Source organism: Haliotis asinina, chromosome 9, assembly GCF_037392515.1.
Source record: "Haliotis asinina isolate JCU_RB_2024 chromosome 9, JCU_Hal_asi_v2, whole genome shotgun sequence".
NCBI lineage: Eukaryota > Metazoa > Mollusca > Gastropoda > Lepetellida > Haliotidae > Haliotis > Haliotis asinina.
In genome coordinates this window covers 48,762,767-48,834,855 of record NC_090288.1, presented here as the reverse complement: position 1 = coordinate 48,834,855, position 72,089 = coordinate 48,762,767, and the positions used below count along the sequence as shown (strand labels likewise).

The 72,089-nt window shown below is 41.0% G+C and overlaps 1 protein-coding gene across 1 annotated transcript; it reads right to left on the bottom strand.

Moving 5' to 3' along the window:
• Window positions 1-16,931: 16,931 nt before the first annotated feature.
• LOC137296269 (uncharacterized) lies at window positions 16,932-67,468 on the bottom strand. Its single transcript, XM_067828021.1, has 53 exons — window positions 67,278-67,468; window positions 63,895-63,984; window positions 63,071-63,141; window positions 61,361-61,531; window positions 60,237-60,377; window positions 59,738-59,851; window positions 58,302-58,553; window positions 57,449-57,584; window positions 56,726-56,930; window positions 56,410-56,556; window positions 54,387-54,735; window positions 52,346-52,652; window positions 50,586-50,712; window positions 50,175-50,411; window positions 49,722-49,928; window positions 48,958-49,232; window positions 48,517-48,676; window positions 47,644-47,865; window positions 46,905-47,055; window positions 46,276-46,559; window positions 45,349-45,546; window positions 44,590-44,725; window positions 42,325-42,359; window positions 40,853-40,982; window positions 40,507-40,739; window positions 39,981-40,151; window positions 39,612-39,783; window positions 38,243-38,497; window positions 37,811-38,010; window positions 37,232-37,337; window positions 36,560-36,676; window positions 33,956-34,088; window positions 33,481-33,655; window positions 32,709-32,985; window positions 32,244-32,433; window positions 30,763-30,977; window positions 29,543-29,775; window positions 28,693-28,846; window positions 28,315-28,493; window positions 27,464-27,604; window positions 26,969-27,134; window positions 26,205-26,340; window positions 25,710-25,831; window positions 24,605-24,744; window positions 24,365-24,512; window positions 22,998-23,192; window positions 22,377-22,580; window positions 21,281-22,039; window positions 20,583-20,795; window positions 20,043-20,138; window positions 19,251-19,579; window positions 18,612-18,813; window positions 16,932-17,634 (listed from the first exon to the last, which is right to left on the bottom strand). The coding sequence occupies exons 1-53, from the start codon at window positions 67,358-67,360 to the stop codon at window positions 17,357-17,359; spliced, it is 10,167 nt and encodes a 3,388-aa protein (XP_067684122.1). The 5' UTR covers window positions 67,361-67,468; the 3' UTR covers window positions 16,932-17,356.
• Between the last annotated feature and the right edge of the window lie 4,621 nt (window positions 67,469-72,089).

Below are 72,089 nucleotides of genomic sequence, written 5' to 3'. Positions count from 1 at the left end.
ACTATAGGTATATAACAAGAGGGTCTACATGACTTCAACAGTAAAGTCTATGATTGAGGGTTCTGGAGGTACAATGGAGATACGAATTCAAAGTCTGAAAAGCATAGGAACACAAGGTCAAGGAGCATGAACACGACAGCATCAACAAACTCATGCCAACTCAACAAAAATAAAAACTTTACACACATTTAGGTAAAATGGGTTTGAAATAACGATTGTATTCAATTCTCTTGTCATTAAAGATGCTATAGCATACAGATCATGTTTGTCATGGAATCAGTTGCACCGGAAATCCGATTACAATGTCCATGAGCAAAAACTGTGAGTCACAACTTCACGAAAACATGTCAATATCGGGTGTGTCCTCCATGGGCGTTCACAACTGTGATACAACGTCTCCTCATGGATGGATGATGCGTCTGAACACAGCTTGGGCAATGCGTCGCCATATTTGTACCAACATGGCACCAAGCTCCTGCAAGTTCTGTGGAGGGTTCCTCACTCGACGGAGCCACCTGCCTAACACATCCCACACATGCTCTGTGGGGTGGTTGAGATCGGGAGATCTTGAGGGCCACTCCATGATATTGATGCCAGCGTTCCTGAGGAAATTCTTTCTTAAATTGGCCGTATAAGGTCTGGTGTTATCCTGTTGGAAAGTCAGACCTGGACCATGAACTGCCATGAATGGCAAAAGCTCTGGAACAAGCACCTGATCAATGTATGCTGCCGCATTAAGGTTTCCCTGGATGACAATGAGTCGGGATCGAGCATGACTGTTGATAGCACCCAAAACCATAACGCTACCGCCCGCAAATCGATCCACTTCCTGAACGCAACACTGGGCATTGAGTTCTCCTCCTCCCCTCCAAACTCTAACCCTTCAGTCAGCAAAGGTTATTGTGAACCTTGATTCATCACTAAACACAAACCTATTCCAATCTCGCTGGGTCCATCTCAGGTACCCAGAAAAGACGTTGGCGTCGATAGAAACGGGTTAGAATTGGTCCACGATGTGGTCGCCGTGCGTGAAGACGAGCAGAGCGCAGGCGATTTCGAGTGGTTTGGGCAGTCACTCGACCTCCAAACAATAAATTCCCAGTGAATGTGGCAGTGGCAAACAGATCACGCAAATTACGTAAGACAATCTTTTTGATCTTCTGCGTGTGATGTCACACGTGGTCGACCAGAACGGGGGCAGTCAGCTGTGGTGTCTGTTTGATGGACACGTGTCTGGAGATTATGGATGGTCTGTCGACTGCATCCCATAACCCTCAGTGACATCAGTGACGGACGTTCCCGTATTCAGCATGCCAATGGCACGTTCACGCTGAATGTTTGACAGTCGTGGCACTGAAAATTAACCATAAAACTGTGTTTTTCTGAGATGACACCCTACTCTATCTCGAAATTCACGTCAATCTAAGATACTAGCAGGGAAAGAGTAACTCAATGATGCTGTTTGTTTTTTCCTCTGAAATTCCCATCGTAATTTTACAAAAACCGTGAACACAGCTACGTGTTCAATAGTTCATTTTGGTATCTATGCATAGATTGCCAAAGTAGCGCGTGGCGCCTATATTTCTTTATACGATGTTCAAATTTGGTTAAATCCTAATGTGAAAGAAATACTTCCCGTCAACTACTTCGTGCACTTTATTTGTCTATATGTATTAATGTAGACAAATCAATCACATCATTATGACCTATTTGATCTTATTTGGGGGATCTGGAAGAAGTGATTGGGCTATACAGTATGTGTCCATGGATGTATCTGGACATACCGAAAGCAAACATTTAGCACCTAATCTATGGTGATCTACCTTCTGTTGTTTGTGATGTATAGCCAAGACTGGACTTCATGAATTGCCAGCATTTATGTACAGGTATGTCACACCACCTTCCCACAAAGAAGACCTAAGATGCAGTGTGCACCTGTACACCGACCCATCTTCCAGAAATAGGAAACCTGTGATGCAATTCTTTTTTAGCAAAGGATCCACAGTTATTCAACCGATTAACTTGGTTTAAAACAGAAGTACGTCGTCAAAAATGCATTAAAGTTGTTTCAAAATGTGCTAAAAGTCATAACAAAAATTTAGGAAACACACATAAAAATATCCTAAAGCTTTCTCCTCCTGCAAACCAGTGTGCGATTTAATATGGAGGTCATTTTCCAATTAATAATCAACAAACCTTGAACAATTTGTCCAAAATCATCATCTTCATAAACACGTTTATGGCTCAGTCTTCATAAAGTGGTAACCTCCTCAGAAGCTGATGATTTTTAAGAAATATTACATCAAACCTGGGTTAAATATTTGTTTCAATATTCATTTCAGTTACATGAATAGTCAACTAAAAATTTTGTTATTCTGTTCCAAGACTAAATAATGTCTGACCAGGGTGTGACCAAAACGTACCATTTGTATTTTACAAATTCTTTGGATGTTGAAATTACTTTCTTAAGAGTTATGTTACTAGTAATGATCACTTTCAGAATAATTTTATTAGTAAATATATTATCTGAAAAGCAAAGATATCTTAAAACAGGAGCCAAGAAACTAAGTTCGTACCACTGATTCCACTGCCATGATATGTATATAGTGTTTGAATGCCTATTTCTGCTTTAATACCACATGACTGTAATGTCAGTCAAGTAAGTATAATTATTATAGTTGATTAGATTATCATTTACCTTATTACCATTCTACGTTTACTAAAGGACCCGAAATTCTTAATACATTTCCAGAAAATTAATTTCCAGAGAATTAATTACACTGACAGTTTTAATTACTCTATTACTCCTGAAGTACCTCCCATACATGTAAATAAAATATGTTGTAACAAAAATTCACAACAATTAATATTCTCTTAGTTAAGAAATACAATGTAATTTCATTCCATCTAGTATTCCAGAAACTCAGTATTCTTCTCGCTTAGTTTTCGTTATTCAGTTCAGGCTCCCATCTCTTTATAGAAATTCCAAAATATTTAAGGCATGGTTTTATATACACTCGTTTGAAATAACTTTGATATTTTCGATATTGCGTGATAGGCATCTGCTGACACCGTCCTTGAATATTTGGTACTATTACAGATACTGTAAAATACTACACAGAAGGTCTTCAGATTTTGCTTTTGAACCTTCAAAACATCCTAAAATGTGTGACAAATTTAAGAACATCTAAGAGCGAAGTCAACAATATCGACCACGTTCTTCTTAAAAGTAACAAGTTTTGCTATTTCGGCTGACCCTACCTATGGGTGACACATGTTTCCTGTGAATTGTTCAGCTGTTATGGGAGGATGAGGTGATCAGTTCTGTTGACATGTGTCTGAGTTGATCTTAACCTCCACCAGTGTAAACATAAGATATCAGTAAGACCTAAACATGTGTTTCCATGCTTCAGATTTGATACTTTGCTCTTCCACAAGGTTGTGTGGTTTTCGTCCTAGTGCATGTATAATTACAAATGTTGTCATTCTCAGTATAGACAATAAACCTTATTAAATGTAGGGCAGAAGATACATGAACCGGTACTCACACAAGATCCCATGTGTTGAAGATGTTTTTATAGTGTTTTGTTCTATAGAGAACGAATAAACTTTTTTTGTCATAATCGCTGCGTCACGGGCCAAAGTCAGTTTCAGAATGAATTAGAAATCTTATGGTTTATTTATATCAAGCCTGAAATCAAAGCTATGAGACTTTGATGAGTACCGTCTCCACAATTCATCACAATTCATTTTTGATTAATGTTAAATTAACATGGGATAAATATTGACGTGTTTACACACATTTTCAAAACAAATAAGGCACTTGTTAAAAATGATGTTGTCCCTGTAGCTTGCAATAAATAACACGCAAGCTAATCGATAATAATGATAAGATTTAATGCAGTCAATAGCTTGGCAAAGACTATGTGTTCTGTTTTATGCTAAGAGAAAGGCTATGTTGTTAAGGTTACTGTTCATTGTTACTCAGAACCATTGGCACATAAACATATTCGATTACTGAAATAGCATATCATATGCACTGCATTATGTGTAAGTTATATCGCATGTATGTGTTTTGAGTTTTCTTTGTGTTGTTCCTGTTTTTATTATTTAATTGGTTATAAGGGTACCTGGGGTAAAACTGGTCGGAAAGACGATGGCTATTAGTGAGACAATGCATTTCCTGCATGTGGTCATGGAGCCAGTAGTACGCGATCTTGAATTTTGCATCTGTGAAGATGTGGATCTTTCAGTTTGTATTGTGAAATATTTTGTGGACAAAAAGTGCAATCTAAGACGATTTGTGTCTGTGTGTTTTGCTGTACATTATTTATAAAGGTTCTTCGGAATGGAAGCGTATAGTGAGCTGCAGGTAACATGCCATGAGCCGAGATCCCTTAACGGCTTTCTGAATGTGAAAGTGAATTTTTAGGTGAATACAGAACTATATATCATATTAAGGACTAATGTACCCATGTTGTAAAACATCAATGGTGTACTAAAACTATTTGTTCATTACGGAATAGCATGACTTCAGGGTCCGGTATACCGACTGTGATGTAATGACATAACTTCAAGTGTCATATGCATGCAATGAACTTGCATATAATTTTTTAATGTCCTCTACTTTAGGTTAGATTAAGCATATCTTTTGTTTGATAATTAGAGTCAACAGAAAGCATGTGTAAAGCATGTATATATTTCATTTGGGGACAAATTTACCAAACATGTCAAATTTTCACATGCCACTTAAAATATGATTCAGTTTATGCTGAAGGGGTTTCAAATGTGACCCTTTTTACTGACTTAGTCAAGAGGCATGGTCATCTACAGGAGATTAATATCAGGCCTTTGTCTTAGGTTAATATATACACTACCGTCACCCCTATCGCTGACCACATCATCAGTCTCTGGTATCATGTCATGTTGAGCATCAATTGCCCACTTTTGCATGAGTTAGAGTTACTTGAGCTTGTTACTGCATTTTATGCTCGGGACGCTTTGAGGGGTGCTTTTGCCACCTCTTTCTATTTGACCGTAAATCCTTTTTAAACAGGTCGGAGTGCCCCCAATTTCGGATCTAAAAGTTGGCATTTACTTTTTAAAAGAAAGTACAATAGGAATTTCAATCAGAATTGTAGCCTTGTAGCCAGCATTAATTTGTTGTTGTTTCTAAAAAAATACGCGTTATATGCCTGTCTTTACCTTTTGAATCTATCCACACGAACATACATTCACAAATTCTAGTCTAACACACCTCAGTAAATGAGTTTCGTTCTTATCTGTTTTATAACCTGAGACAAACACTTTAAAGCATGGGAGTGGCTATGTTTGAGGCACGGGCCAAATGCTGTCCCCACCATCATTCAGTTGGGTCTGTTGCCATAGCTGTTAATGCTAAAAAAACTAGTTGCAAGAAATGCTTGCATATAATCAATGGAAAGGCTATATGGAAAGAACATTGTGTTTTGGGGCATAATATACATTAACAATAATTGCAGTGGCCTATGAGTATTTGAATCTTATTAACAACATGTTAGTTAAGCTGTTCATGTTCTTGAAAATATCTCCACTACATGACACTGCAAATAGTTGCTCGTGTGTTTTTATTCACGGTCTGTTTACAACAGATTGCAAAGGACCTTCGTTAAACATGTTCGTAAACAGAGCTAAGTGATAGTTGTTCAATACATCCCTGGTACTCTTGCCATCTAGCAAAGAAACAGCAAATTCCCATCCTTTCGCCTTTACACTTTTCTGTCTAATTACCAAAGATTCCAGTCCATAAAACGTTTCATATATTGACCAAAATAACTGCATGTGAGGTTACAAAACAATCGATTATCTGTGAGTCAGTTTGAGTGCAGACACAACAAAGAGCCAGTATATTTCTATTAAATCAAGTTCCATCACTCTGGTGTCATTTCCTTAGTCTTGCATGGGGGAAACGAGTAATAGATCATTATATTAGCAGTGTTAACTTCCTTTCTAAAATGCAGCGATTGTTGTGTGTATTCCTTTTTGTCCTGAAGGATACAGGAACATTCATGCCTCCTGTTTTTAGTAAGTATAACATTACATTATCATCTTTAAGCTATCACAAGTGATACATACAGGTATCTTCAAATTACGATTATTTTTAAAGAATGTAATAAGTTGTCTGGTTGCATTTCGGATCATTTGCTGATCGTTTCCTTTAAGCATAACAGGGTACAAATATTTTAAATCCAATAATTTAATGCCATACAAATTTCATTAGAATATAGGCTCATTGACTTTTATTTCAACACAGCCAAATAACTACCGTCAAAACCTGACAGACTTTGTTGTTGTAAGACAAACCGTACCTCCTAAACGAAGAGGTACCATTGCATGGCGGTGGTCTGTATATGATTGAGTCTGGACCAGAAAATCCAGTGATTGACATCATGAGCATTGATGTTTACAACTGGGATACTATGACATGCATAAATCAAGTCAGCATGCTTGACCATCCAATCCGTTTAGTCGCTTCTAAAGATACGACGAGCTTCTATGAAATGCGCACCAATTCAGCACAATGGATGTTTGTTAAAGAACGAAAAAAACTTTTGTTTTTTGTACTCTTTTAACGACTACAAATAAAAGACTTGTGGTTAGTCTTAAGGGTTGTATCCTCTTGTGCTAATCGTCCAAGTTGTTTAATTAAGGAGTAAGAGGATTAGGAGGCATGGCCGACTGGGTTTGTTTGTTTAATGCACGGCCCGATGGGGTAGAGGACACTTGGGGGTATTGACCAAGCCAAGAAAGGCACAAGTTGACTGTCATTTGTATTTTTTATGTTCCACGCATTTTCTATAAATCACAATCATACATAATACATAAAATAACTATACACAATGTTTATCATTGTGAGCAGGGAGATGTAGTGGGTTATAGCTCCACATAGTGGGTTATAACACCTTTAAGAACAAATAAACTCTTGTCTTCAATACTCTTTTAACCACTATCTATGAAAAACGTGTGGATAGTCATATGCAGAGCATCCAATTCAGTCTTTAATAAACGTGTAGTTAACTAATACCGAGCGATTAAAAGTTGCCTAGAAGCTGTCTGCTTCACTCTCGCCCACCAACGAAACCACAGACAGGGTACGTAGCGAACCACAATGACGTCATGTCAGGAAGGATTTTCAGTTAGTTGTATGGGAAATGTGGACATAGCTGGTCATTTTGCCGGTTTCTCGACGTCAACAAAAATACGCTGAAACGTTGCGGTCAACTGCTCCCAGGGGTCGAGTGATGGAGTCAACGAGTTCCTCCCGACCCCGAAATGTGAATGACATCTCTAGCGTCCTCATAGGCATTCCTCACATTCAGGAGGCGCCCTCTGGGTGGTTGAAATTTCGTACGCAGGAGTTATTATACATGTCGAAATGAGTAGTTTTAATGAAGGGGTTTCATTTATAACGACACCAATAACTGATTTATGTATTTGTACCCCCTAGGATATGTGGCAAAAAGGTGGAAAGTGAGTATATTATATTTTTTCTGCTAGTACTTAATTAAGTATGATCGAAAAAAGATCTCAGGTGCCCATTTCTTTTCAGAAACACTTCCAGAAGAACTTGGAACATATCCTCATAGAACATCTTTCTCTGTTTTCCATAGGGAAATCGGAATGTCACCTGTGACAGCTGTTATACAGGGAACAGAAGGTAGTATAGATAGTTTTACAGCATGTACACATGCAGTGAGTTCTTGAGTATCAATATCCTTTGGAACTTCAACTCTGATGAAAACTTGGCCACACCACAGAACATATAAAGAACAGAGGCATGTTTTTGTCAATACCATGTAAAAGGAGCGTGATTCTTTTTTTAAAAAAGGAAGAGTTTGTTTACAAAATATTTCGTTTTTAAAAATAATATTCACAATAATTTATTTCAGACATTAGGGTGAATAAAATCATCCGATGTACGTCAGATGAAGGACTGTCCATCATTTTGAACTCGGAAGATTTTCAAAAAAACTTTACACCAATGATGAACCCAGAGCAAGTTACGAGATTGCTGACCAGTCAGTTTGGATTCAACTTCCTCATATTTTCAGATGTTGATGGAATATATTCAATTTTGAACGAGGTAAAGGTGAAATCGACATATGGTCAAAGGTGTCGATTTGTTACTCTTTTTTTGTCTGGTATTACAAATATTCAATGACCAGGAAAACTGTGATTCCAGAGACTTTAGCAATGGTTACAATATGTTTTTCTCTGTTGTTGACTCCGCTTCCAGTAAGAAGAAAATCGTGAACCCGTTTTCAACTCCATTGATGAAAGTGTCAAAGAATTATCATCTAATTGTTTTACAATGAAACAGAACTGCGCCCGACTTCAGTGCCATAGTGAACAATAAGACATTGTGTTCGCTTGATAAATTGAGCCTTGAGCCACTCCCTGTGATCTCAGGTTTATGAGGTTTTCCATTGAAGATAACGAAGACTGTCTTAGAGCATCATTTAAATGGTTACTGACTGATGAACCCAGGATTACAATTACAGAGTCGAGTGTAAATCTACAAACAAATCAAATATGCTGCAGGTCCTTCAAAATAATTATGGACTTTTATACAACATTTGAGAAATCAGTTACACGCTGAAGGTGTTAGTAATGTACACTTTATTGTAACTGAGAGAAAGAACTTTTGATATGCTAATGTTTTATACACAGGCTCATCAGATTGACCGACAGTTTGGAGCAGGTTCTCTCCTCCGTCACTTCTCGAAATGGTTGATTGTGCTGACAAGTGGAGAGGTGGACTCACTGATACTTGACGATGTTCTTTTTGACAACGTGGCTGTGACGACTTTACATGCAGTGGAAATGCCAGTGGAAATGGTTTGTTGTTAAAAAAAGATTCTTCATAAAGTTTTAGAAACTTCAGTCTAACTGATACTGTAAGTTCTGTTACATCCAATGAATAAACGTTCTTATATTAACATAGTAAAGGACATACAGCGAGATCTAATTCCTTGTTTGGTAGGCGTTGCCCCATCTCTATACACTGATGTGGAAGAACAACTCTCGACAGCTCCAGAACGTTTCACTGTCACATGCTGAACCGATTCTAACTCGAGTCTTTCCAAACACAAAGCATGGATTAAACGGCAGACTCTTGAAAGCTGCAGTTCTTCAGGTGAGCGGAATGTAGAGCCTTTTGAGCCAAAGAAATTTACTCGAGGTCCTGTAAATGAAAACTTTGCCCACACGATGAACGCTTTCTATTTCTATTTTACAGTGGGAAACATGTGAGAAGAAAATCGTCAGTGGAACATTCACCTATACGGGTTTCTGTGACTACATCCTATCCCATCTCTCTAAATCTATGAATTTCAGGTAAATACTTAAAGTTGTGTGCAGATGAAATACTCATACCAGTCATTGCTGACTTCCAGTAATTGGTCACGAGTGTGTTTCTTATTTCAGTTACACATATATTGAACCTGTGGACAAATCCTGGGGCATGCAGGATGAGGATGGCTCGTGGGATGGAATAATAAGAATGCTGATCGATGGGGTAATGATACTTTTATCATGACTTTAATGCTAAATATACATTTCATCTTAATGCAACTGAGTGTTGTTTGTGTATTCAATAAAAGAAAGAATGCAGTGGCAGTAATGTTTCCAAGTGCTGAATGTGGAGATTAGGTAATGTTCTATTATTGTTGTTGCACCTCTCCAGAGATAGCATTACCTTAGTGTTTATTAACACTACTAAAGCAGCATTCACATGCACAAAATTTACCCATCTATGTAAATATGCACATGTGTACAAATATACATACGTGTGCAATAGTACATTTACTTTGCGTTCACATTGAATTTATGTACTGTGAGTAAACTTGAAAGTGTGAATTGTCTCTGAAATTCAACAGATAAAGATATTGTATTATCAGTGGCGCTTAAGAAGACTGACACAATATCAGATATGTACTGCTCCTGCAATGGGTCAGTCTGTTTGGTGGAACATCGTGTATAAATCTAATGATGACAAAGACAGATTGATACGATACTTCTTGAATGAACAAATGTGTTCTCGACTTTATCTTCACACAACTGCAGGGATACGTAAAATCTGTGTACTTAGCTGGTCGCCAGCCTTTGGATGTATGAATGAACGATGCAACTGCAATATACTAGATGACTTTATCTTACGAATATAGATAGAACTGTGCGGAATTTGTTAGGTGTTGGGAAGTCCACTGTTTATAAATACATTCATGAAGTTTATAAGACCATATATGATGTTTTGCTTCCGGAATATGTAACTCTTTTCCTGAAAGAAGATGACATGACACAGTACACTCTCAGTGCAAATTTGCACATGTGTAAATATTTAGTTTCACCTTGTCCTGACCACATGGAAATTTGCTCCCAGTGTATATTTACATACGTAAGTAAATGCTGCGTTCACGTGACACATTTACACACGAATGTAAAGTTTGCTTATGTGTGCATTTATACAAATGTGTGCAAAAGGTGCCTGTGAACGGGCTAAACTGTTATGTAATTAGAGTAATGGACCAGTGACATGTCCTATAGAAACGTATTGTAACTAAATCCAAATTATCCAGAAACAACCGTAGAGAGGAAGTTTTTCTAACCAGACTTCGTCTTGAGAATTGTTGTCTTGGTGCATATCTAAATATTATTAATAGAGATATTTCTGCAAATTGCTCAGCATGTAATCAGCTAGATAATGTGTCTCATGTAAATCAACGTAAGGCGATGGTGATATCTCTCACATCTCTCAATACTGATATCTCATTGACTGGACTGTTGAGTTCAAGGAACATCACTCGCAATCATGATCTATCTATCTATCTATCTATCTATCTATCTATCTATCTATCTATCTAACTATCTATCTATCTATCTATCTATCTACAGAAACTTAAAATTCACAAGGATACAATGCGATTGTGTAGCTATGTATTTGAATAGCTGGAAGGGGATCGCTGCATAAGTGCCACTGTTCTTTCGGCATTGGTCTATATCAAGCGGTATAGATGCATGTGCAAATACCATAATACCTTTTTGACATGTGTATATTGCTCTTTACCAATATAAATTTACAATATCTTGTCACGCATCTATCACGATCAAAATCATGAACGTGTAGGTTACATGTAGTTTAGCATATACTTTGTCTTTAATGCTAGTAATATTTCGATTGCGAAGCTACGTTAAATTCATTGAATGTTATTTACTTTCAGACAGCTGATTTATGCCCAGTTCCATATGAATTTAACTACCACTTGTCTCAGTACGTGAAATTTTTGCACGAATGTGGTATCACTTCCACCAATATCATCTACAAGAAACCAGAGTCACTGATGAACTGGACAGTTCTACTGGACTGCTTTCAGTGGTCGACCTATGTATGTGGATTCGTGGTATTTGTTGGGGTCAGTGTTCTGCTTGCCATCTTTAAGAAAGTTAGGGTATGGATGCCCATTGACAGCCACCGGAATACTTTCCTGGACACATTTGTGACAACCTTTGGTGTGCCTTTCAGACAAGGTTTGTCGAACCTGTTGGTCCAATAGCGTTTTCTAATATTGTCTTGAACAGATTGAAACTGCTGTTGATCTTTTTCATTAACATGTTATAACCCAATATGTGGAGACTTGTCATAATTTTGCTGACAAATTCGTTTAAACAACTTCGTTCGCCGAACTTTTAAATACTTCCACATGTACTCTTGGCATGTGCTTGCCTCAGGAAATGCAAATAGTTTGATTTTTAAAGCCATTTCATTTTGTCTATGCAGGGTCGCCAACATTACCAGCCACAGACTCACAGCGTACCTTACTCTGTTTCTGGTGGTTATTTTGCATCCTCATCACGTCTGTATACTGTGGGAACTTTGTTGCCTACCTATCTGTTGCCAAAGAGGTCATCCCCTTCAGAGGGCTGGACGACTTGCTGGAAAGTGGATATGACGTGGGTGTTAGCAGTGGTGTTTTAGCAGAAGCAACATTGAAGGTAACACAAAACAAAATTGCTTCAGGCCATCTAAGCCATTTCGATGTATGCTGTCATGGGCATTCTATGCATGTGCTTCAGAAGAAAAACTGTATACATGGAACAAACATTCAGATGACATTTCATACCATTTCAAAACTGTTTCAGGATTCCAATATATCCCTCTATCAACGAATATGGCAGAAAATTAGAGAACATCAACCTGAGAACATGTCTCCCACCGAAGATTTCAAATACCACTATGACAGGCTGATACAGGGTGACTATGCCCTCATGACAACCTCAGACCGCATCAGAAGATACACAGCTAACAGATGTGACATCACAGCAACAGATAATCCCTTTTTCCATAGATTCATATCCTTTTTGCTCCCAAAGTACTCACCTCTTGCTGGACTCTTAGATCATCGGTAAGTGTTATATTCCTTTTGCCTAGGTTATTCATGAACCATGGTCCCTATAATTGAAAAAGTTATTGAATAAAAATGTGTGTTCACCTTTTGTTGGTTCGTTCCATCCTACATGTGTGCAGTATTGAGGAGAAAGGGGGACAGATGGAAATGAAATCTCTTCCCTTTCATGTCTTTTTCAGGATAATGTTCCTTGTGGAACAGGGTCTACCTGACTACTGGAGGAATCTTGTTTTACCAGAAAAGAAGCAGTGTTCCTATTTAAAACAGATGATATTCAAAGTAGATAATTTGTTCTTGGTTCTAATCGTTTCCGGAATCGGAGTAACCACAGCAACAGTCGTTCTTTTGTTGGAAAAATGTGGAGTTTGCCGTTGTTATTGAGAATGTATAGGGCAATGTGTGAGTGATTTTGAAAATCCGAGGAAAGACCGGAGGGATGCACGTGTTTAGACGTTTATAGCTTTCATTTAAAACGGTTAAGCACGAGCAGATATGGTTCTGATACTAAAATATCTAACAATCCTCCTTTTAATGTTTTAAGTCCAAGTGGCCTAAATTTACAAATATTTTGTTCTAGGTTCATGATCATGAATAAAAATGGCTACATGAGTCTCTGAGATTTTATGTTTGAAAAGCACTGGATCAATAATGGCAACTAGATTTGTTTGAAGGATTCAGAAACAGCTTTCATTCAGCCATAATTTCAAGATATTTGTGTGAATTGTCCGGAGAGAACATATGTTCTCACCCTAGAGCCTGGTACATTCTCATGCTTGCACAGCATGTCTAGATCGCTAGTTCCTAAGATCCCTTATTATTTGACTCTTTCATATATTTAGTCAATAACAGGAGACAGAGCCACATGTCCCGGAACAAATAGGGTTGTTCAATTAAACAATGTCAATATATGACGACCATCCGAGTTGACAGAGGCGAGGATGTGGAGACGCATTAAAGAGGTCAGATGACTGGAACCAGGGTGGATGCTCCAAATGTCAACATCCAAGTGTGTACTTTATGTGCAGTTTTGTTCACAAAACAAACCGAATACACGTTTAAAAGCGATTGTTTCAACCTAATGATGTTGACAAGATCTCAAGATTTGAAAGCATGTTTGCTCCTGTTTTCGAATCATGATTAGTCAAATCATTTAGTAAGTCATGCTCAGGAAATGATCTTACCATTGCAACTGAAATCGGATCCTTTTGACCTTGTGAGCACAAAAACAGAACCTAATATTTACATCACATAACAGAGTGGTTCTTTTCAGGTGTATTTTGTTTCTGAAGTACAACAAATAAGATTTTCCAATTATGTCTCTCATGTCTATCACCCGTCGATCTATACCGTGAATAAAAAGTTTTATAGTCTTGTATAAGCACAATAGGAATAGTTATTTTGATTTAATATGCAGTGTCATCAAAGATTATGACATCCCTAAACCAGTTACCACATGAACCTTCCCTAAATATGAATTGATCTTCCCAATTAGTTCAAATTTCCAGAGCACCACATCTTAGTTTGGAAATAGGCTGGCGCTTAACGTCTTACTCTCGGTATACTGCTGACTCAGTTGATCTGACAGAACTAATGATAGTTTGAAAATGGGGGTTCTATGACTATTTGGACATTAGTTTAGTGATTAAGTGAATGATTTTAGTTTTACGCGGCTTTTTGGAATTTCGCAGCAATATCACCTTGGGGGACACGAAATTTCACGCATTGTGTCCATGTAGGGGAATAGAACCCGGGTTTGGGGCAAATGACAGTCAGGATAGATAATTAGTACAAAGAAAGAGCCATGGTCAAAAGTCAGTTATTAAAAGTTCATGACATGTTTCAGGTAAAATACACAGCATTGGATTTATCAACTGTGTCACTAAAGACAATTTGGAATGATAAACTATGTGAAAATATAGGTAGCTTTTGTTGTACAACAGTAGAACTGACTTTGTCAGATAGGGTTTCGGGTTCTTATGGTTAAAGCGTTTGCTGGTCTTAGTCTCGACTTTCCCACGTGGGTACAATGTGTGAAGCCTGTTCCTGCTGTCCACACTGTGACATTGCGGGAACATTGCTGAAAGCACACTTTGTCAGATATTACTCTGAGATACACTTTTCGTATTTACCCTCACTATCGACACCACTGATGTAAAGAGACTTTTCCACAACTAATTCTGTAACAATGACTCCAAACTGACGCTCTGTTAGGCAACGACCATTTTAAGGGATGAGTCATACATCTAAAAACTAAAAGAGTATTAAATCAAATAGAGTATTACTTATACTATCATTTGAAACTCATGTATTCATTTTTCATACTCGATTGATTTCTTGGTAGCCTAAAATACCTGTAGATACACCGCGATGCATCTCTCTATTGCCATATCCGTGTAACATACTTTATGCATGAACATCGATCTGAGCAAGTAGTATACGCAGACATGCATCAGCGATCCTGTTACTGACCTTCAATAACTAGCAGGGGTTTGCTGAAGACTGATTCTATCCAGGATCTTAAGGAATAATTCGATTTGAAGATCTCAAGTTTGTACGGCCAACGGTTGAAAGGATGGTGTAAATCCAACTAGGGTCCATGCAGGTAGCAAAAGAATTTGAAGTCCCACAGACCCTACTAGCATGGTGATCAACCTTCAGCTCTTGACCTATAACCTGTTTATATATCGTATTGTCTTCGTAAAGGAAATAGTTTTAGATTTACATGCCAGTTTTAAATATCATCTGTGATACAATGGTTATTTCTCAGTTCTCCGATTTAACAACAACTTGCTCTGTGTATGTAACAGTTCTCGGCACTATAGAGCTGAAATATTGCCGAGGTGACGTTAAACTGTAACTCACTTACAAAAGTTTTTCGTCTCCTTCTTGGTTACAACATTTCTAACTGTACTGTACATGTTAAAAATCGATACAAACGTTAAGCTTGTGCTGTTTTTTGAGTGAGTGAGTGAGTTTAGCTTTACGCCGCTTTTAGCATTATTCCAGCAATATCACGGCGGGGGACAACAGAAAATGGGCTTCACTGGTTTTTCAGATACTGGCCCGCTTGTTATAGATAATCAGTAAAGACGCAAACTTTCTCTCCAGAGTGACATGGTACTCTATATATAATCTCTACACTTGGTTGAATATCGTTCTGGAGTGAATATGCCTGCTACTTAAAAGTCACACGCACCCAAAAAAGCAATCATAATTAAACACAGTTACCACTTGTACTTGGGTTTATGTCCTTCGAAAGGAAGCAGCCGCGATACAGAACCCAGTCAGAGACGGTTTATGTGCACTCAAGTGGAACGAAGCCTTTTTCATTGGTCGCTGGTTCATTTGCCAATACGCTTAGCCGGCTCTTTCTTTATGGCTTATAGACCCGTGAAGGTCCGGGGTGGAATAGGCCTTCACCAGCACATGCTTGCCATAAAAGGCGACTATGCTTGTCGTAAGAGTTGACAAATCCGTGGGAGACATTCTGTGGGGATCAGGTGGTCGGGCTCGCTGACGTGGTTGATACATGTTATCGGTTCCCAATTGAACAGGTCGATGCTCATGTTGTTGATCACTGGATTGTCTTGTCCAGAGTCGGTTATTTACAGCTGGAATATTGCTGAGTGTGGTGTTCAACTAAACTCACTCACTCACTCTTTATGGCTTATAAGCCCCATAGGTGTTAATTTCAAATTGCACGTGGTTAATGATTGAAGTTGTGCACTGCATATTGTCATTAGCAGACAGGCAGGCAGACATATAGGTGTCATTAAACCAGACATTGAGTTTTCCCTGTTACAGTGTTTAATTATCACAATCAACATGTTTTCTATGAAGCACACAGATTATTTACATGTTTGTGTATACAACCAAGATTAGGCAACTGCTCACGACCTCATACTCCCGGCAGGCATGCTGTTTCAAGCTCCAAGAACTTATTCACTGCGCATGCGTTATGAGCGCAGCGCAGGATAGCATAACTGTTGAAACCACTTTTCCCCCAGCGCTGAGGAAAAATTAGTGAATCTTATGAACTCCGATTTCTCGGGCTTTTTCTCATCGCGGTTTGTTTTTCAAATTTTTTTCAACTTTATAGGTTGAATTGGCATTTTTGATGTTATGGTTTATTAAGTGCATACCAAAAGATATCAGAATCTGCAAAGTTGTGTTTTATGTTGCATGTGCATCTTCGAGAGACCACGACTCTTCTTTGAGTATTTGCAGTGGTGGTCACGAACTATATAGATTAATCATTGCCTTTATCTTCTCGTTGCCTTGTCCTACATATGGTGTGTCCATCGATCGTGTAGATCATGGCCTTGACTCTTAACGTAACTGTCCTATGTCGTAAATTCAGGGGACAGACGGGATGAAGTATACATTAGGTGTCCAAGTAACGTTTTGTTTGTTTTCATAAACGTTGGCAAATTCCAGCAACGATGGCAAATTTTTGACAACACAACTCAAAAACAAACGAAACGCGGGTTTAGAAAAAAGACATCTTTTACTCAATATATGATATGCAAAGGGAAAATAAATTCTATATCACAGTAAAGATGGCATGTTTGATTTTCAAACTAAGACACGGGGTTTCTTTACAAAAGTAAAAAATATGACAACACAACAGCAAGTTAATATTTCCAGCAATTCTACATTATGGATTTGTCATCATCTTCCGTCTTTCGAGATATCAAAATGCAATATAGAAATCTGATACAATTTTATAATTTACTATTTATTACACGAAAATAAAAAAGTTGGTGACTTTTACATAAACCATTATGTAGACACGTTTTGGTTGTGTTTACACTGAACCCGTTTAATAATATGACTTTGAAAGGATGAGTTTTATTGTAAAACGGCCGCTCGGAATGTGTAGCAAGTCAGGGAGCATAATATGTATGGGTGGTCTAGGCTATACTGAACTCTTGCGAGTGATAGGTTGCGAGGCCGCACGGATCAAAGGCAGCTACAGTTACAAATATGCTCTTGACGGCGCTGTGCTTTGCGGACAAGGTCATTCGAAGTTCGGTTTTCTTTGTGAGCAATCTCTCGACGATGTCGGCTCCGGCGTGAACAGTTCCCACCTGGACTTCGTACTGCAGGGCCTTCCACGGCGATGAGAACACAATTGGCCAGGACACTATCACGTCCGAGCCATTACGTGTCAGCGACATACTCTTAGAGTCTGAAAAAGAGGATGATAATAATGACGATAATAATGATGATAATGATGAGTGATTCAGTTGGGTTTTACGTTGCTTTTAGCAATATTCCATCAATATCACCATGGGGGACACTGCAGTGGGCTTCACACACTGAACCCATGTGGGGAATCGAACCCGGGGTTTCGATTGCGACGTGACGAGCGAACGCTTCAGCAACTAGGCTATCCGAACTCCCCTATGAATGATGATGGTAATATGTTGACTATGGGCCTAGTCATTTTACACTGTAATTGTGGTAGAATCACCTTGGTCATCTTTGTTGTACTTACATATTTTAAGCTGTGAAGAGTAACATAATATGTTTGTATTAAATTTTAGGGATTGACATGAATATAGAAATATGATATAGAAAAAACCCGCACAACTTGAAATACTTCATATCCCAGAAGCTATATGCATGTAAAGGAAATTTATACGTGTCCGAATTTCAAATTCATTATAATATCTCTTATTATATATAAATTCAATGTATATTATATAGTCTTTCCAAATAATTCGCAAATTGTCATCTCTGAGTATAATAAAGTCAACGTTGTGTCGAGCTTACAGATATCTCGAAGTAAAAGCTTGGTCTTCAGTCCACATTTAGTCATTTCGCGGTTTTATTGAACCTAGGATAACTCGAGTCCTCACAATGGTGATTCCCTTCAGTAGCCCGTTCGTATATTGTATGGGTTGTCTCGTGATATATTTTTAGGATAGTGTGCTACTATTAAATTAAGAGCTGTGATATTTTAGTAGTTATTATGCCCTTCGGTGACAGTGTTTTACGTTATACATATATGTTTTCAACATTGATATAAACTGCTCTCGTCACGATATTGCCGATATTTAACTCACTCGGATAGCTCGAAGTATTTACAGATGCCCCTTCAACATCGACACAACCGTGTTTAACTATATGTTCATACACAACCACACGAAGAGGGCGACTTACCGGATATGGTTGGGGGTGTGCTGTGGACTGTGAAATTCGACACTGTCCTTTCTCCCCTTGTCCCGAGTACATCCACGGGGAAGATAAGGGCCTCATAGGTCGAACCGTTCTGAAGTTTCAAACCTGCCAGCGTTGCGTAAGTGTATTCGAAATGGTTGGAAATGCCTGTCTGATATATCACCTTCTCTCCTTCGATTCCAACCTGGAAAATGGAAAAATATCTTGAAAGGTATGGAAAGATTGACCCTTGCAGCTGACGTTTCTTAATGCATAGGATCACTGAAATATCCACCATGGTACTAATACCGGCCAGGATCCGTATCAAACGTGGTCATCATTTCATTAATCCTGGTTTAGTTTCTTCTTTAATGCAGTATTCAACAATATTTCATTTCTGTGACTTTTTCCGTGCCGGTCGAACCGGGTCAGGTCGAATGATGTATATTATAGTATTTCAGTTTTGTAGATCGCTGCTCATGATGTCAGTCACAGGAATGGTTCTGAGTTTACAGCTGTCACACGCCTGTAATAGTGTCTTTAAGCCAAAAACATATCACAATACATATCTTCAACACTAGTGTTTGCACCAAGTTCCGTTGGCTATTCTACGATTTTCTAGAACCTCAAACCTAAACTTACCACAACAGATTTGAAATTGCTGCTTGTTTCTTCCCACTGGAGTCGGATTCTCTCCTGACTCTGGTGACACACCTCCCTCTCGCTGTATACAGACGGACTTTCTCTCAGGAGACCGAAGCCTTGAACCGAAGTCTGGTTCCTGGCCTGGATCACCTCAACTCCGTCTGAAGTCATTGCCGCCACCAGTCCTGCCTTATTGAAGCACCTGACTGTTGTGTAGACCATCAAAGACGATGTCTGGAGCTTGGAGCTGATGTCACATTGAGCTGAGGACTGACCTGGAGGCACCCTCTCAAACTGCTTGAGGTCACTAGATCCCCGTGTTCTCCCTATGACAACAGAACCCTCCAATGACAACGATATTCTCTTTTCAACCTTTGATTACAGTACACACATGTTGTTGTTTAACGCAACATTCAGCAAATTTCCAGCAATGTGATAGCTGGCTGTAAATAATCAAGTCTGAACCAGACAACCCAGTCATAACAGGGATAAGATGATAGGTATTAAACAAGTCAGGTAATCTGAAATCACAATCCCGATGATCGGCTCAAAGAAGGATTGGTGGCTGAAGATAAACTCTAAACTGGATCTTCACTCGTGTATAATACTCGACAAGGAAATGACAACCCAGTTGAGGAAGTAAAAATACTATGTATACAAAATTCACAGTTTTTGGAAGTGTTGTCACGACAAATGCTATTTAATTTTTAAATGTATTGAATTATTACAAATAACTCTCATGATACTATGAGCACATCCCTACAATCCCACAGCTTAGTGATGACGTACCGATTGCCCAGTCGCAGTGCTCCACACCAGACTCCGCATCTTTCACTTGCCAGTTCACACTCAGCACACCTGATGACTGGTAGTCCTCGTCTAGTGCTGGAAAATACAGATAGAAAGAAATACTTAATCCATCATATCATTCTATGTTGAATATAAGTATGGGCAGAAGACGGCACGTATTACTTGGGGTGAGTCACGGTGTCACACCTTCTACTTGGGTCTTCATGGTAGATTATTTAGCAAGTAATCACTGTTTATCTAAAGATCAATATAAACTTTGAATCATGACGTCAAGGCATGACCCTGTGCCTGTGTCGTCATGCCTTGACGTCATGAATCACTGCTAATCATCATCAGCATATTCTACCAGTATGAACTGAATTTACTTTAAGTCGTGATATTGTACTTCATTATTGCTCAAGGAGAGACTGACAACATCGGACAGAACAACTAGCCCCATATGCTCCCTACGCCGATCATGTTCCTCTTTCTAACGTGTCACGTACACGGCAACAAAAGACAACTGACAGTGATACCTACCGGCACCGTCCATGACAAAGTCAAACTTGGGCGGAGTCATGTCCACCGTGATGGGTTCTGAAGACGTGACACGGGTCAGTCCAGCACCATTAGTTGCCATGACAGTGATGAACACACTGGCGTTGTGGGTTAGGCGGAGGTCGGAGACGGTAGCCTGTGTTTGTCGCCCAACGCTCTTGAAGCTCTGAAGCTGTGTTCCACCAGGGACTGTCCCTGGAAAATACGAATACCTTGTCTTTCCTAGCGCTAAACGGATGCATAAACAAAAGCGAACAAAACCAAACAGACATCTGCATAGATAAAAGTAAACAAGACCTAATAGACATCTGCATAAATAAAAGTAAACAAGACCTAATTGACATCTGCATAAATAAAAGCAAACAAAACCTAATGGACATCTGCCAACAGCTGTCAGTTGCACGATTTCGACTATGTGTATATGCCGTCCCGCATAAACACATGCACTGGCTAGTTAATTGTAGGCCGTGAAAACATGGTACATATGGTACAAGTCATATCAGGATTACATCGGACTTAATGAGTTTCACTGCTTTACTGAGTCCATAAATGTTGTAACCGAAAAAACTTCGAGAAACTTAAAATCGAATGAAGCATGTCATGTTCTTTGGCATCTTACTGAGACTTGGAACCTATAAAAAATATCAACTATTATTCATGATACTAATACAAATAATTACCAATGGCGAACTTGTATTGTGTAATCGGAGACTGTTGATCCTCGAAGTGCCAAGACGCATGTAGAGATGACCAGTGAGAAAGGAACACAGAGTGGACTACAAGATGCTGCTCTGTGTCCACACTGTCCGGACCAGCAACATAGTCCACAGTCTGGACACTTACATGATCCAGAACAAACTCCATCATCCTTGATGATGACGATATCTTCAGCATTACATTCGTATCTACGGCTGTAAACCTGTACGTGTGTTTGTTCCAGAGGACGACTGAGTAATCTCCCACACTGCAACTGCCTCTACAGAGGTTAGGATCAAGGGAAAAGCTGAAGACTTCACTTCCTATTGAAACTACTGCATCAATTGATCTGTGGTTGTTGGTAACAGTTTCAGGGTATCCTGCATGGAGACTCAACTTGTACTGCCTCCCAACCTCAAGACCTGTGATGGTTTGATGAATGGTACCACTGACTGACACGAACATGTTTCCATCTTTAGCTAGAGGTGATTCTGGAGCTTGAACCTTGATGCAGGACACCGTGTCAGTTTCCCATGCTGTAGGTATGACAATGTTGCAGCGTGTAGAACTGCTAGTGATACTATCAACCTCGAATGACGGGTTCTTTACCAGATTGTCTCCCAGATATGCCATATCCTTGGGTTCAGGTGGAGAAGTGTCTATGATAAGCCCATCCGATACAGATATTTCAGAGGTATGTCCAACAACATCTATAGCATACACTTTGCTCCATAATTTTGTACCTGAAAAATAGACGAGGCCCTTCATTTGATTCAATCGCATGTACAGAGGCTGAAATGACACAGCAGGGTCATAATGTTATGCGTATCACGATAAACAGGTCACGATTATATACTTATCACAATACGTATACTGACATCATATGGAAACTTCTGGGTAATTACAATTAACAATAAGGGATACAGAAGGGGAACACATAGGAGTACACGTGTTCTTGTATTCCTTTCCTGTTTTTCTTTTATAAACATTGTATAGTACCGTGGGTGAATACTGAGAATAAAGAATAACACTGACATGAACTGGTGTTCACTTATTTGATTCATTGAGTATATTTCTTACCACTAGATAGCGGACCTGTAAGCGATCTACTGAATGATGTGTGTAGACCTGTATCCACCCAGTCTACCACACTGCAGTCTGTTGTGTCGTTGACTGTTCCCACACACCAGAAATACTTGATGACTGTGGAGTCTGTGTCAGAGAACCCGTACCAGGACGCAGAGACCACAGATGAAGAACTCTGGTAGTCTTTATCGTAGATATCTGTACCAATGTTCAACATATGTCGATTACCATCCAAAAATCTTATACGTAATGTCCAATATAGTCAGCATGTCACCTATGCCGTTAGGAAATACATTTACCCATGAGGGCCCCGATGTAGAATAGGCCTTCAGCATGTTTGCCATAAAAGGTGACTGTGCTTGTCATAAGAGGTGACTAATGGGATCGGGTGGTTAGATTCACAGACTTGGTTGACACATGTCATCGTTTCCCAATTGCGCAGATCGATGCTCATCTTGTTGGTCACTGGATTGTTTGGTCCAGACTCGATTATTTACAGACCGCCCCCATATAGCTGGAATATTGCTGAGTGGGTTTAAAACTAAACTCACTCACTCATTAGAGTATACATTTCGTTTCGTCGTGAAGATGGTAATGCTTTGTTTTGGTACGAACCTAGTCCGTCGTGGACCCTTCCTGTTACAGGAGGCATGACGTCCACCTGTAGACCATCAGAGTGAGCCCAACTGACCAGACCAACCTTGTTGTAAGCCAGGACACTGGAGTAGTAGACGGTATTGGGACGTATGTTCAACCCTGTCGCTGTGTAGATGGTGGACGTCAGGTCTCCAGAATGGTGGATACTGTGACCTGAAAACGAACAGGGAACTCTTGGAGGAATAAAAAAATTGATGATACGCTTTTCTCATATGTTAGTGCGTTTGTGGAGCTTTCAAATGAAATGCATTACTTCACCTTACACCTACAACCGCACACGGTGCTTCAGACTCAGAGTGAAGCACCAAATGTCACTTGTCTAACGTCCGTTTATTTTCGGTGGCTGCGTGGGTTAGATCGTTTAATATGTGTGTCTGGGATATGGAGTATCCCCAAGTGGGCTCAAATCTCGGGTAGGACAAAAAGGTTCTAAAATGTCTTGTTTACTCAGTAAAGGATGTGTTTTCTATTCCTGATGCTATGACATAATGCATGTGTGTCCGTGGCGTCGGAACATTCTAAATATATACATTTAACAACATATGCCAAACTGAAGAAATCTAAAACCCAAAGTACTGTCGGATATTGACGCATTTACGTCTACCATTTTTGTAGTTAATAGGTGAAAGTGTAAAATATCTGTTAAACTAAGTTCGGCTTAACTACAGTCTCAGTGGTAGGGAGCTATTCAACTTAGAAAAGGGACTTTACTGAGGAGTGATGAAATGAGCAGAAATGCAAATGCGACGTTTTCCGAAGTCCAAAGCGGCTTATTTTGAACACACCATGGCCGTATGCAAATTGGTGTGCGATGATATTGTATTACAAGGGACACTTGTTAAATGCCCATTTTGAAATTAGCTTTATTATAATAGCTGCAGGATAAAATTATAACTTTCCTACTGAAACTGTTAAGCTATCATGGTGTCTCACTATCACTATAAAAGCAAACAGATAGGAGGGGTCGTCTAAAAACCAAAACCAGAGCAGGTATCGAAGACGGCGGTCGGGTTCAGACTCATTGTTTACGTAAACATGCATTTCTGGATATCCCATTATGCGTAACAGTGAAACTGGAAGGTTATGACAATTATTGTTAAGTTAGTGCAGATCTTACAACTGTCCTATTGTTATTGACCAAATATGGTTCTTCGACTCACACGACTTGTCCTCAAATGCTGAATTAGAACACTGATGCAGCAACCGTCACACCACGGACTATATAGGCATGTCACCTGTCTGTAAAATGTTCTTGGCTAATGATGAAGTGTGGTCTTATTCATCTAAATATGTGGTAAAGCACCAATGAAATGTCCTACTGTTACCCTTAGGAACGGTGCATATGTACTGTCTGTATTTGAGAATGCCGCTCTGGCCAGCGATGAACTTGTTGGTCCACGTGTAGGTAACGGTGTCAGCTTTTATCTGGAAATCAATCTCTTTCGTTTTGCCGGGACCCTCGATTTCTTTCACCTGCAAACAAAGGCAGATTCGCATCAGCATCATGTAACACGCGATCACATCCACCTGGACATCTTCTAAATTCAAACGTAACAGTAACTTACAGCACGTCCGAGCTTGTCTGTCACCGCAGGTGGGGTGTTGTCGACTTGGACGCCGTCGGAGGTGAAGATGCTATAGGTGTTGGCATCATACCAAGCCCTCACGAAGAAGGAATACCTCCCCCCAGAAGTCAACACCCTGCCTGCAATGAGATGTTTAAGTGATAGAAATGGCCATGGTGTAGCCCAGTTTTTAAAGCGTTCGCTCGTCATGCGATAAGAGCCGGTTCAATGCCCATACGGATACAGTGTGTCTCTGTGTCTATTTCTTGTGGCATTATTAATAGTTTGACCACCGTGTTGTTGCTGAAATATTGCTGAAAGCCGTCTTAAACCAACCATACTCACTATGGTAGAGATGAATGAGTGGTTTATTTCAATGCTGATTTTCATAAAACGTGCACTGCAAAATCGGAATCATCGATTGAACGGTTTTCGAGTTATACTTTGGAAGCAAATGACAAACGTTTTGAGGTTGAAATCCGGTTTGTTCCCAAGGAAACACGACTAATGGTAACCAAAACAGCAACACGCAGAAGTATTGATAAATATGATATTAAGTTTCATAACGAAATATTGAAAATATTGAATACATTTGCCTCCGAAATGAATGTTACACGTAAACAGGTCAGTTATGAAACTTTACTGTATCTTTTCGTGTCTACATATTTTTGTGTAAATGAGTGAGCAAATTCTCTGAAAATAAATGTAAAATATCAGTTCCGTGACTAGATATCCAGTAAGGTATGTAAGTACCCTTGTTGTATTTGTTAGTTGTTTAATGTCGCACTCTAGCTATATAACAGCGATCTGCACAGGACCAAGTTTGGACCTGACATTCCAGTGACCAACATCATGAGCATCGATCAACGTATTTGGGAAACGATGGTTCGCACCAATCAAGTCATCGAGCACAAAGCCCCGTTCTCGTGAGTTGCTTCTTAGGATGAGCATGGGTTGCAGAACTATTGTAACTGGGATGTTCATTGTTCCTTTGTTATAATATTTCTTCAGTCCCAGTGAGTGCCGGTTTAGACAGCTTCCACTGTATGTTTATGGCTCAGAAAGTTGGAAACACTCACATTACTAACGCATATCCAAGTGTTACCTTTTGGCAGTGAAAGAATTGCAGATGTTTGCTGTCCTGCGTCATACCACACTCTCTCTGTAGCCACACTGAAAACACCTTGTGGTGAGGGCCGGCCGCTCTCTCCAATGCTGTACTCATACCTGATAGTCGAAAAATGCAAAATCGTTCTGTATCATCATCATATCATCATCATTATAAGTTATAATTTGGTTATAACCTTTAGAATATTTTCCCCATGATTCCTAGCATGGTGATCTACCTTCAGTTGCTAGCGATTTACAGCTCATTGTTACAGTGTGCTGTTGTTTATTATCTATTCTTTCAAATGCTGTCAACTGGTTGTAACTCTGAACTGTGATGATCTAGTTACTCTACTGTCCATCGATCCATTTATGCTTTTAGTTTTATCACTCACTCACTCACTCACTCACTCACTCTAGAATACAATATATCCATATCGTAATAGTGCCTACACTGTCTGCAGTGTGTAAATTTGTATGTAAAACAACCTACCGCGTAATGGGCAAACCCTGGGGTGTTGTCACAGACCACATGGCAGCCATAAGTGTGTTGATGGGAGAGAAGCCAACGGCAGGTCGAAATCTGAGGTCAACGACATCGACAACAGTAAGAACACTGTTCCTTCCACCTGTAAGGATACGAATATTTCAGTTTTTGTCAATTTAACTGAAATATTGATGGATTGATCTATTGATTTCTTATTCTTGATTGACTTGCTAACAACTATTAGAAGTTTAAAAGGGATATTCCCTCTACTAGTAATACGCTTAGTTCAGTAAATAAACGACAAGCTTAAACGTCAATATGTCTGGAGCACGTTCTCATTATGAAACCTATTGCCTAATGTTTCCTTTTTGAAAAAAAAACAAAGTATTTTTAGTCATTTACACATTGGCCGCAACATTCAGGCGACGCTGTCACATCTACATCAAAGTTATAAAATACAGAAAAATAACTTGAAACAATACGAGTTCCAAACAACGATTTACTTCTATCGAATAGGGCCTGAAGCGAACGTACACTGCTTAAAGAAGGATTATCTCCCATAAGTACAATAACCTAGGGTTGAATATCCTTTGAAAAACCCAGTACACAATCATTACCATAAATTTAAAACGTTAATATGGGAAGATAACTAGTAAAAAATTGAAAAGTACTAAAACAATTAATTAAATTAGAGACTTACAGCTGTGTTTCAACTACCTTCAACAAGATGTTCTGGGGTATGGAACCGTATATACAGAGCCTATACTTACCGTTACTCAGCTGTGTGCAGCCCTTGGCCTCCCCACACGTTCCACCTTGTACAGCGCAGACACAGTGTCCCTCGCAGTTGTAGGCCTGGCATCGCCTCACCAGCCACAGTATCCGGTCTCCTGACAGCTCCAGTTCAGCATGGTGGGCGTCACTCTGAAGTCCCACCTGGAAATACACAGGACGGTTTAACTGTATGTATCGACATGGATGTGTCGACACTCGACAGTTACAAGTATGCAAACTAGATAGCGACAAACACCCCTCACTTACCCTGTTCACATCTAGGTAGCGAGAAACACGCTCCGCCAACCTACCCCGTTCACGCCGATATTGCAACAAACACCCCCCAGCCCCGACCTTCCCCGTTCACGGCAAAGATGGGGGACAGACCCGCTCCCCAACCAACCCCGTTTACACCTACATAGCGTCAAACACGCTCCCCTAACCCACCCCGTTTACACCCAGATAGGCACAAACACGCTCCCCTAACCTACCCCGTTCACAGCCCAAATGGCGATAAACACGCTCCCCTCTGGCGGCAGAGTCTCTGTGGGTACTGTGAAAGTCTGGAGGACACCCTCGTCGCCCTTGTCAACTCCGGATTCATCGTGGGAAACTTCAGCGGCATCTCCGCCCTTAAAAATACACACCAAAATGTTGCATCATCACATGGTTTTACTGCAAAACTATAGATCCAGAAGTTACTAACTACAAGTATCCTTCCATAAAATGGTTGGGTCCTGGCAAGCAATGAAATCATGTAATGCTCTGTAGAGTTGATGTAATCATTACGCTTGTTACATCAACCTTACGTTTTTTATCGGCATGCATCTCTAGGGACGCAGTATGCACTTGTCTACATCCACTATATACATTTGAGTTCTAGAAGGTACATTTCTGAATGGCGTAAAACACTGCCTTAAGGCTATTCCGTCGTATTATATGTGCATAATAGGGTTGGAACTGCTAACCCATTTACTCATTACGGTGGGTATTGAGATGGACCCGGATCTCCGTCTCAGTGCCCGGACTCGTTGTGGTCATGTGACTAATAGATTAAACAATGTGATATGTTAATATTATTTCATATTTAACAGGTTGTATTAGATATTATTAGCAGTGACCTACTTTGAATATAATGTATGGTTAACAGATTGAAAAACTCAAAATTGTAGCATCCGAGCTTAAGTATATTGTCATTTCTTTCAAATATGATGATCGGGAATTAACATAACGGGCATCCGGGTAGGGTAGGTTAATAGGGATGGGGTATCCGGTAGAAAATTTTTAGCTTGTAGGTACACAATTATTATAGTTTTCTACCATATAGTCATTATTCAGATACCTTATTGTAATCCGTGCCGAACGGTTTGGATCCCACTGAAACGATGTAATGGTCTATTCCGGAATGTAAATCGGAGAAGCCAAGCCAGTTCAGACTAAGACTGGTCGTTGTCCACGTCATCCCGCCACGCTGATGCCGGGACAGCTTGGCCGCATGCTCAGTTTCTATAGCAAATGTACCTGGAATAAACGGCGAGATCAATCATTTTAGGAGTCCCAGTATTGCGTGAATAAAGGTAAATTGGGCCAGGGCAATTCATTTCTTCTGTTGCTTGTTGCTTCACAAGAACCACCACAAACACACCAACAAACGTACCATCTTACTCCGCTCTTTGATCAAAACCACAATTTTCACATGTATGGTTATGCGTCAGTATACCTGTTTGAGGCTTTGAGTTGTCAACTAGAATGTCTGGAGTTTCAGCCTTTGTGCACAGACCCGCCATATTGCAAGCAATGACCTTCACCTTGTATCTACTTCCGTCGTGAAGTTCAAGGCTGGTGTAGGTGTACTCAGTGAGAAAACTTGGGATCTGAAAAAGTACCATCTAACATAATTACCTGCAAAACGATACAACGGTTTTAATCTTTTGATCTAACTACGATGTGACTATTTTCGAGCAACCAAAATCAGAAACACTTTGCTTTTCGTGATTCAGGTGCATACAATTTTAAACATGTTGCAGATATCTGTAATAGCAAATTGTCATCTGAGTTTATGTCGTTATTGATAGTCTACTAATGGACCATTCACCATATGACCCAATCGGTGTTAACCAGATAGGCAATCTAAATACATACTTGGCCAGACGTCAACCCTTTGAACACACTACGAACTGTGTTCATAGTCGTTCACAGTCGTTCATAGTACATCATCTAAGCACAAGAAATAGGTCCACGGTTATGTTTGCTATTTCATGAATAGACGGTGAACAGTTTTTGGTTTGGTGTCTAGATAGAGCCAACTGCTTAATGTTGCAGAGGTCGGTCCTACGTTTTGATACTGATATAAAATGCATCCACTTCATCTGTCATCTGATAACAGCCATTTTGTTATCATGAGGCACGTTTCCGTCAGTATTTACCAGATATTCCCGGCTCCGGTTGTCAGATGGTTGAAAGAATGAAGACCCCAGTTCGAATCCCCACAAGTGTAGAATGTATGCATAGATAAAATGTGAAATCACTGATGTCATGTGGTATCAGGGTTTAAGATGCGCAGAATTTACCTCAATAGTGGAGCGTTTGAACTCCCCGAGTTGATGTGAAGACAGGGAAAGATACTGTCTTTCCACAGAAGACTGCGAGTCCTCGAACTTCCATATCGCGCTTAGAGTTGTTCGGCTGATAGACGATTGGGCGACAGCTGACGCCCGCGTCGGTGCCAACGTCGGTTCTATCACCACTGTCGGTGCGCTATCATCAACAACTAGACCATTGGACGTGGACTCCGTGTATAGACCTGAATGTATCATTGTGACGGAAATTACATCTTTCTTATATCACAGACAATATATACCGGAATATGACAAAATAGGCTAGTATACTATAGTACATTTTAAGTATCAATACACCGGATATCATAAGACCTGAAAGTTCCAATACTTAGGAGACTAGAAGATCTCAATGTACTAAAAGAAAGGATTTCACAAAACCTGAATTACTAAAACAAAGGGCATCGCAAGGCCTGAATGTACCGATACAAAGAATATACCAACACATGTATTTACTGAAACGAAAGACATCACAAGATCTGAGTGGTCTAACATAAAGGATATCACAAAACATAAATGTACCAAAGCAAAGGATATCACAAGATATGATAGTATCAATACATTCCACACAGATCTGGATCTGCCTTTGGGCAGTCGGAACATAAAGAATTCGGTTTCATTGGAAGTAGATAGGTTGTTCCAATGCAATTTATATATGATTAGCATCACCGTTGGCATGACTGCAGAGTACAGATATATGAAATGGTCTGACTCAGTGAGTGTTTTGAGTAGCCTTCCACATACATCACACATGACAGTTCAACGTGTAATGACACCTAGACACGAAACTGGCCTCAGACGTTCAACCACTTTGGTGTAACCCAGAAAGACGCATGCGGTAACGGCAAAACCAAAACCCTAATCAGGCAGAAGGGAGTCGAAACCACGAACATAGGCCTCAAAGTAGCCTCGATAAAAATGCTCTTATTGCTTGCGAAAAACCGACACGATATTTGAGACTGAATGAGCGAATACAGACTTTACAAATCACATCAACCATGGTTATAATTGTACATGAAAACGATCAACATTCAAAATATTATTTTCATGCTTAATCAATTATGATATTGCAGTGTTTGAATGTACAGATTCAGTCAAATGCACATCAGGATTTTTAAGTCGAGACTGTATATTCATATTTGTTTGTCCATACATTGTGTTCAAGTCGTGCTTACCTGCTTTATTGTAGGCCCTGACAGTCGTGTAGATCGTCTGCCCAACCGGAAGCTGCTGGTCACGTGACAGGGTGTGGAAGATGACTTCCTCGAGGGCTGCATTCCTGGCTGTCAGAATCTCGTCACCTGCTGATGTTGTTCCAACACGCCACTCATAATGGTCTAATCCAGATTCAGGGTCGTAGAACCCTCGCCACTTACACCCGACAAATGTCCTTTAAAAAATAAATCAGCATTAAGTTGTTTTTAATCAACCAAGATAATGCAAATATATAGGGGTAATGAAAGGAAGTAAGATTCTGTTAGTATTTGTTATCTAACTCATTGATTATTACAAGTCGGGTGGGACCCGCGAAGGAGCGGGGTAGAATAGGCCTTCAGCAACCCATGCTCTCTCTCTCTCTCTCTCTCTCTCTCTCTCTCTCTCTCTCCAATTTTGTGTCTATCTACCACGCCACATTGAATTAAGCGAGTGTGATGTTACTCAGCTCTAAGCAATATTCCATACACTGTATCCAGGCTATCTATTGACTCGGAGTCATACTATGAGGAGGAAACATTTTAGCTACAGCCCTACCCGTCATCCCTTCACACACCCTCTACAGATTCTCCAGTGAGCACAATATTTTGTGGCACATCGTTCATGACGTATGCGGGTATGTAATAATGCTGTGTAGGAATCGTCCGGATAATCACCGTCAGAGTAAACATCTAGTACACTAAATACATGTTTAAGGATGTTAGCAGTGGTTTTTTTTATATTGGGACCATTGGACTATGGTTTTGCTAAACTTGGTTCCTGCGGCCCATTTGGCATTTCTGTTTTGGGGCCTTTTGTCATGCGGCCTTTTTCACCTGTTCCATCTATGCAGACCGATTTCTCACTTATTACACGGTTATTATACAGCAGTCGTCTGGATGTCGTCAATCATCAGATTAAACATTTAGTACACTAAACTCATGTTTATTCAGACCTACTTCTCCCAGCATGTTCATCCTGTAACAAAACTTATCAGTTATCGGCTGCAGATCTCAGACGTTTACCACTTTTTAAACCCCGACGAGCATGGGCATGTGTATTCTAACAACTAGACTAGAAATGAACAAATTTTACAGGAAAATAAAATAAAATCTTGTGATAAAAAGCCCTGAGATTTTCTTTATTTCCCGAAGCTGTGGACATCTAGACTTGCTACATTTTCTTGACTTGTGTGGGCTTTCTCGGATATATTTGCTTCAGGGTCTATATGACAGACCAGGGTATGTGATGCTGACAGACCTACACAAATAATACAGGTACACAATGTATCTGTTACCATGACGTAGAACCGACACACAATGCATCTGTTACCATGACTTAGAACCATCACACAATGCATCTGTTACCATGACTTAGAACCATCACACAATGCATCTGTTACCATGATTTAGAACCATCACACAATGCAGATGTATTCGTGTTATAGAAGTCTCCGTCTCACCTGGCTGCTTGGAACTGTATGTCCACGTCGCCTGTGCCGTCCTGCACGGTACCCGTGACTGGCGGTGAGCTGTCCAGGATGACACCGTCGGAGGAAGAGGGGCTACTGCAGACACCTGCTGTGTTGCAGGCCGTCACGGTGGTGAAGTACTTCCTTCCAGGGGAGAGCAGGATGTGCTGAAGGCTTATGTCTGTATAACCAAGACACATCATTTGATTCATCTGACAAGTGAGGGTTATGTAAGTCACATTTAGCAATATTCACGCACCAGACATCAGAGACGAGCCTCACACATTGTGGTCATGTTGGGAATCGAACCCGGATTTTCGGAATGATGAGCGGACACTTTTTCCACTAGACTATCCCATCACATCTCTTCTGACAAAGAATCAGGTTCAGATGTCATTTTGAAAAAAATGTATTCTTGAGTGAAATATGTCAATTCGCTTAATTTAATACACTCACTGGGAGTCAGTCCATATTCGATTTCCCCCAGAGCATTGTCGCATCCAGCACAGGTTCCGACCTTCACCTTGAACACAGCAATCGGAGAGTGAGGGTCGTCAAAACCTTCCCAGTAGGCCTCCATCTCGGAGGCACTTGTAATATAATCCTTGTCTTTGTCGTTAGGCGTGGCAGTTGACTGTACGCCGTCATAGACGTGGCCAGCTGACGGAGGCATGGTGTCCGTAATCAGAGGCCGCGAAGAGGACATTGTGTGCAAGCCTGCACCGTTGTATCCCTGAGGAATAAAACATTTTTAGCACTATCAGATGACAACGTATAGCATAGTGAGTGAGTGAGTGAGTGAGTGAATTTAGTTTTACGTTGCACTCAGCAATATTCCAGCTATAAGGTGGCGGTCTGTAAATAATCGAGTCTGGACTAGACATTCCAGTGATCAACGGCATGAGTATCGGTCTGCATTACCGGGAACAAAAATCAGCGAGCATGACCACCCGATCCCGTTAGTCGCCTCTTACGACAATCAGAGTCGCCTATTATGGCAAGCATGGGTTGCTGAAGGCCTATTCTACCCCGGACCCTCACGGGTCACGTATAGCATAAGTGACATTTGAGAAAAATACTAAAATACTAGCAAAGGACTCTTCATCACAGTAATACCTCAATACATACTACACAGAACTAAAAAATAGTACAGTTGGTGTGATTATTATTATTATTAATGGCAATGAAGACAATCATTCTCAAGTTTCTCGTTTTCATTCACATGTACCTTCAAGGAGATATAGTATGAGTGTCCATCAACAACGCGTCCATTGGTGTCGATATCGAGACACTCCTCCTTCGTAAAGTGGTAATCTACCAAGTCATCGTAACCTGGTCTGGTGCCCATGGCAACCATGAAGGCTGACAGTCCACTCTCCGGATCAGAGAATACATTAGTCCAACTGTAAAAGTGTTTGAAACACCTTAAAAGCTCATAACAAAGGTTATCCAAATGAGATTAAAATCATTCTCAATTACACTCAATTACACTAAGATATTTTATTTAGATAATACTTTGCAGAGAAAATATATTATGATATCGGGTAATCATGTCAGAATACATTTGGGAAAAGCGGATATCTGTACAATGTCAAATAGCAGGACAGTGTAACAATCCATTATCCTAGCCGTTTAAGGTATTTATCGATATCGGTTCTATATTTTATTATTAATATCACTTTGTATGAAGAAGGGCCATGTACCACACATGAAGGAGACGAGAGGCGATGTATCTATGCTCCAGTTGTATGTGCCGGCCGGTTAGTGATGGAGCGGTGGAGTCTACAAGGAATCCGTCTGACCCCGCAATTGTTGTTTTGTTCACAAAATCTACGGCTGCAAAGCAAGATTGTATAAGTTTTGAGCACTATTGTCAAAAATGAATAGCACACCTTCGTGCATTAGTAATTCATCAGATACACCGAGCCATACTGTCCGTGGTGGCATCCTGACCAACCACTCATCTGTAAAAGACTTTAACATCAGTTAAAGATCAGGGTCAGAAATAGGGTAAATGCTAATTGTAACAGGCCGTTGACGGGATCATATATTCTTTATTCCTCCAGAGGAGAGTTACAAGGGAAGTAAGTTATAACAGCTTTACATTATATCGGCATCTGGAATTTTAGTAACTTGTAGATTTAAAAGCGGTGATTATAATACTCCTTTTCGAGGACAGTTATTTTTTTAAACTCGAGTAAGCCTTTCATTACTACTTCAGAGAATGTGTGTTCAATGTCCGGATTTGGCATAGGAGAATGGCAGGACAGTAAACAGCATACTAATTCTACATCAGGCTTCTGATGTAGAGCTGCACTGACCTCCACAGAACACCTGTCCACTATGTTGCACCAGAGGCTGTCTCTTTGTTTTTCTGTTTCATGACACATGCACACAATGTGTACCAGTAGGTCTGTGTGACTGTTCCTGCACAGTCTGCACACACCCTGGAGGTTTCCTGGCCTCCACATGGCGCACATCTGGATCACAAAGACTGCAGCTTCCTTCATACCTGGAACTCTCTTCGCCGTTACCCACGCTTTGTGGGGGGAGATAACTGGATGAATCTGTAGGAGGTGTCTCAGGTCTGGGTTGGTTTCTATTCGTTTTTTCCATGTGTCGAGCTCTCTCCCTTTAATAGCATCTTTTACAATCCTCTTCCAGGTAAGTCTATTAGGGAATGATCCATGGCTACTGAAGGCGTTAAGGAAACTTGTGAGGTTGTATTTCTCTGCAATCCGTTTGATGTCCGGGACAAAGCCAAGAGGATTTTTGAATACTTGTACTTAGACAGAACCAGTCTTGTTGACAAGATACGCCTGGGGAGGAAGTCTGTTTTGCCTTTACACAGGTTTCCAAGGAACAGCAGCTTTCGCTTGTCTATTTCAGACTCCAGTGATGTCCAACCGAGCAGTGCGTTTCAGATATCTGTTCTCGTAGAACGAGGTAGGCCTTGTGCTATCTTGAGGGCTGCTCTCTGGGAGCGTTCTAGCGCCAACACTTGTGCTTTGCTTAAGTTGTTCCACAGTTCACACCCAAAAAGGGATCTTGGGATACAGATAGATTTAATGATTTTAGAGCTGACTAAAGGATTTAATCCCTGTTTTTAACAGTGACATTGTTGTTGATCTCATCTTCGAGCAGGCATCGATGGTTCTATTCCAGGAGTTGTATTCTGCTGAAAGAGTTATTCCAACGTGTTTTATTTCTCTGGTAATTGGGATTTTTTTACCATATAACTTAATGTCCAGGTTAGAATGGCTGACTGGTCCAAACGTTAGAACTCTGCTTTTTGATGGAGAAAATGTAAATCGCCACTGTCTACTGTATGATTCGCACATAGATACCATGTCTTGTAGATGGGATTTGATAGGTGATATCAGGGTTATATCATCTGCCTGGGTTGGAGCTGTTACACTGATGTCCATTATGATTGATCCTTTTCCGCTCTTGTGGAGGTTTCTCAGAAGTTCATCTATATACAGTAGATACAATTTGGCAGATAAAACGCTTCCTTGGTGGACTCCTCTACGAAGCTGGAACCAGTCAGATTTCTCGTTGTTTGCTAGGACACAACTCTTCATGTTCTGGTAGATGTGATCTAGTACTGACCATAAGTGATGAGGTACGTTCATCCGATGGAGCTTCAGCAGGAGACCAGGCTGGTACACAGTGTCAAAAGCCTTAGAACTATCCAGAAAGGCTACATGTACGGAGTCCGAGCGCTCTGAATAGTGGTGTGCAGTTTCCTGTACTACAAACGATGTGTGAATAGATGACATGCCTTTCTGGAATCCAAACTGTTGGTTGGACGGAAAACTGTCTGATTCGGTTATTTGTTGAAGTCTTCTAGAGATGACGAGTTCAAAAAGCTTAAGTATCGCTGGTAGCAGAGTGATACCCCTATAAGAGTCTGGGTTCATTCTGGATTTATCTCCTCCTTTGTAAATTGGTACTATTACTCCATTCTTCCAAGCCGTCGGTATATAGCCCGTTTGCAAGATAAGGTTAAAAAGTACCGAGAGACATTGGATAAGTATTTACCGCCATACTTTAAGTGTTCATAAGTAACTCCATCTTCTCCAGCAGCCTTGTTGTTTTTAAGGGATCGGGATAGTTGAGTTATCTCCTCTTGAGTGGTGAGAACAATGTCTGACAGATTCTTTTCTGTCTCTATTTTATGACGTATAGCTTCGACTTCTTTTACAATGTTTAGCTTGAAGGTTTCACAGAAATGTGGTTATACACATTTGTACTATTACGACTCAAAATCCCGTCTAATATTCAACATTTAGAAATATAATTACCTTTGACAGATGCATAGTATGTTCGTCCAGCCTGAAGGTTTAGACTGTGTAGAGTTACATGCTCTACAGAACCGACATCGGTGAACGTAACTACATCTTCGCCACCGGGTATAGATCCTGCAATGGTCAAAGAGATCAAGGTTATTAAATCCCTACAAATTACCATCATCTAATCGAGGTCAAACAAGAATACCTTTCTCTTGGACCACCTAGCTTCAATCATTATGTGTAATCAAAACATGACAATAACTCCACCACGCTGTACATCAATCGTTTTATTTGTATCAATGCAATACCTTTCATGTATAAATTCTCCTTGTGCACAGTATTGTGCATCGTTTACGGTGTTAGCATCTACACCGAAACATCGCATCTACTGCAAGAAGGAAGTTGTATATCCATGATATGACCCTCCTTACCAGCTTCTAGATGCCACTTAAAGAAATTTACGTTCAAAATAGTTTACTACAAACCAGTCTACACAAGTCCTAATTCAACGAAATGAGCACACGAGGAGGTGACGAGATCCTAACAGTCAGGAATGCAACCCTCGAGGAAGTCATCTTCCACACCCTGTTTAAACACTCGTTCAATTGACCTAGTTGAAGGAAAGGGGCTGACCCGTATTAACAACTCCCGAATAGTTAAAGTTCTATTCTGGAATAACAATACCTAGAGCAACTTGATAAGATGCGATTCCACTCCAGTGTGAAGCTGACTTCTGCTCTTCCACATCCGTGAAGCCTGTCCACTTCACCTCAACTTCCGTGGTACTCACCTTTAAACATACCATACGTTATGAAGTCACCACAGATATACTCATATTACACAAACGTAATCTAGAGTCAGTTCACTTGTGACTGGACAGATTTTCAAGTACTGATCGACACTAACTGGCCAATTCTTGCAAGGCACTTAATTGGCTGTTGAGAGTTACGTCCAAATTTACACGCCAGACATTGAATTGTGGGATCGCATCATATTTCTGCGGGAATACGTTTCCACTTTCGTCAGTCACGTTCTGAATGTGTAAGATGGTACACAGTTCAAAGAACCGGCACATAATCAAAAAGGAGCGTGACCAATCTCCGTCTCTCACTTACTCGTGGATGTGGTTGCCACTTGGGTAACCAAGCAAGGCCATGTCCCAGCATAGAGAAATCACAGTATCCTGCCACCCGTACATGGAGTGTGTGTGTGCGTGTGGGCGTGCGTGCGAGCGCGTGTGTATCTTAATCACATCGTGCTTACCTGATACATTCCTGTAAGACCTCCGATGAGTACTTTCCCCGCTGTAGGTGGTGTGAGGTCGACTGTGATGCCGTCACTACAGGCGTTCACTTCAGCCAAATGGGACGTCAACTTCTCGTCAGCGTGGATGCACACATAAAACCTCTTCCCATGCTGAAGGTAACTTTCGGCGCTGAGATCCACGTTAACGAACTCATCGGCTGGAGAAATATAATTTCAAAATCTACGTAACAGTTAAATAAGGCAATACACTTTCAAAGCAAGGTAATATGTTTTCTTGTGGTCAAATAATGTCGCCGTTCAAGTTGGAAAAGGCATTATGGCCGTACTCGGCTAGAGTAAGCTGGAGTATGCTGGAAATTACTGGAATCAAAGCAGTGTCACAACATAATTCCAGGATCACCTCATTATGTATATAGTTTCCACACGCACCTGTCTGCCCACACTTGATGACATCAGGCATGCTGCAGGGGTCAGTTACGGTCATCAGACTGTCCCTCTTGTAATGAGACGACGGGTCAACCTGGTCACCTGACACCACTGCCCACGTGTAGTTCCTGTGACGTAGAGTGGGCCACACAGCTGACAGGATGTTCTTGTAGGGTGTGTAGTCGATGTCATCGTACTCCCAACGGTTGTTCTGAACTAAGCTGATGGTGTAACCTTCATCAGATGATTTGGCTTTGCCTACATAGAAGCGTACAGTTCTACAATGTACATTTAGTATCAACAGTCACAGTTGAAATGTTATGTTTGAATTCAGTATGAAAGACCACGGTTTTTTTAGTTACGCACACATATGTCGACAGCGTAAGGACAGCGTTTGTTTCATTGCTGTTTGACGCCGTAATCAGCAATATTCCAGCTATGTACCTGCGGTCTGTCTGGACCAGACAATCCAGTGATCAACATCCTGAGCATCGATTTATGCAATTGAATTACAATGCCTGTATATCAGCTGAGATTACGATAACCTGTGTGCAATTGAATACATGTTCATGTGGCTTGAGAATGATCGGTTCTTGTTTCATAATATAACAGCAATACTAAATATTACGTATCGGTGTATATTACACTTGAATATGCAGTAACGTGCGTGGTTTCTTGCTAAGAGAAACTCTTAATGTGAGGCTCATTACTCTGCATTTCTTTGTTGCAATACGTATGCACAGTGTATAAAACAGCGTCTGCCAGGCGGCCCGCTGCTTGCTAGTTACATGGCGGACTTACAACTTTATTTTATAGACGGCCCTGTGCGCCAATACATTTTCCAAGGGTATATATTTGACCATGTCATTGACTACGGGAAATATTTCAGAAATAATTTACAATTGTGGTAACTACATAATGTCTGTATAGTTCAGGATCAATTAAACTGTAACTTCCACAGATCAACCTACCCATTTATCCCACACTACATGTAACTGGTCTAGAGAATGCTTTTAGTCGATGAATAATGCCGTTCTTTTCTGATGGCAGTGACACTAAATGAATTAACAGTGACCACAATGTCATGGTTCTATTAAATGCTTTTTGCACACGTTTAAGTTTACCTCACTAAAGTAATCCATTAATTACTTTCTTTAAACACAATATCTCAATGTCCCATATTTTATAATTTTATACAAAGCTAGTTACATGTTAACAGGGCCGGCAACATGTTTTCGTTATCGACCCTGTGGGCTTCCTGTCTTTTTGCTTGAGTTTCATACACTGGTATGCACTAATGATGCTTTTTTTCATGTATAATACCACGTCATTGCAGGAATCTGCAGTTGAGCTGAACTTAACATTGACTTACCAATAGCATCTATAACAATTGCAGGTACAATATTCAGTGGGTCAAATGCTGCACAGTCCTTGACATCTGCTGATACTGTTGAATATAAACCAACTTGGTTGTAGCCCCTAACTGCCAGTCTTCTACACTTGATAAAGGTAAGATGATGGGGAAGAGTTACCCGGAAACGTATCTGCAACAAAACCAAAGCATTACTAGGGGTGGGCGATAACACCGGTTAACTTCATTTACTCTGCAGTCAAATGTAAACGGAAACATGTTTTGTAATGTACATGAAGGAAAAATATTGCCCAGGTTTAAACAAAAAGAGGTTGGATCATGGACATTACGGTCGTAAATGATGAGGTCGTTCGTGAAGAACACAGCTACCTTGTCGCCGTCGGTGCTAATACTATCGGCATCGACCCTCTGCCAGTTGTGGAACAACTTGCTGCTGTGACTGTCATCTGTGAGTCCCCACTCGTACTTGTCCATGACGTCAAGGGCTTCTGACTCCACTGGTATGTCAGGATCTCGGAACCGAGTCATCGTCACCTGGATCTACAAAGGCGGTCTGCCATAAGCACCATTTTCAATACGTATTTATCAACCAATGTAAGAGGCGAGTAACAGGTTAGGGTGCTGATGATTGATGCTCATGCCGTTGATCACTGGATGGTTTCATCCAGACTCAATTATATATATAGGCTGAATGAAACAATCCAATATCTGAGATATTGCTGAGTGCGGTGTTGCTCAACAAACACATCATTTGATAAAGACTTATTTTCATAATTTAGGTATGATTTAAAATGAAATGAACAAAGCAGACCCCAGAGTACGGTGTTCAACAACAAACAAAACAAATATTTCATTCTAAATTCAACAGAAGACAATATAAAAAACAGGAACTCACCTGTGCCTGTCCCCCAACAAATTCCTCATATGTTAGAGCCAAGCTTCCAGGTGCTGGAGGATGATGTATGACCGTCACACCATCACTGTGGATGGGATTCGAACAGACTTTACCAGCACAGAACTTGACAGCGGCCCTGTAGGTATGACCTGGCTCTAGCGCGATACCTCCCACTGCAATCCTCTCCGAGGTCCCAAGATGCTCATAATCTCTTACGTCGTGCCACAAACCATCTGTAACATCATCAAACACAATCCCCTTGCTAGATCTATATTAGTATATATTTCAAAACCAGTGACTTTGTTATACACCCAGTGTGTAGCGAGATACTGCGTGCAAGACTGACCTGATCGGGGAAACTTTTCCTGTAGACTCCAATATACATCCGGGTACCTCTCTTTACTGACAGCACTTCTCGCCCAGTGTGCAGAATATGTAGAAGGAGACACTTGGTATGTGATATCATTAGTGCACACCTGTACACAAACAGAATACCAATTACCAGGGATTTCCGAACCTGTGTTATAAATCTAGCATGGTCCGTTACTTGTTCCTGGTCTAGCAATTGTATCACCTGTCACCATTCACAATCCATACAAAAAGGCCCACGCAAAATCATAAAAACAGTAAGTGTCTTGATATACATTAAATTTGTTGTCGTGATTCCGATTTTTGAAAAGTAATTTGCATGCAGTGTTATGTTATACGGGATGTTGGGAACCATATATAAGTTTCATGCCACTTCTGGCAATGTTCCTACAATATCACTGCAGGGACGCTAGAACTAGATTTTGAATATTTCACATGTGCAGAGATCAGAACCCGTGTCTTCAGTATTAAGTGCGAACGCTTTAACCACCAGATTACCCAATCACAGCAATTTGTTTTACCCAAAATCTGCAATAAAAGAATATGCGCCACTATCACATTTCCTGAGGCTGTTAAATCAAATGTTTATTTTTTTCTGCATTAATATTGGGTTGCCCGATTGTGTTACGCGGTATTTCTGAACTATGCTTCTTTGGGAGAACTATCTTATTGAGTAAACAGTTTTTACAGAACTTGTAGAGGTTATAATATTGATATATTTTATTTTGTAAAGTATGTTCAATATATTCATGACCGATTCATGCTTGGTATGCTAATAAAAGTGGTGAGGTGAAATATCACATCACGTTCTAGATGAGTGCACAAATGTGGTAATGCGCATGCTCCTTGCTCGTATTGGTATTGTCTCCGTTTAATATTCCCCTAAGTAGGACACGGCACTTCAGGACACGCGAGACCTCAGTACTTCTAGGTACAAACGAATTAGCCAGCTACTACGACTACCAACAGGTGTGACAGACAAGCATGGTTTTACACTTAGTCCGGTCTAATAAAATCATATTTGACTGGTTCTTGAATATATACTTGCCACTGGAAATCTGGTACCGGAAGTAAGCTGGGCTCCGTCGCGCATATCGCAAGTAGGTGTGCACACGGGGAGCCAGGAATCAGCTTAGTACCGGAAGTAGCGAGACGTACGCACTGGTCCATTACACTAACAACGAATTTGGTTCAAGGATGTAACGAATTTGAATTCCGAAAAACTATTCTTAAAAAATCCCGCTTCCGATTGTTGACAAAAACAGACATTGTCTGACATTTTTCCAGAATTGTTCTTTTCAACAAAGAATTTAAGCCTATCGTCTTGATTTAATGTGAGCGTGTCTAGTTTTATAGCTAATACTACATGTTATACATAGTTGCATGCATCCTGTTTTACCCACAATACGTTTCACAAGATTCACTCATAACCACAATCAGCTTCCTTACCTGTTGGTTTCCTTGGCTCGCCAAGTGCTCAATACCTGCATAGAGAAGGTCTACAGTTTAAATACAAGCAGTGTGGTAACTTTAATACCGTAATAATATACATCCAAAGCTTTACAAAAAGGTTTTTGTATTGAGGAGGTACATACAGCTTCAACAACGTTGTAAAGATGAGATATATACACTCATCTTTATATTAAAAAAACCAATCTTATTATAATGATGTTTACAAAAAAATTTTTTCTTGGTATGCAATGTTGAAAGATGACTGCTATGTATTTTCATTCATATTGTAATTATTTAATTGATCTGTTTGCGCAAAACGAAGCGCCTTACGTTTACTTCTATGGTAGAGAGGAACATTTACGTTTGAATTTAGATTTGTGCTATCGGTGTTACTACTCTACTGGCAAAGACATGTAAGTGATTAAGGCAACTGGTGCTTTTCTTGGCTTATTGTGCTCTATGCGAGTAGACATGTCCTACAGAGCACTGCAGACAGCCGGGAAGGCTAAAATGTATTTTTCAGATTTCCCGGGAGAGCTAAATTACTGTCTATAACATCTCTTTCGATGGAAAACGACAATGCAGTGTAGAATTCAATGCAACGAATAATATAGAATAGACGTAAAAATGTGTATATAACTTTAGTTGTATTTTTTATATGTGACCAAATTAAAGAGTCTCGACGTTATTCGGTTTCCTTTATAATTTGTCAGAGCTTCCGAGTGGGGTATGTCGAGTTCATTCAGCCATGACATTGCATCGGAAGTACTGTGAAGGCTATGCTTACTGAACCGTGAAGAGTCTCGATTTTAGCCTTCCCGGCCATGAAACGAGTGACTGACAGACAGACAGTTTATTTACATCTTATCTAAAATGCATATATGCAAGTATAAGACTTGGGCATTGTAACCTGAGCCTACCAAGAAAAGAATCGCCACTGACTTTCTGAATGCAGCTTTTTGGAGTTACTGGTCTTAAAGGCTTGGCGTTAATGACCATGTCATGCCATTTTTAGGTGACAACAAGACTGTATGTTAGTATCTGAACTCCCCCCTACGAACGGGTTCAAACGTCAATTTGCTCAAAACGAAAATGTTTCAATCTATTCTAAATGAATAATGTCAAAATGAATATAGTTCATGAAAACGTTTGAATGATTAGTGTGATGTGATTCAAATGACTGTGATATAATGGAATAAAATGTCAATATAGGCCTTTTAGTATTTCGGTGATAGTAAATCAAATATGAAAATGTGTAAACCACAGGGTCAATATACATACATGCATTTATACATAAAGCATGGCAACGTGTACGAGCGAGAGAATCCGCGCATACACACAAACACACACGCACGTGCACGCACACACACAGACACAGCGGTCATAGTAAAAATAACATTAAAACATGATTGTCACATACACAAGAATGACAAGAATATGACACTAACCGCTTGCAGTATGATTCAAAATAAGTAAAAAGTCGAATGAAAAAGAAACTGAAAAAGGAGGTGGTAAAACATTTCTGTACATACAAACAATAAACAAATTATGTATGGGCGGTAGAAACAAAGCCAGTTGTTTTCTTGCACATACAAAATATATCTAACATTTAGGATATGCTGGGATTTTCTTTTGGCCAAGCAGCTGTGCTCACATACTGTGATGTATCGTGTGATGTATAAAACTTTATCCTCACGTTAAACACCATTTAAATTCTCTTTAAAAAGCAGGTAACGTCTTTTGCATTTACAACTGAAAACATTAGGAGATATTTCGGAGTCAATCAATGTTGATATGATATTAATGAATGTTTTTGCGAGTGCATCACCACGTGCACTTCCTTATGACCATAGCTGTTTGTACAATAATCGCTCTTGAAAGATGATTGGTGTATGACTTGAATTTACTTGTGTACGATTTTCATTTTCAAACAAAAAAGACCGGTTAGAACCAAAGACTAAGAACTGTGTGATGAAAAATGATGGTCAAAATTAATGGCCCACGTCGAGCTTCTGACCTGCATGAAAACTGCCACCCAAAGATGACACCTCATGCGTGTGTTGTGCACGCGCATCCCATGCTTTGTGTTCAGGGATGGTAATAAAGGTGGTAATGGTGGCGCGTTCATAAGATGTCTGTCTTTGGAATATTTGTTACCGTTTATAACTTCTATCCAAACTTCATGTTCCCCTACTTTCTAAGAGTATATATACAGAAATAAACGCAAAGCGATACTTCACGATAACGTTTCCTTTCACCTACCAGAGTCATTGCATCCTGGCCCATCTCTGATGGTGACGCCTGTGACGTCAGCGTTTGACCTGACGATTGTTACACCATCAGAAGATGCAGTTATCTCCCCTCCTTCAGCAGCAGCCACGACAGTAACAAAATACTTCTGGAAGGAGAAACCAATTGCAAAGCACTTTACTCCTTGGGACGATACACTTTGCCTAACTGACAAGTCTCTCCAAATACATTACACAACTGTCGTATATTGAAGGTACCACACCCATAATATATAGAGTTAACATGTCTCACTGACGGGTGCCATGGATACACCAGTGAAACACTAATCTATGTCCACCTCAGTTTGGATTTTCCTGCTGGACTTGTCAGGAAATCAAGTAGCCTTCATTGCACTAGTGGCACACGTATTTTTACTGGAATCAGTTTAAATCCCTTCTAAGTATTGAATACTATTTATGTATAGTAATATCCATAACACTTTGAGAAGATCGACTTTCAATTCAAGTTTGTTCTTAAGATATGAACATATAATGTATGTTGAATGATGAATTTGTTGCTGAAGATGAATAGCATATCTTCTGAGTATGTGAGTCCTACACTAATGTTCATTGTACAATTTCTTTTGCATAAATACCCAACAATTATCCTTATTTCTATTATCCAGAGTAAGACAATTGATATAATCAAAAGTATCGGCCTATTCCTTCATTATGTTTTGTGCAATATGCCAGTATAACTGAACAACAGGATTGTCTATCTTCACATTCTCACCTTATTTTCTTCCAGACTTAGGCCACTAAATTCATGTTGCAGTTTGTTCCCAACTGACACCAGTTCCTTGACGTCAGTCTGCGAAGGGCGAGACCCGATTCCAACCTTGTAGGTTACGGCGCTGACACCTGTGTCGAAACCGTACCACCTGGCTCTTAGGACGGAGGTAGACATTTGGTGGTCAGTGTCCTCAAACGCCTACAACACAAGAATTATATAATATCTACATCAGCGAAACCAAATGATCAAATCTCCAACTGTAGACTTGGAACATCCAACAGCAAGTAATCATCTACAACAAGTACTCGTCACTACAACTGCAAGTTGTCATCTACAAGTGATCATCCCTACAACAGAAAATTGTCTTCTACAACAAGTAATCGTCAATGCAACAGAAAGTTGTCATCTACAAGTATTCGTTCCTACAACATCATGTTGTCATCTACATGAAATCGTCAATACAACAGCAAGTCGTCATCTAAAACAAGTAATCGTCCCTACAACAACATGTTGTCATCTACATGAAATCGTCAATACAACAGCAAGTTGTCATCTAAAACAAGTAATCGTCCCTACAACAACATGTTGTCATCTACAAGAAATCGTCAATACAACAGCAAGTCGTCATCTAAAACAAGTAATCGTCCCTACAACATCATGTTGTTGTCTACAAGAAATCGTCAATACAACAGCAAGTTGGCATACAAACATCAACAATGGTATGTTATCGTACTTACAAAAGCAGATATCATACTGCCAGCACTGCAGTACACTCGTTACAAAAGCAAATTGTTGTCCATCCAAAACAAAACACCCTTCATGTGAACAAACGAAATCAAACATACAAAATCAGGGGTGTTGCATACACTGTGGTTGAATGGAGCATTGTGAGTGAAGTCCATGGTTGTTGTAAACTAATCTTCTTACCTTCATATCAAACAAAACTTCTTCTCCGGCTGGAATAACGTCTTCCACTACACCACGTGACGGCAGCGCGACGTCATGGACGTAGGGTTCAGACACTGCCACTGTAGACAGTCCTACAATATTGGTGACCCGGACGGACACAAAGTAGGTGTGGCTGTGATGGAGGTCCCAGTGGAGATCGGTGAGGGCGACAGCTGTACAGGTGGGTGGCGACGTCAGCGTACACCCACCTCCTGACCGCAGCGCCGTGAAGGGATATACTGTCGTTCGATTGTCTTCTGATCCTGCATGCAAACAACTTAACGGTACTTTTTGGCTGATCAGTGTTTGAATGTGTTGAATTTTGTTCAACTTTAATGGCGATATTACCTGTGAAGAAGTGATCTTCAGCAGCCCATGCTTGTCGTATGAGGCGAGTATAGAGATTGTTGAGAGGTTGGAAGGTCTCACTGACATTCTTGGCACATGTCATCGTATCAAAGTTTTTCTTAGATAGATGATAATGCTGGTGATCATTGGATTTGTTTGGTTCAGATTCGATTATGTACTATATAGCAGAATCAATGCTGAAATAGGCTGAAATATGCTGAAATCGGCGTTGAGCAACAAAGAATGAAAAATCTACTCACCAACTGCTACTTCATACTTGAGGTAAGATGTCTCTGGGTCGGAGAAAGAATTGTCGGACCACTGTGCCAGGAGATGACTACTGCCAACACTCACTCTCACATCGCCCGAAAACCCAGGGTACGTTGTATGAACAATTACAGGACCAATAACCTTTGAGTGGACAAAGGAACAAACAGATGGTATGATTCAAAACTCATTTCGTTGCCATGTTGACAGTTCACAAACTATACATATATATAAGTAATCTCATTACAAATGCCGTGGATATCTTTACCATTCTATCAAAGAGAGAATAAGGTAAGGAGCATTCCCACCGTGCGAGCACATTGTAGTTACAAACAGTAATCTGCAGCGTGCACTTGGTTGCAACATTGCAACATCCTAATTGTAACGATTTCAAATCGCATACAGCTGGTTGTAGTCAAGTTAAAAGGACTTGTTCCTACGACAAGATGCAGGCTCACAACCACTCAGATCGCTTAGATGGTGGTGACGTAGCTTTAGGGCTACTTGGACCAGAAGAAGGGTCTATTTACGTCCATTAGATCGCAAAAGCGACGTCGAAGTGCAGGAGCCGCCACTTTGTTTCTGTTGATATGATGTATGAACGGAAACACGACAGAAGAACACGATCTCCACAGATCTCCATCTTCTTGCGAACCCTCATCGACTTTTGTTGCATGAGTCCTTTTACAAATGCGCGTAAAGTTCAGCATGCAATGAAATGTATGGTCCTACCTTTATGGCTGTAAGCCCAGCTTTGTTGATGGCCTTGATGGCGATGTAGAACCGTTGCCCTTCACTGAGACGAGGGTGGAAGACCTGATACTGAGGGTGATGGTGGCTGGATGTGTAGGGGAGGATATCTGGAGCTGTTTCAGCGGAGGGATTTGACGTCAGTCCCAGCTCGTAGTCATAAATACCGCTGTCTGTGTCAATGCCAGTCCAGTTTACATATAACTGCAATGAGTGAGTGAGTGAGTGAGTGAGTGAGTGAGTTTAACGCCGCTTTCAGCAATGACCCTGTAATATCACGGAGGGCGACACCGGAATTGGGGTTCACACTTATGGGGGGATGGAACCCGGGTCTTCGGCGTAACGAGCGAACGCTTCAGCCAACAAGCAGCCATCAACAAGCCTTGGGCAAGCATTGGTTGCTGAAGACCTACTCTATTCCGGATCCTTCACGGGCAAATTGCGAGATTGAGTTCACTAGCAGTACCTTCTACAAACCGTTGAGCTGACGAACATTGTAGAGATCAACTGAAACACTGAGCTCCGTCCTACTGCATGTGGCAAGTGTCTGCATGTGTTAATGTTGTTTATCAGAACTCGAATATTCCAGAACTATATGAACGACAGTCTTTCAGGACAGTGATTGGTTGATGAAATGTGAGAGTAAGATGCAGTTATTGAAGTTTCATTGTTTCAAGCTTAATATGTGAGGAATTCCTATGACGTTTATCTCCTCGAAGAAGGAGGATGGATCTGACAAACCTTGAAAAGCAAGGATTTGAACCGATCGTCACAGGTTTCTATTTTGCCCAAGGGCCGCAACTCCGAGCATTGTGTTAGAAGCGTGGGTTACCCATGAACCCACCATGTACTCACATGGTGTTCCTTGTAGACGTAAACTGTGTTGGTGAAGGTGGCGGGCAATGCCATGAGAGATTCACACTCAGTACTGGAGAGTTGCATCCCAGTTCCGTTGAGATAACGATGCACTGGAAACAGGGAAAGCGTCCCGTCATCTACTGATGTGGCCATGGATCTGCAGAAGCCAACATTCATGAGACACAGATAATCACAGACATCACAACATCTCCTACCAATCAATGTAACTCAACACTTAGACTCTGAAAGTATATAAATTTTTGTCTGGAACAAATTACTGCACATGTATGTAAAGGAACCACGATTGAGAAAAGAGAACCAAAGATCCTGTACGTGAGGAAAGAGCCTAAAGACTATTGCATTGAAGACAAGCTGACGAGAAGGGAGCATAGTATGGTTCGGGGGCTATGAGAAAGAGTAAACAGTATTTATATATACCTGCAACTGCTGCTTGGAGTTACTACTTGGTTACGTCTTCTGTGGATGTCGATGAACCATACATCATTATCAGGTGTCTTGACCAATCCCTCCACCACCCTTGAGTCTCTCACTGCCACCTCACTGACACTGGGTGGTGTTGTATCTATTGTCACTCCATCAGAACACACTGGGTCAGATGCTTCCAATGCTCGATTGTAGGCCACCACAGTCACGTGATACTTGCCAACAGAGGGCGCTGTCCAGGAGGCGGATGTGGAATATGTTTCAGTAACCTGCATGAAAGATTATGTATGTATGGATTAAACTAAACTTCCCAAACTAAACTAAACTTCCCAAACTCTCCGGTTTCGGCTTATGGCCTCGTACCCAACCAAAACGTCGTGTGCATATGTACTCATATTGGAAGACTCACGTTACAAGAAACATTCTTCTTGACTAAAAAAGCACAGATGCTATATCTTATTGTGTTTCCACTAGGCATTTTAAGCAGGCCGTAGTGCCCTTCATCTTCATTTGGAACTTTGTCCTTTTAAAAAAACAGTAATACTGATATTAACAATTTTTACGTTCAATTTCATGCTATTTTTGGAATATTCAATAAAGGTGTCCCTTTTGAAATTCTTACTCCCTGTCCTTTCTGGATAATGGAAGAAACACTCAGTTGTTTACTTTTACTTTTGTTGTTGTTGTTGTTTTGTTTTTGTTTCATTATAAGTATAACATCTTGACTAAATGAAATGTAATTGGGTAGGTCTGTGTACCTGTGCATTTGATTCTAATGAAAAATCGTTTGCTTGGAAGCAGTTTGAGCCAAATCTATATTGGTAGAATTTGACCCCACTCTCTTTGTCAAAGAACCCTCCCCAGTGGGCGTGGAGCTGGCGACTGTTCTGGTAGTCCACTTCCGGGCGGCCAGACTGACCATCGTGGACAGCGCCAGGACTCGGGGGACTTGCATCTATTGTCACCTGGATCAGAACGTAAAGGAACTTTAGGAAATTTAAGCACTAAACTCTCTCATTGCCATTTAGAAATAATCTAGAAATTTATTAATGATATGATTTTAACATGAAGAGCACCATGTATCAGAGTATAGTACTTTTCCAGTTTGACCCCACTCTTTTTCTCTGTGGGTGCGGTCTTGTGCATAGAGCCCCAGTCATAAATCAGTTGAAGTCAAAGGTACAATGTTGCACAAAAGAAGTTCCACTCACTTTGAATCGCAGCTTTGTTGTAAGTTTTGCGTGGTTTGTGACAGTGACCTCTAAATGGTAGTCCGCGTCATGTGATCCCTTGCTTTTGTCACTGAATATTCCTCCATGTGAAAGACTGCTGTCTACTACGGTAGGTTTTACTTGAAAGTGACGATGATAGCAGCCTTTGGCCGGTGTGCAGTAGCAGTTAGCTCCCCTTGCGACACCAGCATAGGTGGTCTTGCAGTCAGCAATGCTCTGTTTTATAAAATATCTAATTACAGTATATACAATGAAAATCTGAATCACGTACCGATAATGTCAGTGTGGCTAACATGCACTGTTAGATACAGGTCAAAAGTACCGCAATTGGATAAATATCAAGTTCGATAACTCGGCGTATAATAGTTTTGGCTGGATAGATTTTCTTACGGTTGTCTCCCCTTGCGCCGCAATGTGCTGAGCTCCATGCACTATGTTTCGACCATGATATCTATCCACAATCTGCCATGACACCGTCTCCAAGCCGCTGTGCTCATCATACGCGATCCACTCCATCCTGTAAACACAGTCATTCTGTAATATTAACACATAAACTGACAGGCAAAAGAAACGTCCCCGATCATTGTTTTTATGAAAAAAATGAGAGATACACATGCCATTTAATGCTGAAATGTTTTATATAATTTTTGAAAATGTTATGTAGACTGTCATTATAGCAACAATTGAAAGAATCTGCTTTAAGTAGACTTTTTCTGACGTTTTTCACAGGAGGCTAAAATGTCCGGTTGTCGATCACAACAGCACATGCACATCAGTACCAACAGAGTGTCTCAGGGTGTCAAAATCCTTAGTAATGAGTGTGTCCACCTCTTGCGGAGATACATGCTGCCACACGACGTCGCTCAGAGTGCACAAGTCGTCTGATGACAACGGCTCGACTTCCTGGACGCAACCACGTGCTGCACATTCGTTCTGACGTCTGTATACACGAACACGACCATCAGCTTGGTTCATCTGGAAACGGCTCTCGTCACTAAACAGGACTCTGCGCCAGTTCCGCTGCTGCCACTGCCGAACTGCCCTTGCCCAAGTCAGTTGACGACGTCGATGTTGCAGCGTTAATGTTATGCCCCGGAATGGTCTGTAGGCCATGATGCTGAATTGGCGGAGTCATCTGGATACAGTCCTTCTACTGTTTGCATGGCCAAGGCTGGTTGCTGGCCGGTCTTCCCGAGGGGTGGTGACGGGTGGTCTTCCTGTCCTCGGCCTGTCTGCAGTCCGACCGGTTGTTCGGAAGCGTGTCATCAGTCTAGTGATCGTTTTCTTGCAGCATCCCATGGCTACATGACGGTGCGATGCACCCAGCTGCAGAATCCCAATAGCTTGTTCTCCCTGTTCTGCTGTAAGTCGAGGCGTGTTTTTCGTGTCCAACGTAGGGAAGTGATGAATTCGAACAGTCGAGCATCACTTTTATACTGTCATTTAATACGGGTATGTTCAGAAGCATGTAAAAAACATGAATAAAAGCGATTTTCACGCTTACAACGTGGTGTTTCCTTTCGGTGTAACGTGGGCATGCGTTCGGGGGATGTGGTCCTATTGATAAATAAGCAAAAATATATTAATTTTTACTTCGGGGACGTTCCTTTTGCCTGTCAGTTTATATACATATGAGTATAATATATAACATATTAATAAACAATAAGGCAGCCAGAGGTCTTAATGTAGCCGTGTTATCATAACGTTGCGTCACCGAGCCAGTGATGAATTCTGCTCTTGTGAATCTCACAAACTATTGTGCACAGAATGAAGAACTGGAACAGGGTCCTAAGACCAGCGGATATTTCCGCGTCTAAGTGAATCCAACAAACAGTTGTACACTTTAAGTATAACGGGACCGGAATTGGCACCCATGACAAACGGATTCCTGCATGACTAGAAGATGTCATTCCTACACAGCCAAATACGGAATGCGACACACAATGGTAGACAGAAAGTATTAAAACCGGAGCGGGGACCGAGGGCCGCAGAAATTGTTAAGCATTGTTAAGAGAAATAGGCATTGTTAAGAGAAATATTTCTTACGCATCAAAATGCCGAATCATTTCGACAAATGTGCCTTTAGATACATGTTTAGATACGTCCGTGGCAAGAATATTAAGCTGATATTACTTTTCACCATTACTTACGTCATTTCAGAGAATTCCTCCACATTGTGAACGCTGAGATTGAGTCTGTCTCCTCTGGTGAGCCACAAGTTCTCTATGACTGGTGGTGATGTGTCGATGTGAACTGTCACACTCTCTTCTTTCATGTCCGACTTGATGTCATAGGCTCGAACCCAGAAGCGCACAGTGTCACCATCAGCAAGGGAGGGTCTTATAGTCTGTGACTGGGTCAGACCTTGACTGGTGAACGCATTAGCAGCTGGGGGACTTGTGATGGACGTTCCTCCTTTGTGGTCCTTCTTGTACGCCGTTAGGAATCGAATTACGCCTGTTGAATAAATATCCCATTTTATGTATATCTGTAATGTCAGAGATGACACTGACCTAATCTAAACAGTTTAGTGAGTGAGTAAGTTTAACCCTTTTCGAACAGTTATAATATATTTAGGACAGCCTCATGAAGTCCTGCAGGTAGACCAGTGACATTGATTTTGAAAATCATTTTGCATCACACAGTCGCTAGTGTTTTTTTTTCAGAAAATCGTACACATGCAAATTTCACGTTACATACCAACTATCTTTCAAGATCGATTACTGCACAAACAACTATGATCATTAGGAAGTGCATGGGGTGATGCACGCTAGAAATATTTCTCATTATGATATCAACATTAATTGACTAAGATAGATCGTAATTTTAAGATATGTTAATGTGCATTTTAAAGAGGATTTAACCGATGTTAATACACATAGTGTGCCGTTGAGGGTAACGTTTGATACATTGCACGATACATCAGTAAACCACAGTATATGAGTGCAACTGCATGGACACAATACGATTCCAGGAAAATTCCAACAAATTAAGTATATTTTGTATATCTCCAACAGAAGCCGCGAGTTGTTTTTTATGAAGGCACCCCTGAAGATCAGGGCAAGAATTGATCTTCAGTAACTCATGCTTGTAAGATAGGCTGGTCTGGCTCGTTGACTTGGTTGGCACATGTCATTGCATCCCAGTTGTGTAGCTCGATGCTCAAACAATTGATAACTGGATGTCTGGGCCAGATTCCACAGTTTATAGGCCGCATACATACAGTTTGACTACTGCTAAGTGCGGCTTAAAACTAACCTCACTTAGTATTTTCATGAAGTGATGCGGGTCTCAGAGCTTTTCCACATTATGGCATTGTGCTTTAAACCTTAAAACATACAACGAACCGGTGATAGTGTCCTGTCTTGTTCAAGGTATTTTACTCTGCAGAGCGAATAGCGACGCTGTGGAAGATAGGAGTACGCGTAGCCGATCGTGTAGGGCCACTATGGTTAGACGATATGCTGTAGAACACAGGTCTGCATTAAACTACTTTAAACTACTGACAGACGTGTGAGAGTTGGACCTGGGTCGTTCATATTGGCAGAACAGTGTTAAGTCAACAGAGTACGCTGTTCCCATAGAACATCCCCCACGCTTAGGACGTGTACTATTGCCTCGACGGTTTCGTATTTTTACGTTTCCTTTTTACGACGCCGTTCTAAGAAACAATCATATCGTTAAGTGATCGTAACTCCTATACTTTAACACTCAGTAGCTCAGGGGTACGACGCAGGCTTGTATAAGTCACTAAGGTAATAATGAATAGTTTAAGAGAACATTGCTTAAAAAATATAAATATCAGAGGAAGGGATTCATATGCATCCAAGAGCTTAGCATTCTGTACAGACTTGGAGTAAGAATAGGTCAGACGTTGGAGTCAAAGTTGTGTGAAGGCGATTTCAGTGTTGTCACAACGCCCAGTGTACAGTACACAGCCCTGTACACTTAAAAGAACCCACGAATCCGTAGGTACATGACCAAACGGTTGCCAATGAATACATGCAAAAACTTTTTTTGCGGGTATAGCAACGTGCTGTAAAACTTGGACAAAGTACTGTGATCATGTTTTTCAGTGAAACCATCTGTGAATGGGTACCTCGTGAAAGCATAATACTAACGATATACACATATTAGACATCACCCATCAAGATGCTGAATATGAAATATGCAATAAGCTTCAGATCCTACCCTGAACATTACTAATGGCAGAGACTCTTCTGTCACCCTCGTTGTCATCATAGTCCGAGCTGAGACCAGAAACAGAAGCCACCCGCTGAAGCCACTTATTGTTGTGATGCACTGTGTTGATGAATCTGTTGGCCCAGTCCACGGTCACTGCTGATGACGTGGTTTGCCATTCTGACGTTGCTGATGATGCTGTCGTCACACGCAGTTGTTTATTAGCTTGGACTGTGACAACGGACGTGCCGTCGTACATGAAGATCCGTCTGGCACTTTTGTGATTACCTGCCTTGTCGTAGGCAGAGAGGACAACGGAGTACACGCCCGCAGATGTCAGTGTGTAACTGTTGGAGGTCTGAAACGTTGATTTTCATTCAATATACACACCACGAAAACAAGTACTTCACTTTGTAATCGAGGATATACACGATATTAAACGATGGTCCCGTGTAAAACCATATTCATTAAACGCGTGAATGGCTGAATCCCCTAGTTAGATAATTACTAAACCATTCACTTGTTTCATAAATATGGCAGTACACGGGACATCGTTTCGCATTATATTTATTAATCATCCAAAATTAGCCAAATAATATCTCAGAATTCAGTTTACAGAACGAGTACATTACGCTGTCATAACACGTGACATGGTTATGAATACATTTCATTTATAACGCTACAACCACAAAGCCAGCGTTAGTCTATTTAACGTGATTAAATACATAAGGGGATCTGAAAAAGGGACCAAATGACTTTAACCAACACATTCATTTTTTATGTGAATTCCATTATACGCAGTCCAGCGAAGACAAGACATGTCCCTTCTTTGAGATGTGGGCGGCGGGGTAACCTAGTGGTTAAAGCGTTCGCTCGTCACGCTGAAGATCCGGGTTCGATTCCCCACATGGGTACAATATGTGAAGCCCATTTTCTGGTGTCCCCCGCCATGATATTGCTGGAATATTGCTAAAAAGCGGCGTAAAACTAAACTCACTCACTCTTTGAGGTGTGTAGTTATAAACAGCCGACATTTTGTTTTGATCATGTTACTGTTCCGTAAGCACGCGATGTTATTGCATAATGGATAATGATTCCACTCTGAAATGTAGGTTTTATTCAGTCTAAACGGTACATTAACAAGATGAGTTAATTACTGTATTTCAAGGGAAACTGCAGTAATCTAGACTGCCATAGCTTGATTAGATACACGAGTATATGTTTTAAGGTCTGAATGACAGGAACATGCTACAATGAATGAGCGAGCATGGTTTAAGGCCGCTTCCACAAGAAGTAAATAAGACACAGGAACCAGCAGTCCTCGACAGCGCACACTTCTGGTACATTCGATTAGTATAGCGTTGTGTGTGATTGAGCCAAGTAGCTGACTGAATATATCCACTGACTACCAGTAGCGTTAGTTTGTTACTGGTACTGGGAGAGTACATAATGGCGATCGCCGTAGCTAGCAATGTTACAGCTATATAAAAAATACTTTTTGGAATCAAGACTGGACCAGATGAATCAGAAACTGAAGCCATGAGCAAAGAGTCACCAAAGGAGGTTGATAATCAATGATCACCACATCATTTTAAGGCAGCACGAACACGGGGCATAGGTAAATATTTCCGGAAAGCACCTACCGGGTACCCATTTACTGCTAATGAGAGAGTGAGTATGGTTTTACGCCAAATATAGTAATATTCCAGCAGTATCACGACAGGGCACACCAGAGATGGCTTCACACATTGTACCCATCTGAGGAATCGAACCCGAGTCTTCGGCATCACGGGCAAACGCTATAACCACAAGGCGACCCCACCTCCCCGGTACAGGTAATAATAACAAAGCCACTGACATGAAGGTGAAGGTCACATGACTTATCCCTAAGAGTACGCATTTACTGCTTATTTAAGCATTTCTGCTAATGAGTGAGCGAGTATGGTTTTACGTCGCTTTTAGCATATTCCAGCAATATCACGGCATCTTTACACATAGAGCACGTCGAACGAGCTCGAGGTGACACTCTTACCGTTGAACTGGTTAACGTTTTGGTGTCGACCTGACGTTTCACTCTAAGTTCAGTCCCGACGGCGTGGAGCTCATACACCTCCCTCACAAAGTGGTCGACACCTGCATCAGCATCGGCCCAGCCACTCCAGCGGAAGGAGGTTGTGGACTGAAACATGCCACGGAATTATAACACGATGGATACTGTGAAGATCAACGAAGGTTGACTGTGGACTGAAACATGTCACGGAATTAAGGCTGGGTGAATTTGTAATCTTCTATGCTAATAATCACTGCAAATTTATTGCAGTGATTAATGTGTCCGGCCATATACTTACAGTTTTTATGATATTGGGTGCGGTCAACATGCTGCCAACACAGGCAGTAGACCCAGTACAGTGGTAGGGAACCACCAAGTCAATGGTCATTGTGAAGGCATGGGTCTGTGTCGCACCGCTGTAGTAGTGGGTTGCCAGTGTGTTACTCTCTTTGTTTCGGACCTTCACATTCCCCCCATTGCTTGTTGCATAGGAAAATTCGATACTGAAAATAGGAATATTGATGGTGAACATGATGGTGACAATGGTGCAGGTGGTAATGATAAAAAATGGTGTTGAGGATGAAGATGGTGGTGATAATGAGGATGTGGTGGTCCTATAAATTACAGAAGGCGGAAGGAACGTGAACTGACGAAAAGTGACCTACTGTGGTGCAATAATACGTATCTGATATACTAGAACAATGGAATCATATTTCATGGCAATGACATTCAGCTGCACCTAATTAGACGACTGATCGGATATACCAGGTGTGTATTTCCGTTATAATAACATTCAAGTTCACACAAACGTAGTGGCATTGTGTATTCGTATTTTTACGAGTTATTTTTTTCAAAAGCTGCGTTTCTTTTGTTGTAGGCATGTATGTCGCTAGCATTGTGTACTGAACAGCTACAACCTACAAACATTCCATCTGAAATTTATTGATACAATCTGTCTGAACGCGCCTTCCTTGAGCACAGAAGTATTTTGAAAGAACTGATTTCAAGTTTCCCTACTCACACGTCTTTGTGTCGGAAGGGTAGAGGTAGTACAGAGGACCCTGTAGGGTTGCCTTCACACGTGTACAGGTCAGTGTCGGGGCTGGTCCTGCTGGCTCCACCACAGTTGAAGGTCTTCGTCGAGGTGACACGTCCACCTTGATACAAGATCACCGCGTTGAATGATACAACTCATGCATTTTAGAAGTGGTTATTTGGTTATAGAGGATACATGGGAAGGGAGGAAGTGGTGGTGGTGGTGGTGGTGGTGTGTGTGTGTGTGTGTGTGTGTGTGTGTGTGTGTGTCTGTGTCTGTGTGTCTGTGTGTCTGTGTCTGTGTCTGTCTGTTGGAGTATTGGGGTTTGCAATATTTCAGCTATATGACGGCGACCCGGAAGTTATCAATCCAGTGACTGATGTTGCGAATAACCACCAATCAACTACGTGAGATCTGACCACTTGAACCATTTGGTCGGTTTGACCAGGTCAGTGGAGACTAATTCTTATCCCGAAACCCTGTGGGATTTGCCATTTGCATGCTCAAAGCTTGGACTGTTTTTTCCAAAACAGTTCCTTCACTAGTAACCTTTAAGAAAAGTGGGTGATTGATTCACGTTAGTTTCCCGTCACTTTTAACAATATTCCTTCAATATCGGCTTTGTAGGGAATCGAGCCCGGTTCTTAGGCGCGACAAGGGAACGCATAAACCAGTAGACTATCCGCCGCCCCCTTCTTGGGCAGTGTTCAGAAATTGCGATGTTAATTTACCCGTCATCACCAGCAACTGAAGCGCTTGTGCCAACGTTGGCTTGTTCTTTGGACGGTCATATGCAAAGTCCTTTAATTGCGTTTTGAAGTGTCTGGGGAAAACATACCTCTCTTGAGTTTGAAGGTAGCGGAACCACTGATAATGCCCACTTTGAAGCCTTCAATGAATGCATATGCGGCTGGGGGAGTTGTTTTGTAATCAGCTGTGAACTTGTAGTACATTCTGGATGGAGAGTTGATGTTAGACCATCTCGTCGATTGGGATGGACCCTTATTGATGTTTGGAGGTGCTTCAGCTGTGTCACCATTGCTGGCCGTCAGTCGTAGGATGTTGTAGTGTATTGTCGGCTTCGTTGTTACTGTAACATAGAACTCTTACATGCATTTTGGTCTGTAGGAACAGAGAAGAGGGACGTTGGTGGTAGGTGGGCAGGTGTCAGACGTTTCCCTCTTGATGAAACCCCTGGGCACAGGTGCTTAATTCTGTTCTGGGTCTCCTTTCACGACATTAACTTTACGATGGTTATCCTTAATTCCCATTCTTCAACATTGCACTGATGTTAGATTAGTGACTTGCGTTCACCTTAGTGCTTTGTGAAAGGTGGTCCTGGCCGACAGTTAATGTGAATGTAAATGTTATACGATTTTGCTAAAGCACTTACAGGTCACAAGTATGGTATAATTATACAGATTCTATCTGAATGTTTAGTTGGCAAAGTTCCTCTTCAAAGAAGTCCATCAGTGACTCCAAAACACTCTATTCGTTATTCGATATGTACTACCACAAGGTATTACAGCAGGGGCAGAGCGGTGTGTGAAAGGCAATCGCCAGCCAAACTGCCTAGCCACTGTCCGAGGTTCAAGTTACCCCGCAAAGGAACACATTACCTTTCAATCCCTACGGACCTAACAGTGGTCAGACAGGTTTCTGGTCAACCTGCAGTATCACTCTCCTCATCCACAATGTCATGCTTGAGTGGCCAACTGGCCATTGTGTAACTGTAATTACAGACACCTGACCTGCGAATGACTCTTGGCTGCTGACCACGAAAATAATGGTCCAGCTGCTTGTATTTCACTTGTACTGACAACACGGTCATTATTAGATTAGTGTATTCAGCTTACGTAACTCAGGTAATACATAACTCTCCGATAACACCCACGCTAAGTGCCTGCTATGGTTTCTAGACCTAATAGTTAGCTTAAGGACCAACTACACTATGTTTGGTTATGCGTATTTTATTCCCCCGAAAGTAGACTGTCCTAGTAAATGCTTCAGACTAATTCTGCAGAAAGAAACTTCAGCAACAAGAATTACACCTGACTTTCATTTTGCTTTTTTATGTAAAGAACAACCCAAAACATTCAGACGTTTAGAAGTAATTAATTAATCTGGTTTACAGCTGTAACTGAAATATATTTCGTATACCATTCCCCGCAGTCATGTCTGAATCGGCCCCTCCGCACCCTGGATCTCTGACAGAAACACACATGTTCGATTTCTTAGATTGCGTCAAGCGTGTTAACAGCAGTATTAGCTTACTAGTCTGGCAGTTTTTCCCTGTGAATCCACTGGAACAGGCACAGTTGCTGGCGTACTCGGATCTGCAGGTCCCGGGATAACACCAGGTACTGTCACTACGCCAAGAACACGCCTCTGTAATCCATAATCGTAAAAAGTAAGTGAGTGAGTGAGTGAGTGAGTGAGTGAGTGAGTGAGTCAGTCAGTCAGTGAGTCAGTCAGTCAGTCAGTCAGTCAAAAACAAAAAAGACTGTATGTAAACTAATTTGAAAGAGAAACACAAAATACCTGTGCAAAATACATCTACCCGTGATGATCCGAGTTAGAACTGATCTTCTTTGTTAAAGGCGACTAACGGGATCGATGCTCATGCTGTTGATCACCGTATTGACAAGTCAAGGCTCCTTTATTTGCAGACCGCAACCACATGACTGGTACATTACTGAGTGTAATGATAAACAACCACCCAAACCAATCATAGATGTGTTCCGTATACCGGTATGTGAAGGCGATTACTCACTGGTACAGGATTTTTTGTTAGACGACACGACGTACGCCCTGTGTCCTGCCTGCTCCAACACAACACCTTCACAGCGACTACACTGCTGGTTGGAGCTGCTGGTGCACTCCTCGAGGTTGCAGTTGCTGATGGCGGTGCACACTGAAAGGAATGGTGAGGCATATCGTGGGTTAGCATAAACATCCATCATTCAACTTTATTGATGACTTCTTGAATACATGACACGTTTAAAACAACAGCTTTTATCCCTTACACATCAGAGCATATCGCATCGGAGCTATTTCTTACTCCTTTATCAGGTGAATGACTGATTTGGGATACGATGACTTGTGTCATTCATCTGAAGGAGCAAGAATTAGCTGCAAAACGTCGTGTAGAGAATGAGACGTTGTTATTAAAAAAACGTGTTTTAGTCAAGTTCGTTCAGCTTCTAAATGCCTTTCAAAAGCTCCCGTAAAGGTCCCGGTGAAGAGTAGGCCTTCAGCAACCCATGCTTGCGATAAAAAGCGACTATGCTTGTCGTAAGAGGCGACTAATGGGATCTGGTGGTCAGGCTCGCTGACTTGGTTGACACAAGTCATCGGTTCCCAATTGCGCACATCGATGCTCATGTTGTTGATCACTGGATTGTTTGGTCCAGACTCGATTATTTACAGACCGCCGCCATATAGCTGGAATATTGCTGACTGCGGCTTAAAACTAAACTCACTCACTCGCTCATACTGGGCGGTAGCGAAGCCTAGTGTTTAAAGCGCTCACTCCACAGGCTGAAGACCAGGGTTCGATTTCCAAAGGTGTATAGTGTTTGTTGATTTAGTGTAACTTGAAAACAGACAATATTTAGCTTATATTGTGTTATTTAAGATCGCGGAATATTTAGTTGATTTTTGGCATCACACAGTATTTTAGGATTTAGTGTGATTTCAAATCACACAATTTAGTTGATTTAGTGTGATTTGACGTCACACCACATTTTGTTGATTTAGTGTGATTTGACATCACAGAATATTTCTTTGACACAGTGTAACTTGACATCACACAATGGTCAGTGTGTGATTTAACATCACGCAGTATGACTTGTGTGTACGTAGGTTCATGTTGTAGGTAAAAACTGCAGTACTTACTCCTGCAGCGCTCCTGGCTTGGATAGAAGCCGTCATTACAGTCGACACACTTTCCGGGTGAGCTGCAGCTGCCTCCACTGACGTACTGCGTTTTGCCGTTACTGTAGATGATGTGAGATGTCCTGTATGTGATGGTGCAGGCATCGGGGTTGATATCACCATCACATATAGCTGAAGAGTAATAAAGGTAAGTAAAACGCAGAACTCAACAACAAAACAATGTATGTTTCTTGCAACAACAAAGACAAAAACTGTGGTCAGTCAGTGCTACAACTAGATATTTCCAAAACACCATGATACCGATCGACTGCAATTTCACCTGTAGTAAACATTTTCTTTAGAACAGAGTTGATCGAAAGCTTGTATGAAATCTTTTATGCTCTTGAATTGGGTACATATCTTTGCTGGACGATAACAAAGCAACATTTTAGGTGCTATTGGTGCTTTTTCGCCGTGTTATATATATTTGGGTTATGCATAAGGAGATAATATTTTGGGTACCTGGGTTGTGTGTACGCAGATTGTAATGGGGCACCTGGGTTATGTGTACGCAGATTTTAATGGGGTATCTGGGTTGTGTGTAAGAAGATTGCAATGGGGTACCTGGGTTGTGTGTAAGTAGATTGTATTGGGGTACCTGGGTTGTGTGTAATCAGACTGTAATGTGGTACCTGGTTTGTGTGCTATGACGTTGTGGTTGCATTACCTGGTTATGTTTAAATTTAAAGATGCTGTAGACGCAGTGTTTAGGTTGTGTAAAAGGCGATTGTAAATGAGGTACCTAGGTATGGGTATAACGAGATTGTAAATGCTGTATTTGGGATGCATATAAAAAGGGGTTGTAAATATGGTACCTGGGTTATGTGTAAAGAAATTGTCATCGTATAATTTGGTTATGCTTATGTAGGTCGTAAATGAGGTACCTGGGTTGCGTGTGTTGAGTTTGGAAATGTGGTAACTGGGTTGTGAATAAGGAGGTTGCGACTGAATTATCTGGTTATCTATTATTTACTCGAGGTCTACACCGTTAGGTTACTCGAGCACGGAGATGTTACAAATATATGTAATATTTCACGGGTCTATCACTAACACCTAACCTTCAAAACAACGGACTGCCCCGGCTAATGAATAAGACATCTGACTTCTCTCCTTCCTGTGGGATGGACTCCTCTCATTTGCAACACAAGGTTCAAAGTTTCTTATTTCCTCATGTCAAGCATGATCTAACATCATTGTGACAGAGGTATTACCATCGTGACGTCATAACCGTAAACCACAATGACTTGATGCGTCTAGCTGTATTACACTAGTGTAATATTTCCGAAAATATATTACACAGCAGTATACAGTGGTATACATGGGTGAGGAACAAACTATGGTAAACAATGACACCCCACGATCTAAAGAATGGCCGGTTAAAGGTCGGAAGCCTTGCTCTCTGGGACGCTGTAATTCGCTGTGCAGAGTTGCGTCCCTTCGGTAAGCCAGTTACATATCCTTGTGGGTTTGAATCCCGGTTCGCCCTGTTCATATTTCTGAATCTGTCAGACCGTACCCATTCTTTAGGGGTTCATCACTGTGTAAAACGATTTGGGTGTGTATCACTTCGGGTTTTCCCCCACATTAAGCAGGCATGCCGTGATATAATTGGGACACTGTTAAAAGCAACGTTCATCCAACTCATCATTGATTTCAGTCTCAGTAACTTACGGTGAGGACAGCTGATATCGTCTGTTGACCTGTACCCACTCTTACAGTGAAATGACTTGTCAGAGACTTGTCTGAAATGTTGAAATATTTTTATTTGTAATAAATGTCATGCCGTGACGAAGGGGCAAGGAATAGCCCAGAAACGTTGTGAAAACAATAAAGAAGAAGTTGACATCCATAACATTTTGTCGTATATTAGAATACCGACTTCTAAATGCCTCTCATGAACCTCATAATAAATGTCATTACGTTTGTAGCATATCACAACAGTCATTGGACAACACACTCGTGAACTCCTGTATCTGTGGTCAAGTGGACAGTGCCTCTGACCAGAGGCCATTTAGTTGGGTAAGATCCTCCATCATAACAAAAAATAATTTTGTTACTTTTTGTTACCCTGACTTGCGTTAGATATTACAGGGATAAAACCAGTGCTTGAAAGCCCGAAGCTTGTTTATTGTTTTCAGCCGTGTGTCTATGTTAAACTAGGATGGTATCTAGGTGTGCTAGCACAAGGAATCTAACCCCCATTTCTCCACATCTCATGTTAAAACATGTTTGAAATTTTAAACGTTCATAGACCGGTCCAGTTATTATATAATGAGGGAAATAAATAAAGGAACACCACTTCACAGCAGCGTTCCTCAATTTATTCTCACCACAGCTCAATACAAATGTGATGAAACTAGCAAAGAATAAAGGAACATTTGTGCTGTCATAAGTTGCCTTATTTGTTTCCCGTAGAATATTTTTTAACTTCAGCTGTTGGACTTTTAATTCTTGATGAAGTTACGACGTTGATCTCTTATAACAAAAGCACTAACCTGTGTCTTGTGCAGCGGTCCCAGTTCAAAAAGCCACATTTGGTCGTGTATCTCGAATTTCGGTAGGTGATCTTTGTTACAACATTTTTTCTGGAAAGATACGAACATTTGTTATATGCATATTTAAAGAACACGATGCCAACACGATGAGTATGTTGAAATACTATTTGATGAGTGTGTCGGAATACTGTGAGATGAGTGTGTCGGAATACTGTGAAATGAGTGTGTCAGAATACTATTTGATGAGTGTGTCGGAATACTGTGAGATGGGTATGTTGGAATACTGTGAGATGAGTGTGTCGGAATACTGTGAGATGAGTGTGTCGGAATACTCTGAGATGAGTGTGTCGGAGTACTGTGAGAAGGTTGTGAACTCGAAGATTGTGAGACGGTTGTGTGTCTAAAGATTGTGAAAAACCTGTGTGTCATGATCAGAAGATTGCGAGAAGACTATTTCAGAATACTGTCACCGTTTAGTGAGTGAGTAAGTTTAGTTTTACGCTGCACTCAGCTATGTGGCAGCGGTCTGGATCAGACAATCCAGTGATGAACAGCACGACCATCGAACCTGCAATAAAGATTATGTCGGAAAAACAAGTTGGCATCCTTTTATTTATTATTGATATACTCTTTAAAAAAGTAGGGGATCTTCGTTTGTTGTTTGTTTTTTTTTAATTTACGATTAAAAATATTGAGGAGATTTATCAGAGTCAATCAATGTTGATATGGTATCATTGAATGTTTTGACACTGCATCACCATTGGTTCTTCATACAAACATAGTTATTTGGAATGTAGTCGCTTTTGAAAGATGATTGTTGTACGGCATGTAATTTGCATGGATACGTTTTTCATTTGGAAACAAACGACTAGAAACAAACACTAACAAATGTGTGATGCAAGATGAGTGTCAAAATTAATGTTCTGTGTGATTTCTCGACCTTCTAGAAAAAAGCGTCAAAATAAAAAAAATGCCACCCCATGCATGCACGTAGGGGTGGTAATAGAGGGAAATGGTGGTGCGTTCATAAGATTCTGTTCTTGAAACGCTTGTTAACAATTTCCCTTCCTATCCAAATTGAAAGTTCATTATCCCCTACTTTTTTGGAAGAGTATACCTATGGGTTTTGACGGGACACTCCTCAGTTAATACACACCTCGTCAAACGCACAGCCATGCACTGGTTAGCTAGTATACAGACGACTAACGGTTTTATTGCCCTTGATTTATTTATGATATGGCATTGACATTAGCTGTATTGAACCACACCTGCAATGTAGGCTGGTAAACAGGCATATGCAGTTGAGCATATCGTTTTTTTGTTCCTGGTGCCGATGCACTGAATACGGATATGACTGAACTCCTCACACCTCAACACACAAACACCACACCTCTGTCCGCTGTGCGGAAAAAATTAAACGTCAGATATTAGCTACCATTGTTCCTGCTGACGTCCAACGTTAAGATGGTCCTGTTTGTTGTGGCAATGGAAATAAGTATGCATTATACATAAGTGTTGATCTGACGGCACCAAAGCTGGTCCAGTTTTGCACAAACAACACAGAGGTGACCTATATCAAGATGCTGTCTAGTAAAGCTGAAACTGTTGGTGACGGTTCACTGGCCGTCACGCCATGCATGTCCCATTTGACGTGACTCTGTATAGAGCCCTACCCATATTCATCTTTTAACCGGGTCAAGTCCAGGTTACTTTCTGTATTGCTCTCTGCGGAGGCGGTTCCCGCTAAGAACGCTACATTAAACCTGTACCCCCTTTACACTTTGTTATAATACGTTCCCAAATGATTTGTCTGTGACTTGCCAAATATATATTAGCATTGCCTGGCAACGACTTGTTTCAGTGTTAACTGTCTTATTCAAGAATGTTTGTAGTTTTATGTAGATGGTTCTCTCTCAGATATGATAATATATTTGTTATTAGTTAATCATTCGAAAAACATGTGCCATAATACTGAATATTTGCAGTCGCTTGTGAAAATGCGTTTTCCGTGCCTCTGGTGTGATAGAGCTTTGTAAGGTTTTGGATTTGCGCAATAGTCATTGAAATACATATATCGACAAGTAACGACTTGAATGATATATGAACTACGAACTGATTGTTAATGTGTTATTCTAACCGGTGGTAAGGTGATATAATTGAGCAGGAGTTCATAGCAAAATCCTCAGATATTGAATATTAATTGCTTTCATGTATTCTGGTGTCCTTCGCAGACATTTTTAGATAATCCAGCCTGGACATGACGCAATCCCGTGATCAATATCATGAGCATCGATATACGCAATTTGGGATCATCGTTTTGAAACTCATGACAAGCATAATATAACGTTCAAAAACGAATTAAGGCTGAATGGATTCTATCACCTTCTACCTTGGTTATTGCAACTGAGAATTTGATAAAGGTTTAAAATTAAAGCCACAAAGGAACATGTCTACCGTCTTCAATGAAACGTGTCCACAGGAAACAGCGGAAAATGTTGTGTTAATGTTAATTAAACCCACTCATAAGCAGACTCATTTGTGGCCAGCGTATTTATATATATGATCCTGATAATAGGATGTCCGTAAGAATATGGATTAGTCTTAGAGATGTATAATTTTGTCCCCATCCCGCCCCTCTCGCACTTATTCAGGAAACTCACCCCTCCTCATGTATTTGAACAGTGTGCGATATGGTTTCAAAATTTGGCTAGCCAGATGGGATATAGTTATGTCTGAAAATTACGAGTCAACAAAATAATTCAACAGTTTAAAATCTGGAACGTGTACACGGGTTTCAAAGTTAAGCTACTAACATGATGAACATATTTATCAGGCCATAATCATACATGATTTACAAAAGTGGAATAACTAAACAAGTCGGAGAGACTGATTTACAAAATGACCCTGTGAAAATTAACTAGTCACTAGAGTCAGTCACTGTGGAGATTCAGTGGCCAGACTGGATTTTTATTAGCCACGGGCTAACGGGCTAGTGGCTATTTCGCACACGGTATTTAGAAACATGGATTCTTGTGTGCATAGAAATGGAATATATCTCTTTTCAAACCGTCATCGATATAGTTGTGTTGTATAAAAGTACTTTCCAAATCCACCCCCTACCCCCCAACCGCACCCCAACCCGCCACACCTCCACCTAGACACCCTCTTCCCCCAACCCCGCAATCCCAACTTTGACTCCTGATGATAAATAAAACACGTGCGTTGAATTATCCATAACTGGTGTTAAACACATGGAATGATATTCCGTTATATTGATGCACTCTTCTATTGCCAACAGAATTCACCACAATGTAGTCTCGTGTTTACCAGTGAAAAGTCTAGGCGCAGTATATCATGCATAATAAAAACAGCCCTGTACTTACGCGTTTTCTGTTAGCCCAGCTGTCAAATTTAGAAAAGTAACCAAATTTCCGCAAAACAAGAGATATTTCCACAGATACTTCATCTCCAGTTTAGATCTTCATCATCTGTGGATATCAACGTGGTCTCACCAGTTGTTGACGAAATACAACCTGTTTTCGTGGAATTCTCCCAACTGATTGAGGAAGTGTATTAACCGGAATAAATAAGTCAGTACTCTTTGCACGTCACCTATTCAGGGAACGTGAAAAGGGGAGTAACTGCAATGCATCTTAAAGACATGTTGACAAAGACGACGGGCAGGTCGTGCTTCATCGGAAAAGCCCTCAGGCGTCACTCCTTACAAGACAATTGTACTGGGAGACAATGTGTTCACGTTAGTTGTTTGTTACACTGGGAAATGTTTCAGCTTACACCATGAATTTATTTTAAAATAACTGTTATATTTATCACAATTCCCATTTCAATACTCTATTTTCTTTAGCGGCATGTGGAACCTGTCAAGGATGTTTTCCAGGGACTAAATACATAATACATACATATGTAAACAGTTGATTTTGTAAATATAGTTATAACGTTTTTTTTAAAGTCAAATACAACTGCTGGTTAGTCACGCGTGACTGGTGTCCCAAGTAGTACATTCCTGCAGTGAAGCAATGTGCTGGACTCCACCGTCGCTCAACATCCGCATTCCATCCAGTTCACGCACGTTAGTTGACCTCGTTGTGATGACGTGGAGATTGGATACATCATGCCGTGTCGTCATCCCGAACACAGCCAAGCACGGAACAAAACAAAACGGGCAGAATTTCAATTAGAGTTGTGTATTAAAATTAGATATTTGTCAACTGGAATCGGCTGGTTTGAGGATTACTAAAGGAACTAAAGTGTGTGTATGTACATAAAGATCTCAGATAATTTATTGAACTTGACAGACTGTACTCGTTTTTATATATGTCGCTACCGTTTTACTAAGCCATATTCAACTTTGGCTAAATCTAAATGTAATGCCAATTCACAAAGCGAACGTTCATAATCTGTCTGTAGGGGTTGGGGTGGGGTGGGGTGAGGGGTGGTGCGGTTATATCCTCGGGGCGATGGAATAACCTGAAGGTTGAGGTGTTCGCTAATCACGCCGTATTCCCGGGTTCCACGCCCACATGAGTACGCTATAGGAAGCGGTCGTGACTTCGGTCAAAACTAGTATTACTAAAAGCAGGAAGAAGAGGTTGTATACATATGGCTGACTATTTCTTTACTTAAACGTATGTGACGTTTCGGTGACATGTTTATTAAGTTAAACCCATACATGCCATACAATTACTTCCACCAATTAGATGTTGAAATGTAAGAACAAAAGGAAATGACATACACTGGATGTATCAATAGCCTTTCCTTCATAACAATTGGGTGTTTAATAACAGCAGCCGATACTTGATCACACCAAGTGCTAATTTCATTAGGTTTGTAGTTGACTTTCTGTAACTTAAAACATTATATAATCAAGTGTGTAACGCAGCCAGTAGTATAGGTAATAGGGGTTCTGGACCACTTTCAAGAAATGTCTCTACAAAGCCTTATTTAGTAAATAAGGCTTTGGTTGGGCCATTAGCTCTTGCTACTATTACCCCTACTACAAAAAAGTTGGCGGTAATTACTGTGCCTTGGTAGGAGGTAACACTGTGCCGTACGGTACGATCAATAATTCTTCTCTTACAAACCCCCTACCCGGCCCATCCCTCAAGTAGTATAAGTTAGGTTCATCGGCTTTTATATCCACTTTATCTATGTTGTAAGTTTTGACTGACCATATAGGATCGGTGGCTCGCTTACGGCTATCGCCCTCGTGTTCCCCCGGCTGGTATAGATACCTCACTAGGGCCCTATCTGGTATCTGTTTCTCCTTCCCACGTAATGGAGCGGCCGACTCTGCAACTATTGATTTTAGTTTGATAGCGTCTGCCGGTTTCTTACCGGTGAGACGGGTGACTTCATGGTTGATTGCCGATACCACCTTGGGTAACCTCGTGACCCATTCAGTCGATCGTTTTCCAGGGGTGGTCATCTCCCTAGCATACTGATAACCGAACAAGCGCTCAGCCAAAGTCCTATTAAATCTCTCAACTATGGCTTGGCTGCGATGGGCTCCGGCCGTGCCACGTCTGACCTTTGTATCGTGTTTGGCTAGCAGTTGTGACACGGCACCCATGAACTCCCGTCCGGGGTCAACTTGCAGCTCTGTTGGCCACGTCAGCGGGCTGCGTTTGTATATGCGTTCGAATCCTCTGGCTACCTGGGCCGAATCTTTCGTGGTCAAGGGTTCGGCTTCCTTGTAACGACTGGCTATATCAACTACGGTTAAGGTATACTTGTACCTCTTGTCGTGGGGTAGGAACAGTAGGTCTGCCTGGTGAACGCTATTAGGTATGTTAATACCGAACCTCCTTCTAGGCACGTAGCGTGGTGCCGGCAAATAGATCTGCCACAGGGCTTGTTTTTCAAGCCACGCTTTGGCTTCCTCCGGGGGTACTCGCGCTAGTTTAGCTAGCTTATCTACTGCGCTAGCTCCTTTCCAGTACCCACGCGGGCTGTAGTAAATAGCCTCAAATTTTTTCATGTCCATACGCGTATGTGTTTATACCATCAATAGCTATCCAACGTTTCGTGTCCATAGGCGATAGGGACGTCTTGTTTATAGTCAGTCCGTATATCTTATGCCCATCACTTCTAAGTGTGTTCATTTTATGTCTAAAGGTACGGGTCTTGAACAGGGCTTCCTTGAATCTGGCGTGTTTGATGTGTTGTTTCACCACATACTTCTTAACCCCCTTAGCCTTCCGGATCTCACTATTGTCGGCTTTCAGTATCGAGTACATCTTAGGTCTCAAACCTATGTACTCGGCTATGGGCGTGCCAGCACACTCGTCCTTCATCTTACCTAGGACCTTTTTATTTACTGTACTGTGTAGGGTATGGGTCTTAGGGTAGTCGCTGGTGTCGTATAAATCGAGGTGTTTTTTCATGTCCTCGTACACGTCCTCGGTTCGAATCTCCATCAGCAGGGAATCCGTGTCAGTGTACAGTACTTCACACCTGTCGCCGTACTGTTTCTTGAGCTCGTTGTAGTAAAAGTCGTACATCAGGTGTTTGGATAAATCGAGGATGCTCATCCCCACGTAAACAGGCCGGTTGAATTTTATGTGGCTTTTCTTCATGTGTATGGCAACCAGGTTGTCTGTAAATATTTTATTACGGTTGAATGCCGGACTGGCTATCAATTTCCTGAGTTTGTCTTCCTCACTAGATCTAACCAGCTTCACGGTCACGCGTTTCCTCAGGTTCTCCATAGTCTTACCAAACACCGAGTTGTTCATGAGCTTGTAGAGATTTTTCTCAAAATCACTGGTGGCTTTTTTTCGTAGGTCTGTGTTCATTCTGATGTAGGGCTCCATCCATGGGCTCTGGTCGAACATGAGCACCCTGTGTATTTTGGTCAGCCTCATACCCAACGACAGGTACAGCTGTAGGTTGCGATAGTGAACGATATACTTGGTCTTATTCATTAAGTTAGGCACGAGTTTTTCAACGTCTGTCACACGCCCACCTGACAAGTTATGTTGGTACTCAGACATCCAGTCTGTGTTAACCCTCATACGTTCGGGTGCAAGGGGGTAGCTGTTGTGTGATGTGTGTAATTCCTTGGGATACTCTAAGTCAACCTCGAGGATATAACCTTTGTTCGAATCTGGTGCAACCCCCATAACATCAACATGGGGTACCCATTCGAATCCCCCTGTAGGTAGATACTGACTCATGGCCCAGCCGTACAGGTTGTTTGCGTCGAGGTATAGAATGTGATTGGTTGGTTTGTTAGGATCGTAACCTTTCACGTATTGATTATTTGCTTTCGCGTATCGTTTGGATGCCATGGAAATCCCACCTCGCAAACCTTTCTCAATGAATAGGTGCATGTCGTAATCTGTGAGCAATTCCAAATTAACTCCGGTCTTTTTAAGCAAGGCGTCCCACGACAGACCTGGGCTGGTGTAATACCATGCGGGGTCGAGTTTATACTGCTTTAAACAGGTCCGCCTGAACGTTTCAAACACGTCGGCTAACAGCAGTACATCTGTCCTCAAGTACAGGTCGTGATAATCACCCAGGTTCTTACAACCCAGTTTATTCCATACGTTAGTCGCGTGCGAGTAATCATCTCGTGAGACGGACGCCTCATTCAGCTTGCTATAAAAGCAGTCAATAGGGGGTAGTCTGGTCTCGGTGAACTTGGCCCAACTATCCATGTACTCATAGGGGTACACACCCTTCCTCATAAGCAGGGGTCTAGTCTCGGCGTCTGTGTATCGATCGGTGATAGGGAAGGTATTGTTGGCCTTGACCAGTGACGACAGGAGGAACTGAAACGAGTCAATGAACCTAAGTCCGTTTAAGCTGAAGGAGATGTATCTCTCCATGTTGTTGGGGATGCACGTTATATTACCATCGATTTTCGCGATAGCCTGCATGATCAAGTGTGAGTCGTACCCTCTCAAGTTGTGAAAGACAACGGGGATGTTTATTGTCTTAGGGTTGATTTTAAGCTTGAGGTTGCACGCGTTGTGAGCGGCGCCTCTATACTTACCAGTTATGTGGCAGTGATCTCTCACCGAATCACCGTTAAGTGGTGAGTCGCACACGTGACAGTTAGTGCTACTAGCGTGAGCTAGCCTGTCGGCTCGGGTCATACGCATGGGAGCGATTCTATACAATGCATTCCTAATAATTTTTTCTTCCTCCTGTAAACACGTTAGAAACCT

Coding starts and splice junctions, on each gene's coding strand:
- LOC137296269 (XM_067828021.1), bottom strand. CDS start 67,360: ATGAAGTATCTGTGGAAATATCTCTTGTTTTGCGGAAATTTGGTTACT. Junction 44,726..45,348: donor TAAGTCTGGAAGAAAATAAG/GTGAGAATGTGA, acceptor TTCTCCTTCCAG/AAGTATTTTGTTACTGTCGT. Junction 27,605..28,314: donor TCGGCACGGATTACAATAAG/GTATCTGAATAA, acceptor TGTATTTTTAAG/GGCGGAGATGCCGCTGAAGT.